This window comes from Arachis hypogaea, chromosome 16, assembly GCF_003086295.3.
Source record: "Arachis hypogaea cultivar Tifrunner chromosome 16, arahy.Tifrunner.gnm2.J5K5, whole genome shotgun sequence".
Classification (NCBI taxonomy): Eukaryota; Viridiplantae; Streptophyta; class Magnoliopsida; order Fabales; family Fabaceae; genus Arachis; species Arachis hypogaea.
In genome coordinates, this window is record NC_092051.1 from 133,113,008 (window position 1) to 133,185,096 (window position 72,089).

Below are 72,089 nucleotides of genomic sequence, written 5' to 3' on the forward strand. Positions count from 1 at the left end.
ATTACTTGTTAATGCTAAGTTATGTTGTTTATGATTTTGGATACTAAATGTTTATAAATATACCTCAAAAAGCTTTTTATTAAAAATTTTGGTCAATCTCTTGAAATCATTATTTGTTCTCCTCTTGTTTTGACTATTTGCATTAATGGAATTTGATTTGTTTTTCCGTTGACCGACGGTTTTGAATTTTGAATGTTTGAGGTTTTTTTACCTAATATTGCAAGTTTGATATACTTTACCCTATGGAATTTGATTTGTTTAATTTTAGTTTAATTTAGTTTCGATTTGATTAGAGTTTCAATTTTAATTTTTAATCAGTTTCAAAGTTAGTTCAGTTTAGTCTTCTAATCTTAGTAAATTTAAGTTGATTAAGTTAGGTTAGATTCAATACACAATAGGTTTTGAATTGTTGAAGTGTTTGGAATTGTCTAATTGTATTAATTGCTACGTTGATGACTATTTTGTTGAGAAATTGTTGCTGATAATATTTAATAATTTGATATTTGCAGACATGTCGAGTGGTAGAGGTGCTGCGGATTAGGCTGCTGGTCATGGTCATAGCCGTGGTAGGGATAAAGGGAGGGTTTCTTCCGGTACCATGAGACTTCTGGCTCCTCTCCCTCTATTTCGACCATTCCGATGATGCCACAGGTTGCGGGTTTAGCGGACTAGCCATTAATCATGGTCCCTAACCCCAACTACGTGCCTCCGTCTACAGCGACGACGATGCCTCTTACCGCTCAGCAGCTCGCATGCATGTCGACGCTACCTCTAGCAACGGATGCCGCAGACCCGGAGTCCAGCCATGGCAATGAGCCAGCAGCTGATGCCCCACCACCACCTCCTATCGTACAGTTAAAGATTTGGCCTGATGGCAACACGAGGTAAGTATCAAGTTGAATCTCATGTATTTCTTATTTATGGTTATCGCTGAAAGTTCCTGAAAATTGATTCTAGTTTAGCATATTTAGATTTGAATGATGGTTAGTGTTTTTAAGTTTCAATGATTATGGTTAACTTTGTTGCTGAAAGTTCCTGATAATTGATTCCTATTTAGTAGATTTAGGTTGATTTAGTTTCCTATTTAGTGTTTTTTGTTTCAATGATTATGGTTATTGCTGAAAGTTCTTGAAAATTGGTTCCTATTTAGTCGATTTAGATTGATTTGGTTGGCTAGCTTGTGTTTTTAAGTTTTAATAATTATGCTTAACTTTATTGTTGAAAGTTCTTGAAAATTGATTCCTGTCTAGTGGATTTAGGTTGATTTGGTTAACTGGTTACTATTTTTAAGTTTTAATGATTATGTTTAACTTTGTTGCTGAAAGTTCCTGCTAATTGATTCCTGTCTAGTGGATTTAGGTTGATTCTTGTTTGTGGGTTGTTAGATTTGCGCCGAACAACAACGCGTGTACTCAGGAGATGACCAATGTCATCAAGCTGATGTACGACCATCCCTGACCCAGCTACCCGGAGATCCCCGTTGAAACCAGAGAGCGGTGGTTTCAGAAATAGGCGGTAATTAATATTTTTTATGCTAAAACTTTTTTAGCTAGTTTATATATTCTATCGCTTAATTAATTTTAAAGTTTCTTTGTTGCAACTGCACTTTAGATGGGACGCTGAGCCCGATCTTACCATCAGGAAGATATTCAACCATAGAATGGATTGGTGGCTCCAGCAGATGCTGGATGATGTTCGTCGGGGGTGGGACCACCAGACGCAGTGGCTCCTACCGGACATAAAGAAGGCTCTGTTTATTTATTGGGAGACTGATGAGGGATTCTGACATCGACATCTCACCAACAGAGCTAACAGGGCCTCGACCAGTTCGTCCAAGTATATTGTCAGCTCAGCGACCTTCATGAAGACGAAGGCCAGGCTGGTATGTAAAGTAACTTTAATTTTGTTAATAACTTAGTTATATTCTTTTGCATATTAACACTAGGAATCTTAATCATATTGTTTTAATTCAACATGTGTAGTCAAAGTTCTTGGATCGCGAGGCAACGTGGCGGAGACGTTCAAGTACACCCATACGTTAAAGGAGAACAAAGAGACATTTGCTGATCAACGGTCTCAAGACCATTATGTGAGCAAACATACATCTGATTATCTTCTACTATAAAATTATTAGAGATTAATTGTATATCTCTCAGCGTACTAATCACAATAACTTGTGCTAATTACACAGGAGTCCTGCACACAGAGACTAGAAGCAGCGACTCAACAATCTCAGCAAGGTGGGGAGGACACCACCGATGGCTAAGCTGCAGTCGTCGATCCTAATGCGGTTTTGGCGCGAGACTGCCTCAGCACCGTACAAGAACCACGTATATGGGATAGGGTCATTCTTTGCCAACAGCCTCTGCACATCCACGTTGAGGCCGTTGTCAGACTCTACCACCAGTCGAGCTCGAGGAAGGCATGAATTTGAGGTTGCAGGTGCAGGAGCTCCAACGCAGCTTTCAGCAGCAGGCTCAGGAGCTTAATGATTATTGGGAGAGGTATAAGGAGATTCTTAAATGCGTGATGTCTACAAATGAACTCAGGCTGGAGTGAAGGGAGTCGTTGGAGCGGGTGCAGCGTATGGAGGTGTACTAGGCCTAGATGCACCCCGCTAGAATCGACCTTGTTGGTGGCCGCACCATTGCTGGTGGCATACAGATATCATCACCTTCTGCGCCATCGACTCAGAGCCACGGGACCGACGACGACGACCTAGATCTGTAGTTATTAGTGTTTCGTTTTAGTGTTTCATTGTATTTATTTGATGTACTTGGCTTTTAATTTATTTGAACATTGTATTATTTATTTTAAATAAAATATTTTTATTATTTATGACTGAAACACTAATTGTGTGAATAAAATTTAAATTTAAAATTAAAATTGACAATTTATTTCAAATTAAAAAAAATTAAAAAATTGGCATTACCGTCGGAATTACTGTAGGAATAATCCAACGGTAACCAATTGATTTTCCTAGCCGATAATCCATTGCAACATCCGATAGTAAATATCGTCAAACGAAAAAATTTCAACGATAAATATTTATCGGTGAAGTTTATAATGTCTGATTGTTTTCGTTTTTCGGACGATACTCAGTATTTTCTTATAGTGGTTGGGATGGCTTGCCAAAGTATTTTTTTATAAAAATAAATTATTCTTAGTTTGAATTTTCAATTTTTCACTTGTAATAAACTGAAAAAAAAGAATGATTTTGTTTCTTTTTCTGTTTAAATAAAAAATTTATGTTTATAGATTATTATAAGTATAATTATGATATATGATTAGTGATTTATAATTGAATTATAATTTATAAATTATAAATTTTTAAATGCATTTAATGCATACTAATTTAGATTCTTTAAGTTTATTATTTTGAGTAGTTACAATTCACGTAATAAATTTTTTAAATAAACTCGTTAGTTTGTAGGGATTTTAAATTCAAACTTTAAAAAAAATTAATGAAAAGCAACAAACCTAGGTTTAAACCATATGTTCTTTCCATACCCATGAGTCATCAGGCTTAAGCTGAAGCTCAAATCGACTGAGTCCAATTCCACATGTTTTTTGTGAGAAAAGGAGGGGTTAAAATCCCAAACAAGAATTAAAATCCTCTAACTCTAAAGCTGCCATTTATATCAGTAGCTAAGGCCTGAAGCGTGTCGAGAGGAGGCCTGTCAAAGAGATGAATACCCAGAAGGAGATCCTATCCTTTCTTAGCAAAAGAGTCAGCCACAACATTGGCCTCTCTCAATGTATGATTCCAAACAACATGTTGTAATATGCTTGCCAAGATATTAATGTCTTCTAACAAAGGTCTCACAGGGTGTGAAGCTGGACAGTCTTCCTTGATGAAATTGATTGCTGACCAGGAGTCGGACTCTATAATAATATGTTGGAAATTTTGAGCAATAGCAATCTGAAGACCTTTGACAATGCCCCACAATTCTGCATGTGTAATAGAACAGCTACCCAAATTACAAGAGAACCCCAACATGTACCTACCCAAATGGTTTCTGAAAATACCTCCACAAGCTGCATTATTATTCTCACGGAAGAAGGATCCATCAACGTTGAGCTTAATACAACGTTCCGGCGGGAATATTGGTGTAGAATTTATAACCCACAAACTAACCGGCAAGTGCACCGGGTTGTACAAGTAATACCTCAGGTGAGTGAGGGTTGATCCCACGAGGATTGATGGATTAAGCAACAATGGTTGAGTGATTGGGTTAGTCAGACAAACAGAAAATGGTGTTTGGGTCTCAACTGCATTAACAGTAAATCAGAGAATCAGAAAAGCAAGCAGTAAACAAGTAGTGAATAATATATGGAAAAATAGTTAATGTTTCAGAGTTATCTATTTTCTGGATTGACTTTTCTTACTAACTATTTTAATCATGCAAGATTTAATTCATGGAAAACTATATGTGATTAATCCCTAATTCCTTAGACCTTTTCAGTCTCCTCTAACTCTCATCAACCGCCAATTCCTTAGTCACTTAATTTCAATTAGAGGGTGAAGTTCAATTCTAGTTATATGCCACAAAAACCCTAATTACCCAAATATAAGAGGATTATATGTCACGTATCCCGTTAAGTCCAGATAATTATAAGTTTAAGAGAAATTGTTTTCAAGCTGTTGTTCAAGTAAAGAGTTTTTCTAAGTTATACAAGAACTCAATTAGAACAAGAGTCATACTTCCGTTCCACCCAAATTCATAAGATAAAGAACGAAAACAATTCTTGAATATAAATCAGTACATAAATTAAAATAGAAAAATAATAGTATCAATCCATACAATAGACAGAGCTCCTAACCTTAACAGTGGAGGTTTAGTTGCTCATGGTTCAGAGAGAAAAACTAGGATTCAGGTAAACTATAAAGTGCGGAATGAGGTAGAAGAGAAGAGAAGAACCCGAATGGCTGATTCTTTTCCCTTTTATATCTAATCCTAATAAATATAAAATATATTTTCTAAACTAAATAATATCTTTTCCTAATTAAAAATAAAATAAAAGTTTACATTAAAATTTAATAATTAAATTCCGCAGCCTTTGGACGTGAATGGGGACCACTTGGATTATTAAGGTCCACGTTGAACTTGAGAATTCTCAAGTTCAGCGTGGGTGAGAGCAATATGCGTCCTTCGGAGCTTGAATCCACGCTGAACTTGAATTAACCCAAGTTCAGCGTGGGATGATACGTGATTCTTCCTCTGTGCGTTGGACTCCACGCTGAACTTGAGAAAGCTCAAGTTCAGCGTGGAAGAGGCAGAGTTAAATAAAAGAAAATGGTATACTATTATATATTGTTGGAAAGCTCTGGAAGTTAGCTTTTCAATGCCACTAGAATTATATCAATTGGACCTCTATAGCTCAAGTTATTTCTGTTTGAGTGCAAGGAGGTCAGGGTTGATAGCATCAAAACTCCGTCAAATCCATCCAAATGCTACCTAAAATAAACAGAAATTACAAACAACTCAAAGTAGCATTCATAGTGGCTAAAGGTAATTAAATCTTGATTAAACTCAACAATTTGAATGCAAATTCACTAGGAAAAGATAGAGAAGATGCTCACGCATCAAGTATCCAACTAATCAATTGATTATTGTCCTTCCTAGTCCTTTGCATAGAGGACCGAAACTTCATGGTGCCCATGATTTTCTCACTTCGCGCTCTAATTGCTCTAGCCACGACCGTCGGCCTCACTCGATTCCTTTAAAAAATAAGGGAGTTACGATAGAACCAAAGGGATGAAACGGTTACTCCAAATTTACAAGCGGAGTCACTTCTCGCTAATAGGTTCTGAGCCAACCAATCCTTGATACTCAGGTTGAAAAAGTCGGCTACAACCTCATGTGGATTCAAGAGGCTCCACACGCACTTGGCATAGGAGCAATCTCTGAGGACGTGTAAGGTGCATTCTTCCTGGCGGTTACACCTGGGGCAGTTGGCTTCCGTTGCTAGATACCTTCTCATTCTTTCCATATTTGTTAGAATTGTGTAATTAGCAACCAGCCACATGAAGGAACAAATTCTTTCCGGGCCGCCCCACTTCCAGATTAATTTGAAGATTTTGTCCGGGTCATTGTGCTCATCATTGAGAGAGCTATATGATTTAAGGCTAAAAGTTCCATCTGAAGTTGGAGCCCAAGCAACAAAATCATGACCTTTCCAAGGGAAAGGAGGAGACAAAGCTCGAATTTTTCCCACAATAGAGTCAGGGAGCCATTCCTTTAGTTTATCCTTGTCCCAATCACTTGAAACTGAAAGAAAATCAGTTAGAAACACACTTAAATCAGTTTCCGTTAACACCTGATCAGAATGTTGGGTTAATATTCCAAGGTTTGGCACCCAATTATGCTTCCAGAACTTTATGCTAGAGCCATCTCCAATACACCAAATATGGTTCTTTTCAACCCCTTTCCAAGCCAAGCATATCCCTTTCCAAGGTTAATATTCCAAGGTTTGGTACCCAATTATGCTTCCAGAACTTTATGCTAGAGCCATCTCCAATACGCCAAATATGGTTCTTTTCAACCCCTTTCCAAGCCAAGCATATCCCTTTCCAAAGATTCTAGGACTTGTTTTTCCTTTCGACCCTTGGGAGCAAGTCACTACCACAATTATATTTGGCCCTGATCACCCTTGCCCAAAGCGTGTCCTTCTTCTCCACAAGACCCCAGTCATTCTTCATCATAAAAGCTTGATTCACATCACGGGTATGACAAATACCTAGCCCTCCCGAGGCTTTCAGTTTGCTAAGATCCTTCCAATTGATGAGATGGATTTTTCTAGAGTGCTCTGTCTCTCCCCAAAGAAAATCCCTGCATTTACGATCAACTAAGTTACTAGTAGAAACTGGTATAAGAGCAGTTTGCATAGTATAACTAGGAAGGGAAGATAGAACAGATCTCACTAGGGTAGCTCTTCCTGCTAGAGACAAGGATGATGCTTTCCAACTATTTAATCTCAAGTTCATCTTGTTAATAATGTCACTATATGTAATTTTTGAAACCTTAGAGTGTATGAGAGGAACACCAAGATACTTTCCCAAATCATCGGTTCTGGAAAACTGAAGGGTGCTGCTTATCTTACTCCTAACATGATTTTCCACATTCCTAGAGAAGAACACGCGCATCTTATCATTGCTGACCCTTTGACCGGAGCTATTGCAAAAAGCTTCAAGAACCCTATTAATAACCTCCTCTTGGTCCATAGTTAATTTCACAAAGAGAATCAAATCATCAGCGAAGCAGAGATGAGAGAGATCAGGACTTTCTCTGTTTAGCTTGATGGGCTTCCAAAAGACGTATTCCACTACAACACTAATGAGTTGCGAGAGCCTTTCCATGCAAAGGACAAAGATGTACGACGAGATGGGATCACCTTGCCGAATACCTCTTGAAGGAGAGAACTCGTCCAAGGCTTCCCCATTCCAGAGGACCCTCATCCTGGCAGAAGAAATGCAACTGTAAATCATAGAAATGAACTGAGAAGGCAACCCAATATCACCAAGAGTATCTTCAATGAAATCCCATTTAAGTCTGTCATAAGCCTTCTCCAAATCAATTTTAATTGCCATCCATCCTTTTTGACCTTTTTTATTCCTCATAGAATGGATAACTTCTTGGATAATGATAATATTGTCAGAACTCTGCCTCCCCAGGACGAAACTACATTGGGTAGGCCTCACTAATTTTTCCATAACCCTTCAAAGCCTTCGGGCCAGAATCTTGGTAATCACCTTGTAAGAGACATTATATAAACTGATGGGTCGCATTTGCTTAAGATTGGTGACAGGCTCCACCTTAGGAATTAGAGTAATAAGGGTTTCATTCAGCTCTCCAATGTCCTGGGAGTGAGCAAAAATATTCTCAATCATCCTGCATAAATCCGGTCCTACCAGGTCCTATTTATTCTGATAAAAGCCTGCCTGAATACCATATCTCCTAGGTACTTTGAAACTACCCATGCTAAAAAGGGATTCCTTAACCTCCTTATAGGAAACATTGCAACCAATCATCATCCTATCTTCATTGCTAAGTACTGGAAAAGCACCATTTAGAACAAAGGGAATATTAGGGAGGTCATCACAATAAAGCTTGCTGTAGAAATCTGTAGCCATCGCTTCAAGTTTAGGATTATCATGTATCCAATTACCCGCTTTATCTTGCAAGGCAACAATCTTGTTTCTCCTTCTTCTGGTCATAGTAGTGCCATGAAAATATTTCGTGTTTCTGTCGCCAAACTTAATCCATTTGCATTTAGATTTTTGAAACCATAACATCTCTTTATGAGAAAGGAGCTCTTCATACTCTTTCCAAAGAATACCCTGGAGATTTTCCAAATGAGGATTATGGCTCACACTCATAGTATTCATGATACCTTGTAATCTCTTTAGAATTCTATTTTTGCTTCTAAAAATGTTCCCAAAAACAGTAAAATTCCAAATTCAAAGGGAATCTTGAAAGTTACCAATCCCTTAGGACCAGTTGCTATTTATTCTCCAATTATTTGTGACCATATTATTAAAATTAGGATGAGATATCCATGAGGCTAAGAATTTGAATGGTCTCCGTCCTCTATTGGGAGCATATTCAGTAGAGAGTTGCAGGTATAGTGGAGCATGATCCAATTTTAACATTGGCAAGTGCTTCATCCTCGCATCAGGAAATCGAATTTTCCAATCCATGTTGCTCAGACCACGATCAAGTCTTTCAACCTAGTTTCCTTTCTTATAGGTAAAGGGGTATCCTGAATAACCCAAGTCTAGGAGTCTGCAATTAGACACACATTCCTGAAAATCCACATACGCACCATTATAGTGAGTAGCTGATCCCCCTTATCTTTCAAAATCATGCAGCAAAGCCTTAAAATCTCCAACCAGATACCAAGGGAGTCTGTTATGGTAGTTCAACTCCCTAAGGATCCTCCAAAGCTCTCTTCTATGAACTCTTTGGGGACTCCCATAAATCGCAATAAACACCCACGGCTGTAGGTCTTTCTCTGGCAGTCTCATATGCATAAACTGCTAATGATTCCATAAAACATCCACTTTTCATTCATCAAAATTTCATAGGCACCAGATTCCTCCAGAGTGCCCTCAGGCTTCCTCAACAAAACAGCTGTCAAAAGGCAACTTATTTCTAATATTAACTCCTCTATCCCCACTCATATGGGTTTTAAGAAGAACCAGAAAATTAACATGATACTGGTGTTTAATATCTCTAATTAAAGCAGCAAAGGAACTACTACCAAAACCACGACAATTCCAAATAAAAAAAATTCATAATAACATACAAGAAGAAGGGAAAGATGTCACCAGAGACAGATGCAGGTCAAACAGAAAGGTTTTCCCCTTTGTTCAGGCTCAATAGGAGTTCCTCCAAAATATCTTCATTGCTGCCTAACAAACCTGGATCTTTAATTATTGGGTCCGGTGGTTTGTCCTGTAGGTTCTTCTCCTGGCTGTGTGATATCCTCGTCGCCATATTAATGTCCATGTCTGGTTGATTCTGGACCGTAATGATAGAGGAGGGCGATGCCAAGTTCTTCATCATGCCACCTCTCATTCTCTTTTCCACTTTGAAAGCTTCCCATTGTTCTTTTTGCACGATGCGCATTTTATCAAGGATCACACGCTCTATGGCTTCTTTCTTAATTTCTTTGAGTTATCTTTCTCAATAATAGCTGGATCAGAGGGCATAAGGATGTGGCTCTCAACACGCTTGGCTTTAGCTTTGTCCTTGTTCATTCTTGCTGGCCCAATTAGCACACTTTTATTATTATTGGCCTTCTTATTTGATTGGAAATTTTTACCAGCCCCTGGTCTAAGCACTTTATGAAGGGATTGGGTTGGCCTTTCATGTTTCTTATGGGCTTTTGGTGTTATTAACTTGCTAGACCTGTCTTGCTCCACCACAACGAGCCCACTTTGCATAGATTCCTCCCCACAATACTCTTCATGAACATTCTCCTCATGACTAGGTTCCGTAATACCCTCATCCAAGATATTAAATCTTGATCGATTGAAGGTTTTAGCTTCCAAATTAGAAGGAGAATCTTTCTTATAATTAGCACCCCTTGATCCTGTTGATTTTTTCCTCACTTGCCATTTTACTAGCATCCATGGTCCAAATTTCGGGGGATCCTGATTCACTTATGTTTTTTTTGAATTGATTCTTGGGTCCCTTGCCCGGTAATGTTGGCGTGATTAACTCCTTCCCCTCCAGCAAATCCTGGGCTACCCTCCTCACCGTTTATGATTGTGTTTTCCGGTGCCACCTTACCGTCATGAGTTTCACTACACTGATCTGATCGATGACCATACTTTCCATAAGTGAAACAAATAATATGCAGGCCCTCGTATTCAACATTCAAAATTTTTTCGAGAACCGAAATTCTTGGAACAAGTTTTTTAGATAGGTCTAATTCAACACAAATTCTGGCAAAGCGTTCCCGGGAATGAACTGAAGTTACACGATCAATCTTAAGCATTGTGTCGAGGGTCGATCCTATTCTCGAGAGAAACCGGTGATTCTATAGTTCAATCGGAAGGTTTGGAATGCGGATCCAAGCTGCAATCTTCTTCACTATATTTTTCGATGCGAGAAAGAACGGTCTCCATGTCTGAACAATTAGGTAGTGACTCGTAATCATCCAAGATCCTTCCATGAGAGCATGGTTATAGTCTTCTTCATTTGTAAAATGAACCAAAAAATAGTCACGATCCATATCAATAACGTTAATCTTACCTTTCTTTACCCAATCTCTGTTGAGTCTCTGTTCCATGAATCCCAAATGCACTCTTTTGCCGAGAACTTTCACAATGAGAGCCGCATGCCATGGCTTGCACCATTCTTCGAATTCATCTTTACTAATTGGAATGGTTGGGAAAGTATCAAAAGGTTTGTCCTCCTTGCATTCCACTTCTTTATACCAACGATCCTCCGGATTTGACGCATCTTCGTCTATGAACTCAAGCACCTCTTCATTAGGATCTACCGACGAGTCGGGGATCGAGAGAAGAGAGTCTTAATAAGGTTAAGTGTCCTAAAATGCATTTATTAACATGAAATTTTATTTTCATGTTTGTTATATGCCTCTATGAGGTTAAGTTTTAAGGTTCAACGGTTTATTTATGACATGCCATTAAAATTTTAATATAGTCAAAAAGTTAGAATTTAATTATTATTGTTACTATAAAAAATATTTAACAATAAAATAGATAAAAGAGAAAAAATAAATCTAAGAAAAATTTATGCTTCAAATTCAAAAGAGATTATTGCCGGAATATGCGCATTAATTATAATTATTTATGTGTTTTTACCTGCTATAAGTTTAAATTTTTAGAATAAGTAAAAGTATTTTTAATAGAATAATTTTAGAATATTACTTTTGATATTTTCAAAAAATAAATTGATCTAGAATTGAAATTTGCGTTAGAGTTTAATTGATGAAATGAAATCAGTATCACCTTAGAGATATTGTATTATCTTAATAAAAAACTAATAAAATTTTGTCATTTGTATAATTATGTTAATGAAATAATTAAAAATAATATAAAATTTTAATTAAATTAAGATTTAGTATTAGAAGAATAAATTTTATTTTTAATTTCAAATCACTATTTATAATATATAGTTTTACATATATTTATGTGTCATCTTATAAGATGTAAAATAAAATTAAAATTAGATCTAATATTAAAAATATTCTAATTTCATAATAAATTTATTAAATTATTTAATAATTTTTAAATATTAATTTCAGATGAAAATAATTACATGTGAATTTTTACCTTATACGAATTTTATTAGATCCAATAGCGGCTTAATTAGTGTAGTGTAACAATCCAATGCCAACAATGCAATACTAACAAGACTTTGTTTGTGTCAAAAATTGAACTGCGCTAACTCGAGATATCAACTGTTTGCTTACTTATTTTCATTGTCAGGGGTTGCTTATTAATAGGGCTGATGATAAGTATAAATCCCAACAAAACTAATAAATAATTAATTAATAAATTAATTATTATTTTAAAAATTAAAAAATTAAATTTTTTTAGTTTAAAAAAATAAAAATAATTAAAAGATAAATTTTAATATTAATTTTAAAAATTTTTATTTAAAATTAAACAACGCACTAAATCAATTAGATCGAATCCAAACCAAATCGAAAGTTCAGCATATATAACCAATTTTTCCATTCATTCACAAAATTCACGATGGGGGAGGGGAGAAGCATCAACCCTAATCCCCAAAATCAATACAAAGTTCAATTGTCTATATCTTTTAATTTGGAACTTTAATTGACGAGTCATTAGCAGTCACGCATTCGTTTCGATATTCTCTACAAAAATCATCGAACAATTTGGTAAAGAATTTAAAATTTCGTGCCCAATTCTTACCCTTTCAATTTCGTGATTTGGATGTTATTTGTTGAGAAAATTTGTGTTTTTGGTGATGTTAAGTGTAAATTAACTTTGGAAAATTATTGGGCTTTTTCCCAATCGTTCATGGGTAAGGTAAGAAGTCTCTAACTCTTGTAAAATTATTGAATTAATAAATTTTGGTGTTGATTATAGTGATATAATGTGAAAATAGATTGAATCATGTTGATTGGAAGTCTAAATTGATGGTTGAGTTGTTGATTTGAACCTTGGAGGCCGAGAATCCGACTTTGGTGTGGTCTTGGTGAAGTGAAAGCTTGAAGAACAATGAAATTTGAGATGTTTTGAGCTTTTAGGGAGAAATCGGTCAAAGTATGATTTTGGTTTCTCATAGATAATGTGTAATGTAACGTGAAAATTTAGGCTAGTTGACCGTAAGATAAGTTGATCTATGTGAACCTGTTGAGGTTAAATGCTTTTGGGTGATGAGGTTGAGTCTATGAGGAGGATATGTTGATTGCTAAGGGTTGTGATGATTGGTGATGACAATAAATTGTGATGTTGATATTTTATATATATGTAAGCATATTTTGGCCGGCCTTAGTTTCGCAGGACGAGTTCGGAGTTTGTTATCTGTATTTTAGAATTCTGATCTATATGTATATGTTTTAAACCTTCCTTTTGATCTTGCTTATTCATCAATGTGTATCTTTCATGAGTGATGCGATTTCTGTTTCGTTTTTTATTAACTTCTCTTTCAAGACTTCTAGTTACAACTTCCTTCAATTATATTATATAAGTATTTTTATTTTTAGAGGTTGTAGCACCTCTGATTTACGTCCTAAGTGTAAAGCTCTGTATAGTAAGATGTTACAATGAGACGGGTAAAATAAGATTTATACTTTATTCTAATTCTATTTATTGGTTTACATTTTTTTTTAAATTCAATTTTATTTTATTCACATGTTAAAAATCTTTTGATTTTAATTCCTATTCACACTCTAAATTTCCACACTTAATCTGATTACTCCAGAATAACAAATTAATTTTTTTAATTAAATATAATATTTAATTATTCCAAAATTTATAAACATACTAAAATACAAAATTAAATTCATATTAAAATTAAAGGATAAGTACTGTTTTAGTCCCTAACGTTGAGGGTCAAAATTGAAACCGTCCCTACTGTTATTTTGGATTTAAAATCATCCTTAAAGTCGTATTTGAATTTAAAATCGTCCCGTGCAAAGTAAACTTTTTATAAATGACGAAGTTACCCCTCTGAGCTTTTGTGTTTCGCGCGAAACACTTCACCTCTTCATATGCTTGTAAACCCTGACGTAAACCCTAACATTAATCACAACGTTTCACTTCACCAATGTAGTTGCAGCGTGCCCTAAGTAAGAATCAGAAGCGACGGAAGCTGTTCTTGGAGTGAAGATCGCAGGCGATTTCGGTTTACTTGAAGGCAGGGTCGTGCACAGTCTGTCAGGTATGTTTTGCTGTTTATTGAGAATAGGGATAAACATCACTGTGTGGTTCCATTTTTAATTTTTTCTTCTATTTCTGCGATATGGCACTGGGTATAGGTTGTTGGAGAAGACAATGGTTTATTTTAAACTGAAAGTCTACCATGGAGGATGGTTTACCTATCAGAATGGGCCGTTACAGTATGTAGGAGGAGAAACAACAGTGATAGAAGAGACCGATGGTGATAGGTGGTCCGTATTTGAAGCCTATGCAGAGTTAAAGCAGTTTGGTTATGTGGAGGAGAATATCTCTTCGTTGTGGTTCAAGGATCCTACACATGAAGATTTGGAGAAAAATTTGAAGTTGTTTAAGTCTGATGCAGATTCGATTGCCATGTGTCAAATAGCTGAGTTGAGAGATTATGTGGAGTTTGTATGTTGTGCACAAGGTCGAGGAGGAAGACGTGTTTCCTGCTTCTGGCTACATTGATGTTGGGGGAAAATTAGGATGGTTGATGAAAGTGAGGGACAATAGCTGGTTGTGTATGGTGGAGAACATGCTGGTTTAAACCAATCTGAACCAGGTGCTGATATCTCTGGGGTAGAGAATAGGGAGAGCGATGATGATGTTAATCAGGAAGCTGATATGGGTAATTCAGTGACAGTGACAGTGTTTATTCAGAGTATAAACCATATGAAGAAGAGGACGACACTGAAGATGATTTATACTTTACCAACAGTGAAGATGAGCTTGATCCTGCTGTTAGTGGGTTTCAGGATGTTAACGTCGTGAATGAAAAAAGTAGGACAGTGAAAAAGAAGGGTGTCGTAACTAACAACTTTGAAGATGAGGATGGAGCAAGGAGTGATGAATTATACTTGAGGTGCTACGAGGCAGTAATACACCCATTGAACGGACCTGACCTATGGGAGAGAACAGCACATCCTGATGTTATGCCGCCCCCATACAAAAGGCCTAGTCACAGGCCAGTGAAAAAAAGAAAACCAGCTACTGGAGATGAAGAACATAGCAGCCACACTCACATGTCAAGGAAGGGGGAGAAACAAAGGTGCTCTATATGTGGTTCAGTTGGACATAATAAAAGTAGATGCCCTAAACCTATTGAGGATGAGGTATGTTGAGTAATTTTTGACTTTGCTTGTCTAAGATTTTTCCATAAGCATTATGTTCATCTGTATTGACTGCAACTGTTTCATAGGCCCAAACCTCAAAGAAGCTAAGCAAAGGCAAGCAGAAGAAGGGAAGCAACAACTCACAGCCTCCAGCTGTTAGGGGGGAAGAAGATTGCATCTACACAGCCCACTCCTAAACCCACTGTCAAGCAGAAAGCTGCTCCAGCAACACAGCCACTAACTTCAGCCCAGTCCAACTCTGCAACATAGCCAAAAAGGCCTAGAGGCAGGCCCAAGGGAATCACTAAGCCCAAATCTTCAGCCCAACATGATTCATAACCCAAGAGGATTGCCAGCCCAAAAATATCAACACCTTCTACATCCTCATCATAGCCAACCACCACAACTCTTCCAGCAACTCAGCCAACCCACTAGACACTTCTCTGTCAACCTTTCTGGAGGACCTCACATTTCTCCAAGGAAGCTTAAGTTAATGGCAAAGTTGCCTCCAAGAAAATGGGAATTGCTTTAGGGAAATGACAAAATTTATCATCAAATTGTCATAGTTCTATTGTATGCATGTTGGTATATTTTGGTTTAAGTTTGTGTTAAGGTTCTAGTTAAACAGTGTGGACTTGTTAGCCACTTTTTGTTGCTTATATTTTGCTTGTGTGCTACTGACTGTTGTACTGAATTATTGGCTTGTTCGCAGCCAATCCTTTTGTTTTTGGTTTATATTGAGTTAAGTTCCTTTTAAGGTTCTGGTCATGAGAAATAGTATGCTTATTATCTATTTAGACATCTACCATTTTATTGACACTGTTATGCTATTGTTCACTAATGAAACTCATGTATTTGCTAAGCAAAAATTTCACTCCCATTTCATTATCCAACCATGCTTACAAAATAGTCATACATACATGTTGAAATAGATTCAACACAACAGATTCAGGAACCTCCCTAATAGATAAACCCTATCCCAATTTACCTACAACAACAATAGCAGAATACACCTACACATGTTTCACACCAGGTTCAATGGAATTACACACTGTTGTGTTGCTTTAGACCAATTCTGCAACAGCAAACATACAAACCCAACCCACCCAAGACACCCTAGAACAACAGCAACCTTCAGCTTCCACTCTGCCGCTTTGGTTCTTGATTTCAGCATCGAAACCTTCTTCCTTATTCTAGCAATTTCTATGTGTTCCACCTCTGTCTCTGGATCTGCCCAACGAAAGAAATTACAGCCTTGTTGCACCTGCACATACCCACCGTGATCACTCTCCATTCCATCACCTAAACGACCCAATTCAAAGGAAAAACAAAAAAACGTACCTCAAAGTACACACAACCCCAAAATCTGTGACCTGGGTTCTCCTTGGTTCCCGACATTCGCAACACCGGCTTCTCACTATGGGAACAAAGTAGCAGCCTTCCATGTGACAAAGATCTGCTTCGAGACGAGGTTGAGCTTTGTGCAGCCATGACGTTCTCCCTCCAGCAGATCCTCGACAGTGAACTCTGCAATAGTGGCTTCCACGTTGCTTTACCCTTTCTTCCTTTCAATTCAATGTATAAATACAAAGCTTTTCCTTTTTTTCAATTACATATAATTGTTTTCTCTGGTCATAACTGCCTCATAACGACAAAAGGGCATTTACGTCCGAAAAAATTATAAAGGACGATTTTAAATTCAAATACGACTTTAAGGAAGATTTTAAATCCAAAAGAACAGCAGGGACGGTTTCGATTCTGACCCTCAACGTTAGGGACCAAAACAGTACTTATTCCTAAAATTAAAAATAATAAAATCATGATAAAATTCATATTAAAATTATAAAAATAAGAGGATATGAGTTCAATCTTCATTAATTTCTTTATATATGTATAATAATTTTTAATTACATATTATAATATATTAAAAATGCAGATTAATCGAGTTGAGTTAGGTCTAAATTCACACCCTACTCAACTCACAGCTCAATCCGCTTCACGTTCAACCTGATCCAATATGAATAAGCTTGTTAACTCTACCCAAACAAATTAGGTCAAATTAGATACCCGCAGATAGAATTAGTATTGCCATTGCTATTAATTAAAAATACATATTAATTTTATCTTAATTTTGTTTTTTTTTTGTTTTTTTTTGTTTTTGTATTCTAAAGATAAAACACTTTATTGTGCCTAAGTCGTTATAACGAAATAAATCAGTTTAATTTTAGCACATGGTCGAGTTCTCCTTACTCAAACCTGATAATTAACTAAAAATAATTGATACTTATTAGTATCGATTAGGGTTTCACAGATTAGGTATGAGAATTTGTTGAGATTTTAGAGTGGGCATAATTCTTTGGATGACATTCTTTTTAACCCCAAAAATCGAATTTGATTCACCTTATTGAACTGAAAGAAGCACTTATTTGATTCATCTTTGAGTATATATTAATTAGTCCATGAGAGTCCAGCATGGTCACTGTTAGATACCGGATGAGGTGAAAGAATTGTAGAGAGAAAGATGATGGTTGAAGAATAGAGAAAGAAATGCAATTAGAGTGTAGAGTATAAAAGTGCATTAGATGTTACCGAGAGTGTATATAAATAGCAAGGCCTCACCTCACTTTGTAACTAACTTATAGAACTTCAATAACAGATTCTATTTTCTACTCTTTACCCTTTTTGTTTCTCTTGCCTAGCACAAGGGTTTTTATGCTCCACTACATTCTTTGAACTGTTCTCACATGGTATCATGAGTTTGGTTCTGATCATGGTTTTAGCAATCAATTTTATAAATTTCAAAAACTTTCTCCAATTCTTGACAAATTAGATGAATCTAATTTTATCACATAGCAGCAACATGCATTGTTCTTGATCAAAGGATAAAATTTAGAAAATCACATTCAAGAAGGGGGAACTTCATCTCAATTTGATTCTAAAGCGGCCAAAATTACTGAAACAACTTCTGAAAAATATTCAGAATGGATGCAACAAGATTTTAATGTGTTCTTGGATCTTAGCTTCGGTGAATGCATCTTTCAAGAATCACATTGCTCACTATTGTATTGCTCTTGAGATTTGACAAACTCTACAACTACATTTTGCTGAGATCACCAAATCAAACATCAAACAATTGAGGAATCAACTGAAGAATGTGAAGAAGAAGAATCTTTTAATCATTGAATCTTCAATCAAATCAACCTCCTCCACCTTCTGCTGCTTTCCATCAACAACAATCCTTCCTTGCAACTCCCTTTACAGTTTTAGATGCTTCCTAGTATGCAGACTCAAGAGCTAGTCATCATCTGACTCATGATAGCTCCAGCTTGATTACTGCATCAAACTATACTGGTCCAAATCAACTCTATCTTGCAAATGGTTTAGATATTGGTATAAATCAAGTTGGTAACTCTTTTCTATCTAATTTTTCTAATAATAAATTTTTGTATCAAAGAATCTATTGCATATATCAAAAACTGTTAAAAATTTGATAAGTGTCTCACAATTATGTTTAGATAAAAAAATTTATTTTGAATTTCAGTTATTTCACTGTTCTATCAAATTCCAGAAATCCAAGAAAGTTCTCCTTCAAGGAATGATTAAGAATGATCTATATGCTTTTGATAGTATTAAAATTCGTAGGCCTTTACATAACGAGTCTAAATTTCATTCTTCTTTAGCTATATGTAAAACAATTCTTGATCTATAGCATAAGGCTTGGACACCCTTCATCTATTATAGTTCAAAGTGTACTTATTCATTGTAATATTTTCTTCAATATAAATAAAAATAACAATGATTTATTTGTATGTGAAGCTTGGTATATGGAAAAAAATGCATATTTTACCTTTCTATAATTCTAAAACTGTTTATGAATTTCCTCTTCATTTAGTATATATGGATGTTTAGGGCCTTGCTCCAACTCAATAAAAATAAGGTTTTGGGTATTATATGATGAGTTTGGTTAATGCTCCTACTACGTATTGCTATTTGTATTTGTTAACCTTCAAGTCACAAGTTTTTAAAATCTTTAAGCAATACAAGTGGCTTATGGAAAAACAAACCGGTCATATTTTATGAAATCCATTTAAACTGATAAGTGATAATGCTAGAGCATTTTTATCATCTAACTTTAGAACCTTCTTGTAGTCTCGTGGCATATCTCATAGAATATCTTGCCCTTATACACATCAGCAACAAGGAGTGATTGAAAGGAAGCATAGGTGCATTATTGAGATAGGTCTTACACTCTTTGCTACTGCAATATTAACAAACTTTTAATTAAATTGTTAAAATTGAAATCACCTTTTGAAATGTTACATGATTATAAACCTGATTACTCTATGTTAAAGATATTTGGATGTATTTGTTATCCTCACATTAGACCCTTTAATAAACACAAAATAGTAGACTATAAATCTAAATTATGCTTATTCTTAGGCTATGCTCCATAGTCAAGAAGTTTTAAATATCAAAATAAATAAGGAAAGATCATAGTTGCTAGAAATATTGTCTTTGATAAAAAACTGTTTTCATATTCTGCTATGTTTGATAATTGCACTAGTTCTACTAACTCTTCTGTTTCATGCAATATAGAATTAGATACTCTCTCTTTTATACCTCATATTGCAGAAAACTCTGATTCTACTACTACTAACACCTCACTAGACTTAAATCAACCCATCTCTACCACTAATAATCAAAATTCTCCTCTTTCCACCACTACTAACACTTCTTTTAATCACAATTTATCTGCTTCACAAACCATACCAGTCTATGCTACTTCTATATCCTTAGCTCGCTTTATCCACCATTTCCAAATCTAGCATTGAAATCAATTACCAGCAACATTTCATACTCAATCACTCAGAACATTCATCCTATGCATACTAGATCCAAAACTAGGAGACTCAAACCAAGAATCTTAGCCACTACCTTTTCTAAAATAGATTTAATTAACAACGTTCCAAGGAATATTCCTCAAGCTATTAACTGTTTTACACTGGTATAGGACTATGTAGAATGAGTATAATGCAAAATTAAACATGGCATTTAGTTCATTCTCCACCTAATACAACTATTGTAAGATGTAAGTGGTTCTTTGCTGTGAAACGAGCTCCTAATAATACTAATAAAAAGTATAAAATTTGTATAGTAGCAAAGGGACGCCACCAAGTTGAGGACGTAAAAAGTGGTTCTTTGCTATGAAACGAGCTCCTTATGTCGTCTCTCACCGCCGCCACCATCGTCGCCTTTCTCTTGTCTTTTTTCCACCGTGTTTCCTCTCTTCACCTTTATATTTTTTTCTTCACTACTTCGGTGGGAACATGGGAGAAGAACTTAGTGTAAAAGAGGAGAGAAAAGGGATAGGGAAGTCAATGGTTATCAGCACAAAGGAGAGAGGGATTACGGGAGAAAAATAAATCAGTTTTTAAAATTTGATTTCTCATTTAAATTTGATTTCCTACTTCATTAGGGGGTAAGGCGCGAAAGTTAAGTTAGCTCATCAACTAGTTTGAATTTGGTTTGTTAATAGCTTAAGTGTGTGTTTGAATTTAGGTTGGACAAATTAAAATTTGAATGAAAGTGATTTTGTAAAATTAATTTTGAGTAGAAGTGAGTTTGTATCAACATGATTTATGTTTGGCAATTTTTATTAAAATTGATTTTGATAGAATAAATATTATTTGGATAATATTAGTTAAAATCATTTCTAGATAAATAATTAATTAATTACTAAAAAAATATAATATTAAATTATAATATATTTTTTAAGTATATTTAATTTTTTTGTATTTTTTATATAGTATTTTTTTATAGTACTCTATTTTAATATATTATAATTTTTTATTATTATAATAAAAATTAATATTTATTTATGAAATTAAAAATAACATATAAAAATTAATAATTTTTTAAATATTTTTTTATAATAAAATTAATATTTATTTATTAAATTAAAAAAATATATAAAATAACATATTTTAGTATTCTCTTTAAGTACTCTTAATAATATTATTTTTATTAATATTTTAAGTTTTAATTTTTTAAAAGTTATATTTTTATTATTATTTATAATTAATTTTATATTTAATTTATCATTTCTAATAGAAACAATAATGTATATTATAAAAAATTAAAATAGTAAATAATGTACAAAAATTAGAATAATTGTTTTAATATTTTCAATATTTATTTTAAAAAATTATGGAAAAACCAATAATAACTAACAACAAACCTAAATGTAAGTTGAGTAAATGCAGAAATTAAAATTTCTTACTTCTAGTAAATCAGCTTTTGGGATGTAGAATCACGTTGGCGTTCAGAGAAGAAAAATTACCAAACATTAAAGAACAAAGTTTAAAGCATTGAAATGCACTTTTATCCTCTCCAACGTGTTTCACAAATACACCCTAATAAGTTAAAGTGATGAGCTGGTGAGTCAAGTTTGAACCTGAAATTGAGCTCATAAATTAAATAAATCGAGTTTGAGTTTAAATAAACTCAACTCATTAATTTATAAGGTGACTCGATTATATATATATATATATATATATATATATATATATATATTAATGATCTTAATTCAAGTAAATCGGATATTATCTAGAAAATTTAGATTGAATACAGATCAAATTAATGATCTTAATATATATGCATACTTTTAATTTTAATTATTTAAAATTTTATATTTATTTTTTATATATAATTTTGAGGGCAATTTACCCAAATAAATAAATTAGGTGAAAGCTTTACTCAAATACACAAAACAGAAATCCCTTACGTACATGTGCATTTTCACACTTCTATGTAAACCGTGGGAAGCTACCACGGTTTCTGATTTTAACATAAACCGTGGCAAGCTACCACGGATTATGGTGTTTGTGATTTGTGTGTAAACCGTGGTAAGCTCCAACGGTTTACGAAGAGAGAAAGCTCAGCATAAACCGTAGCAAGCTCCCACGGTTTATGAAGGAGGAATTTTTATCATAAACCATTTATTTTTAGATGTTTGATTGCATCAATGTGGTATCATTTAGACTGCGCATGATAATTGTGACAGAATTCAGCGGCGTTCCCGCACACCCATCAGTTTTAATTGTGTGTTAAGGAGATAAATAAAACAGAGGAAGAATAAGAAATAACCGTTCGCCAATTGTTAAGAGAGGTTGATGAGGATAAATAAAACAAAGAAAAAGTAGGAGATAACCGTTTGCCAATTCTCTTCTCATTTTTTGTGTGTTTTATTTATCGTGCATTAACTTCACTTCATGCTTCCCATATTTTAATTTGTATGAGTTAGTACACCGTATTTGAAATGTTTTATTTTTAAGAATTTGGTCCAATTTAAATTAATAATATTTTTATTATTTTTAAAAAATATATTTTTATATTTATAAATATATATATCCTGTTTATACTGTAAACAAGATACGTGCAAATTATCTCGTTTAAACGAGATATGAAAGACTAACATATTTTTGTAATAATTTTTAAAATTATTTATTTTAGTAATTATTGAATATATTTAATTTATTTAAATAAAAAACCCTTAAAGAAGAGAGTAAAATTTTTCTTTCGTAAGCAATGAATTCAATAATGAACTTTTTAAAATAAATATAAATAAGAATTAAGAATTATGTTAAAAAATTTAAGCATTTTTTAAAAAGAATTTTTAAATCAATGAAATTTTAAAAATTAAAAATTATTAAAAAATTTTTTTACAGTTTATTTTATATTATTTTGTTGACAGCAAATAAAGAAAAATAAAAGAACATAATAGTTAATAGAAAAATGATTGACTAAAAATCTTTATTATACTTTATATATATTATAATGTCATTACTTATATATGTATGTATGAGTAGTTAAAGTGGTGATATGAATGTATGAGTAGTTAAAGTGGTAATATGATAAAATTTATTTTTTCTACTATTTTTTTTATCAAAGTTATATAATTTTATTATTAAAAATTGGTTCAATTTGGACTAGGCAAAAATTATAGATTTAGATTATATTTTTTCTACTATTTAAATGTAATGTAAATTAAAATAGCATAATCATCCAAATGGACACTCATGTATAAAATAAAACTAGTTTAATTTATTTCTTAAATTTATGATACCACATTGATGCAATTATCATGCGCAGTCTAAATGATACCACATTGATGCAATCAAACATATAAAAATAAGGGCAAGTTACTTAAATAAATAGAATAGAGAAAACGTTTACCCAAATGTGCAAAATTGGTTCTTGTTACCTGCATGTGCAAAAAGCCATTTCTATGTAATCCGTGGCAACCCACCACGGTTTCAAAACGTGCATGTGGCAGGTCCAGCGGATTATAGCCAAAAGATAAGGAGAGATGGCGTGCATAAACCGTGGAGAGTCACCACGGTTTATGAAAAAATTTGTTTGCACATAAAACCTTGTGGGTCACCACGGTTTATGTGTATTATTGACTAATATATACTATAAAATTTTTACATGTATTATCAATTATTTTTTCATTATGTTTATCCCTATTTTCATTTTACACTATATTTAAATATTTATTATACTATAAAAAATATTAATGAACATAATAAAATAATTACTTATTAATATTTTTTAGAGTACTCATTAATATTCTTATAATATAATAAATATTTTTTATTTTAAATTTAACAAATACTAATGTATCAATATACACTTATATGTGAATTTATTAAATCTATATAAAAGATTTAATCAATAAGCATGTTAATGAATATTAATATACCAATATTAACAAGTAATTATTTTATTGTACTCATTAATATGTTATAGTGTAATGAATCTTTATTTTATAAATGAAAAAATAAAGATGAATATAATGAGAGAGGTCACCTTAAGGTTAAACGAACTTTTGAGTAGTTTTTATAAGTTCGCCTAAGATTTTGAAAACTTCATAAAAACTCAAAATAAAAAATAAAAACACAGATTCCAAACATTAATGTTAGTGTAATTTATTTTTAAAAATATTTTTTTATTTTATAATAGAAAAAAATCTAAAAATTTCATGGTGTTTATTATTGGAGTCTAATTTTTTTCTAATTTATTTTACATAACAAATTTTAAATATTTTAAATTTATTAAATTTCATCATTTTAAATTAAATATTAATTTTTTATTTTTTAGTAAATAGACATCAATTTTTTAAGCACTATAAAAATCATTTTCTTAGTATTATCTGATTTTTTTTTCTATTGTACTCTTTCTATTATAAAAAGTTGTTATTGATAAGACATAATTTAAGATTCTGCTCATAAATTTATTGTGCTAATAAATTCATTTTCTATTGGACATAAAATTAACAAGGTTTTCTAGCCATTATTTACCACACATAAACCGTGGTGACCCACAAGGTTTTATGTGCAAACAAGTTTCTTCATAAACCGTGGTGACTCTCCACGGTTTATGCAGGACATCTCTCCTTAGTAAACCGTGGTGACCTACCACGGTTTACACTCTATATCTTTTGGCCATAATCCGCTGGGACCTGCCACGGTTTATGCACGTTTTGAAACCGTGGTGGGTTGCCACGGATTACATAGAAATGGCTTTTTGTACATGCAGGTAACAAGAACCAGTTTTGCACATTTAGGTAAACGTTTTCTCTATTCTATTTATTTAAGTAAATTGTCCAAATTTTGATGTAGGATATAAATAAAAAATTTATAATTTATTAATAGATAAGCAACATATAAAATTGATCTTTTTAAATATTTTTTAAAATATATAAGTTATAATTTATTGATATAGAATTATAGATTATGTTCTTATTATTTGAGCTAGCTTGTGAGCTTTTGGTGAGGCCAGCTTGAGCTTAAGAAATAGGCACGATTGTTAATGAATCGAACCGTGAGTCAAGCTCAATTTTTGAGTCGAGCTTGAACTTGATCCAGCGCGGCTCAACTCGACTCACTTCCAGCTCTATTTGTCAGATAACAAATAAGTTTCCATGTGTGGGCTATTTTTTGTGGATATGGAAGTAAAAGTAATGATATACTTTAATATTGTAATTTTTTATATTTTTTAAAATTGTGAAAAGTACACAAATTAGAGAGTTTGATTTCTGTACCTCAAATTTTTTAATTTTTTAATACAAATCGAACGATCCGATTTCAGTACCTCTCACAGATCAGACGGTCCGATTTATCTATCTCTACAAATCGGACGGTCCAATTTCTACCCCTCTAACAAATCAGACGGTCCAATTTCTACTTCACTAATTAAACAGTTCCACATTTAAAAATAACACTTTAATAATATATATATATTAAAAAAACACCATTACCACTTCAATATGAAAGACAAAGTTTCCTATGTGCAAACCGAACACAGCAAATAAAGATTTTTAATTTTGATATGGAGGGATTGATAAGTATAGCAGCAATATAGGGGTTTATGGTGTTTCACGGAGATGTGACGGCTGGGTAAAAGAAATCGGACGGACCGATTTGGTGGACAAAAATCGGACGAACCGATTTTAGGACGCGGCAGGTGCACTAATCGGACCCACCGATTTGGGTTCCCTGTCCACGCGTCACGCATGCAGCCTTCCTTAGTTGGCCCGTGACTCCCTCATCCAAAAGACCATTATTTCCCCCTTCCCAGCAGTATACCTTTCACTCTCGTATCCCTCTCTTCAAATTAACACACACTCAACCCCACCACTTTCTTCCTTTATCACTATTGTTGGACCACAATAAACCTTCAAAAAAAATTAAAGAAAATGCCAAGAAGACTAAAAATTAAAGAAGTAAATCAACCAGAGCTTCATATTATTAATTATCTTGGGCATCTAAATTATGTAAGTTTTTATTTTTTAATAATCTGATTTAATAATAATAATAATAATAATAATAATAATAGTGATAATATTAAATTTTATTAGCAATATATATTATAATGGCACTAAGTAGAGATTAATCATGTATGTGTGTATGATTTTATTGTTAGGTGGTTAAAAATAGAAATCAAAATAGGAATTAATCATGTATGTATGTATGTATGATATGGTGCTCTACGGAAAAATTGAGTTTTTTTTAATGGTTATTGGTTAAAATAAAATAATAAAAGAATGAATGAATGTAATGAAGAAGGAGAAGGGATGAGATCTGTACATATTAGATTAGAGTAGATTGGATTGATATATTGTTGTTGTTATTATTAGGGTTAAGTATGATTTTGGTCCCCAACGTAGGGGCTGAAAATTTATTTCGTCCCTCGCCTTTTTTTTCGCTCTAAAATGGTCCCCAAAGTTTTAGTTTTTTTTTAAAATCGTCCTTTTTACCAATTATATTTTTTTATTACCAAATTACCCTTTATTAAAAAAATTATAAAATAAAATAAATATAAAATAAATAAATAAAAAAAGAAAAAAAAGAAGAAAGGGGGGATACAGAAGCGGGGTGGGTGGGGAGAAAGGGGGGAGGGTGGAGGGGGGAGAGAAAGGGGACCCATGCCGCCGCACCGCCGCCTCCGCCCGCCGCTTCTTCTTCTTCTTCTTCCCGTCGCCGCACCGCCGCCCGACACCCACCGCCATCCGCCACTTCTTCTTCTTCTTCTTCTTTTTCTTCCCGCCGCCGCACCGCACCGCGCCGCCACCACCACCACCTTCTTCTTCTTCCTCTTCTTCCACCGCACCATCGCCCCTGCCGCACCACCACCATCTTCTTCTTCTTCTTCTTCCGCCTCACCACCGCACCACCAATTCTTCTTCTTCTTCTTTCTTCTTCTTCTGTGAACTTGATTTGTTTGTGAAATTTTTGGATTTTTTTTAAATTTGTTGTGAAATATTGTTGTTGTTGAAATTTGTTATGGAATATTGTTGTGGATTTCTGATGATGATGATAACCATGATGATAATGTGGTGGTGGTGGGTTCTGGTGGTAGTGGTGGTTTTGTTCTGGTGGTTTAGGTGCTGTTCTTCTGATGATAATGATGATGATGATGACCATGATGATAATGTGGTGGTGGTGGTGGGTTCTGGTGGTGGTGGTGGGAGAAAACACAGCGCTGCCGAGACGGGGGGAGGGGGGAGAAAGAGAAGCGGGAGGGGGGTGTTGTTTTGGGAAGAGGGGAAAGGGGGAAGGGGAAAGGTCGCCGTCGCAGCAGCTCCACGCCGCCGCCGCTCCACGCCGCTGCTCCTCCTCTGCCTGCATTTGCGATTCTACTTCTGTTTCTGGTTGAGGAAGAAGAGGGGAGGTAGGGAGGGAGGGGTATTTTTGTCCGAAGGACCATTTTACAATAAACTGAAACCTTGGGGACCATTTTGGAGCGAAAAAAAGGTGAGGGACGAAATAAATTTTCAGCCCTTACGTTGGGGACCAAAATCATACTTATCCCTTATTATTATTATTAGCAGTAGTAATTGAGTTTAATAAATTATTATGATTAATAATAAAAATTTAATAAATTATTTTATTTATGATTATTAATAATTAAATTTTAATTCAGTAAAATTTAGACAATAAATTAGTAATAACTAAACTTAGATTAGGAAATTATTATTATGATTCCGTGTTATGAATAATAATAATAATAATAATAATAATAATAATAATAATAATAATAATAATAATAATAATAATAATAATAATAATAAAATTAGTATGCTGTTTTATGAATAATAATAACAATAATAAAATTAGTATGCTATTTTACGAATAAATAGTTTATCAGTCGTGAAATTATTCTGGTTAGTTAGTTAAGGTTAAATAATTTTTGTTATAAGGTAATGAATATGATTGAAGAATTTTTGTATAACAGATTTACTGTGTATGTTTGAAATGCAATTATGCTGGAATTAGTTATAATGGACATGTAAGGATAATTGTATTTTTGAGAATATAGTTATATTATACTGGTACTTATAGCGAAAATGTGATATTGTAGGGTTCAAGGATGTTGATGCGTGATCATTTAAAGCCGCTGGATCCATATAACCAAATTGTTGAGTCACACTTACGTGAGACTGGATTTTATTATGTTTCACAAATTGGAATTATCCAATGGCAGTCAGCAATGATTAATGCTTTGATTGAGAGATGGCGGCCTGAGACTCACACGTTTTATTTTTCGGTTGGTGAGTGTGTCGTGACCTTAGAGGATGTGGCGATAATTCTCGGTCTGCTGACAAATGGTCTTCCGGTTACAGGACCGACCATGAGTAGTTTTGAGGCATTGAAAGCCGAGTGCTTGCACCAGTTTGGAGTTGCACCGAGGAAGACGGACTGTAGAGGAAACTTTATAAAATTAACATGGTTTAGGGGTTTGAAAGATCGTATAGTGTTGAATGATGATGTGCACATTCAGCCTCGGCTCTTTTCCTAGTGAACAACTCATTCAGTCTGTAAAATATAGCCTTAACAAGCGCAGTCACCGGAAGATTGCGTGCACCCTTTAAGACGGAATTGATGCACTCCACAAGATTGGTGGTCATATGACCCCATTGGTATCCACCATCAAATGCCAAAGCATACTGCTCACGTGGGATCCGATCAAGCCAGTTGGTGTAAGTCTCACCCCGTTCCTTTAATCGTTCATAGCGCATTTGGTACTCCCTGATCATCCTTGAGTATCCTATGAAAAACATTCAGTACAATGAACATCATTCTATTTGATCGTACTTACAATAAAGCCAAAGTTCATTGTATTAAACTTACCAATGTTGATGATGAGCTTCTGCAAGTAAGATGCCTTGAACTTCCTCAAGAAGTTGGACTCAATATGCCGGATACAAAACATATGAAATGCTCTAGGAGGAGACCAAACTCCATTACTTCTCTCAATAGCTGACCTAATAGAATCGTGTCGATCAGAGATAAGTCCCACACCATCACGTGTCACCACATGTTGACGCAAGTTACTCAGAAAAAAGTACCATGCATCAGAAGTCTCTCCTTCTACTATGGCAAATGCAATAGGCACGATGTTGTTATTACCATCTTGTGAGACTGCAACTAATAAACAACCCTTGTATTTTCCATACAAATGAGTCTCGTCCACTTGCACCACTGGCTTGCAGTGTCTGAAGGCCCTTATACAAGGGTAATAACTCCAGAAGACTCTATGCAGTACACGTATATCAGGAACCAAATCATCCCCCTGGTAAGCAGGTATTGTTTCAAAGTGAACCACTGCTGATGGCTCCTTGTGACACATGGCCTCAAACCATATGGGCAAAGCTTCATATGTTGCTTTCCAACCTTTGAAAATTGATTCCACCGCCTGCTGCTTTGCTAACCAAGCCTTGCGATAACTGATGGTGTAGTTAAACTTTGACTGGACTTCAGCAATGACTGATTTCACCTTTATAGACGGGTCAACCTCTACCAACGGCTTAATTGCTTCTGCAACTGTCTTGGAATCCAGTTTCGAATGGTCTTGAGAAATAGTAGACCTAGTACAAGTGTGACTTCCATTGTACCTCCTTATCTCCCAACAGTACTTCTTCTGCATTTTGGTAACCCTGATCAACCAGTCACAACCATTGCCATATTCTCTATATTTGGCATAGAATGTCGTCGGTTCCGACTCATATACCCGATAGTCTACACCTCTTCGGATGGTATAATCTTTCATTGCCTTGATTACTGCCTCCCTTGAACTGAATTCCATCCCCACTGTGAACTCACCATCCGCCACAACAGGAAGCGCTGCATACATCAAAAGAAATAAATCCTATATTATGTACTCAGTAATTAATCATTTATTACAACTCAATTAATAAACACACTTTATCATGTAAGATCATAATAGTCTTTTTTTTTTCGCTATTCTATCTACGTAAAGAACAACTAAATATAATCCATAACAAAGAACTATTAATTAATAAAAAAAATCAAATACTATAGTCACAAATGACTATCCACATATCACATATATTACTCATCTGACTTATTCATCAGCTACTACAGAGTTTCACATAGCTGTCTAGCTTTACGCACCTACATTTTTATATTGCAGAAACTTCGGTGCGTGCATAGCCTCCAAATCCAACGACCGCATGAAAGAAGGCTCCTGAAACGTATGCGGGTTTGCTAGTGCATTTGCAACTTCCGCCACATCCGCGTTCATGGCGCCGCCAGCTTCATCTTCGTCTTCACCTGGACCAACGATCTCATAGTTACTTTCAAATTCATCCTCGCTTTCACTATTATAATCTTTCAATTCAATGTTACAGTCCGCTTCAAATTGCTCAAACTCAACATACAACTCGATGTACGACATTCGGTGGCGATTTTCCATATACATTGAAAACATTTCATGCATACTCGCTTCATCTGTCACGTACTTGGTCTGAAATTGAACCCACCAAACACAGATAAAGGATACCTGTACAAAATACACGATACTCTCCTAGATCTTTGAGAATCTATCTTCTCACAAATCACACTTTTCAATTCCTCAAATGACAATATGAACGGAATAACAACATCTAATGAATTTTCACACACAAATTGAACTCCTTCATATTTTTGCAACAAAATCTGCCCATAATAATAAATTTTCAACACAACTCTATCATCCATATCAGTATATGTACTTGTCTATTCTTACACTCACTGAAATCTATTCTACAAGAATGAAGGAGAAGAATGAGAAAAGAGGAAGAACATCAGCTGAGACCGGCGATGAAGAAATGAGGCTTCTGTGATTATTTTTTTTTTCATTTTATGTATGCAGTTACAGGCAAATCGGACGGACCGACCGCGTGCCACACAAATCGCTCGGTCCGATTGGTGCACTGTTGGATTAAAAAAAATTTTTGGCCACCCGAAATCGATGGATCCGATTACTGCACTCTCCATTTTATGAAATTGGGCTCCCACAAATCGGTGGGTCCGATTTGTGTTCCTTTCTCTCTCTGCTTGAAATCGGACCCACCGATTTCTTTCCCCCAAAATTCCTAAAAGTAACGCAGTCATAACAGTATAATTTGCCCCTAATGATCATAACGCAGCATAACTCACACCACTAAATCATATAAAAAAAAAAATCAGCCCAGCAAATAACCAAAAATTAAAAAAAGAGAGCTGTATTTTTTGGTTCATTTCAATATTTCTGCTGTGTTATTAGGTTGCCACTTATGATCATCCAATGGAGTCTAACACTTGTCGAACAAATTCCACATGTCAAGCAATAAACCACCGACTACATTCTTTTTATGTATCAATAGATAACAACAAAAACACAAGTTTACTTTAGTCTATATAGCAATAACAACACCCGCCATTGAGCGAGTATTTTCGATAGAGTTGATTATTTTCTTTTCAAATATTATTTGTTCTTTAAAAAAATATACTTAGTTGCATTGGTTTCTTTATTTATATTTTTATGATGGCTATAAATTAGTTACAAAGTTGTTAATCATATACATCATACTACATATGCATTAAAAATCAATTATTAAATCTAATACTGATAAAAAATATATATTAAAATATAATTAAAAAAAGTTTAACACATTAATATTTATACATAGAAATTAATTTGATAAACGTAATATTTTTCACACATAATATCATGATTTGTTAAACACTTAAACCATTCTCCAAAATTTGTTGAAAAAAAGACACCAAATTTTCAGGTGCAACAACCACTTCAGTTTGCTTCATTCACAATTCTGGCAGCTCTTTTGTCTTCATCAAATATCCACTGCGATGCATGCCCCTTCCCTTCGCGTCCAAGCATTGATGGTTAATTTAATTTGTCATTTGGTCTGTACATCTCTACCTTAGCTTCACACACACACAGCTTTTTACCTTCCTCTATTTCAAGCCAACTACACTTACAATCACCACCATACTCAACCACCACAAACATGAGGCCTAAACCAAATCAAACCCTCAACATCAAGTTCCTCATTGTAGCGGTGTTGGTTTCATTCTTCATCCTCTTCGTGCTCAGATCAAACTTCTCTACTTCCACTCCAAATTTGTCTCCAACATCTTCCCAAGCTGCTTCTCTTTCCATTCCCAAATCTTCGACCATACACGATGACGGTGCAAAACGCTCATTAGACTCCTCAACAGAAGATTGTTCCCTATCATCGTGCACCAAGCTTTCGCCTTCGATATCCAAAGCTCTCATCCACTACGCAACCTCAACAATAACCCCGCAACAGACTCTGAAGGAGATTTCAGTGTCAGCAAGAATCTTAGAGAAGCATTCGCCATGCAATTTTCTCGTGTTCGGATTAGGCCATGACAGCCTCATGTGGAGCACACTAAACCACGGCGGCAGGACGGTTTTCCTGGAGGAGGACGAGGCGTGGATCGAACAAATAAGGCGGCGGTTCCCCACGCTGGAGTCCTACCATGTCGGCTACGATAGCAAGGTGAATGAGGCGGATAACCTGATGGAGGTAGGGAAAGGGCCGGAGTGCACGGCGGTCGGAGATCCAAGAATCTCTATCTGCCCGCTGGCTCTAAAGGGACTGCCTTCTTTTGTCTACGATACGAAATGGGATTTGATTATGGTGGATGCGCCTACAGGGTACTACGATGAAGCCCCGGGGCGGATGACGGCCATATACACGGCGGGAATGATGGCTAGAAACAAAGATAGCGGTGAGACACATGTTTTTGTGCATGATGTTAATAGGAATGTGGAAGACAAATTCTCCAAAGCGTTTCTTTGTGAAAAATATATGAAGCAACAAGAAGGGAGGCTTAGACACTTCCAAATTCCTAGTTACAGGGATGATTTTGGGAGGCCATTTTGCCCTTAGTTTGCTTTATATATATCATATCTCGTGTGTTCCCCCCTTTTCCTTCCTTTTACTTTTTATTTTTAATTTTTTATCTTTTATAATCAAAGATGATTTTGCTCTCCTTTACTCATTTTTGGTTGGATAAGATAGTTCGCCCTTTTATTTCTAATAGTTTTTCTTATTACAACAATATTTTGGCCTTTAGATCACTGTACGATAATTTCTAGGCAATCTTCTCATAAATAAAGAATTAATTATTCTCTATAATAAGTTTTGATGATTATTGGAGGAATTGAAAATTGAGTTATAATAATTAATAAGGTTAAGTACGATTTTGATTTTTAAGGTATAGATTGAAAATTTTTTTCGTCTTCAATTTTTTTTGCATACAAAATCGTTCGTCAGGTTTAACTTAATTTTAAAATCGTTTATTTTTACCAAAATTTTAACTTTTATTACCAAATTACCCCTAACTAAAAGAATTAAAAAATAAGGGGAAGGGAATCATGTTAGGGGTTTTTCTGGGAAGAAGAAGGGGAAGGGAAGGTGGGGAGAAGGGAATCATGCAAGGGGGAAGGCTATCCGCCGCTCGCCTCTGCTCTTTGCCGCTCGCCACTGCTCCTTGCCGTTGTTCTTCGTCGTTCGCATCCTCGCCGCTACTCTTTGCCGTTGCTCCTTGTCGTTTGTGTCCTCGCCACTACTCCTCGCTGTTGCTCCTTGTCGTTCGCGTCCTCACCGCTGGATCTCACCGCCAGATCCTGCCACTGCTCTTCTTCCTCGCTAGCTCGCTGCTGCTCTTCGTCGTTGCTCGTCGTCATTCGCATCCTCACCGTTGGATCTCGCCACCAAATCTCGTCACTGCTCCTCTTCCTCGCTAGCTCGCCACTATTCCTCCCATGTCGCCATTGCTCTTCGCCACTGGGTTTCAATTCTGCTTCTGATTAAGTTGATTATTCTGCTTCTGTTTCTAATTTCGTTAATTAAGTTGATTATTCTTCTTCTGTTTCTTTTGTTAATTACATTGTTAGATTTGTTGATTTTGTTAATTACACTGTTGTTGTTGACTCTGATTCTATTCTGATTGATTCCATTGTTCCTCTATTTTTATTTTACTTCTGATTCTATTCCATTCTTCTGTTTCTCTGTTTTGATTTTTTTTTATATGCGTTAGTTAAAAGTTTTTGCTGCTGTTGAAATTATGTTGCTGTTGTGTTCTTTTCCTTCTTTGTTTTAATGCTGCTGTGATGGAGAAGACTGTGTATTGCTGTGATGGAGAAGAAGAACCGAGTATTTTGGTGAAGAAGGAGAAGGGTATTTTGGTTTGAATAACGATTTTAAAATTAAGTTAAACCTTAGGGACGATTTTGTAGGAAAAAAAGATTAGGGACGAAAATTTTTTTTGGCCTATACCTTAGTGACCAAAGTCGTACTTAACTCTAATTAATACTAACCATTCTTTAGAAAACCAATTATTCAAGCATGGTAAAATTATTGTTACCAATTATAAGTTTTAAAGAATATCAATTTTACAATTTTTTTTCCAATTTTTTGAACCACCCAAGTTTTGAATATGATCTAGCCAAACAAGAAAAAAAAATTGAAAAGAAAGGTTAAAAAAATTGGAAAGAAAAACCAAAATGAAAGAAGAAAAAGTTCATGAAAACTCCGTGTGTAACGTTGTTTGTTGCATTATGTGTGCAACGTCGTTTTGAATAGAAATATTAACCATGAAGAAACCCAAGTTAGTTATTCTCTCAATAGACAAACCAAGAGCCATAACAAATAAAAATTCTATGGTTAAAATTATTAAAGACATGGTGAGAGTAGTTAGAGATTGTGCAAGTTCAGAGAATGCAGAAAAGAGAAAGACAGAGATGTGGCTTGAATCAGAAAAATGGCAAAACTCAATTAACTATGAGGTATGTCAAGCCTTATATACAACCACAGATACAATGAGTTAAGCTCAACTAATTTGTTAGGTTCATGTAGTATACACATGCATAGCAGTTGATAAAATTTTACTCTAACCACCTTGTGATAAATATCTCCACTAGCTAACTAATTCAGCTATTTAGCAACTAAATGGTTAGTTTGTTAGTCTCTCAACTCACATGTCAGGTAACATCTTCCCTCAAGTTAAGAGTACAAATGTCCAGTAGTCCTAATTTACCGTAGAGAGTGGAGAAAGTGTTTAGTGCAAGTGGCTTTGTCAATAGGTCTGTTATTTGTTCGTGAGTCGAGACAGAAAGTAAGTGGATGAGTTTTCCATCACCTTGTCTCTTACCACATGGCAATCAATCTCAATATGCTTTGTTCGTTCGTGAAAAACTGAATTGTGAGCGATGTGAATGGCGGCTTGGCTATCACAGTATAGACTTATAGGTTTCTCCAGCTCAAAACCCAAGTTTCTTAGGACTTTCTTAAGCCAAACTACTTATCTAGTGGCCGAGGCCAATGCTCGATATTCTACTTAAACAGAAGATGATGCTACAGTCGTTTGTTTCTTGCTTTTCCATGAAACAATCAAACTCCCAATATAAAAGCAGTAGTCAGATATGTATCTTCGTGAATCAGAGCACGCCGCCCAATTAGAGTCACTAAATCCTGACACTAGCATACCAGACTTGGACAGGAAGAACAACTCAGTTGCAGGCTCCATCTTGATGTGTCTCCGAACTCTATATGCTGCCTTGAGGTGCAAAGTAGTTAGTTTCTCAAGAAATTGGCTGAGCTTGCCAATTGTGAAACTGATTTCTGGCCTTGTGTAAGCCAAATAAAGAAGTTTGCCAATTAGCTTCCTATTTGCGCTGTTGTCCGGTTGTAATCCCCCCCACCTTTGGTCAACTTAGCGCCATAATCCATTGGGGTTGAAGCTGGTTTGCACGGCTCCATTCAAGAATCTCGTAATAAATCCAAAGCATACTTCTGTTGGTATAAAACAACGCCTTCCCTACTTCGAGCAACCTCCATCCCTAGGAAGAACTTTAAATCACTAATGTCCTTGATGCGAAACTTCTCATGCAATAGTGTCTTAATAGAATTGATTTCACTCATGTCATTCCCTACCAACACCACATCATTTACGTAAACCAGCAGGGCAATGAAGCCACTACTCTTGTGTTTGGTAAACAAGTTGTGATCAGACTTCGATCGGCTGTACCCACTTTTTAATAGAACAGATTTCAACATATTGTTCTACTATCGACTCGCATGTTTCAGGTCGTAGAGGGACTTCTGCAGTGTGAAAAACGTGATTGGGAGGGGCATTCAACCCGAGGTGGGGGGGAGGAATGCACATATAGACCTTTTCCTCCAACTCACCATGAAGGAAGGCTGTGTTGATGTCAATCTGCTTAAGAAACCAACCTTTGGAAGCAGCCAATGCAAGCACAATGCGAAGTGTGCTGAGCTTTAAAACATGACTAAATGTATTGAGGTAGTCGATACCGGGTACTTATTGGGTGAAGCCTTTCGCGACTAGTTGCGTCTTATGTCTTTCAATGCTCCCATCGGGGTTGTGTTTGAGCTTAAACACCCATTTGCAGCCTATGGCTTTCTTCCCAGGAGGAAGAGCTTGGATTTTCCAAGTCTGTAGTTGTTGTAGTGCATCAAGTTCATTTTTGATGGCATTGCTCCAAGTAGGGGGTGTTCATGGCCCAGCCCGACCCGGCCCGAAGACTCAGCCCGGCCCCGAACTTTTTAGGGGCTAATTTGGTGTGATTTCACCGAGTCTAGGGCCGGATAAGGGTCTAAAAAATAAACCCGGTCATTTTTTCGGGTCGGGTCCGGGCCATAGCTCGGGTCACCCGAACTCGACCCGGTGGCCCGGTCATCATACACAATTAATATTTTGTATTATTAGTGATGGATGATGGCTATTCTTATGTGGAATTTAAGTATTGTAAACATTAATATTTCGTGTTATTAGTCATTATAAGGCTATAAGTTAATGTTTTATGTTTAAAATGCATAAGACTTTAGACTAATGCATAATATTGTGTTATTTGTATTGATTTAAATATTTGGTATTATTAGACAATATTAGTATTGATTATGGTTATGCTTTAATTTTAGGGAAGGATTGGTTCTTGTTATATTTTTCCAAGTGAATTTTACCATGTCCAATAATGGTTGGAGTCTTGGAAATTTGGATATTTTCACATGCTAGCTTACAAGAAAGTAATGTTAACGGTTCAGTTTTTACCCGGGATAATCGTGGCCCAAAAGTGTGTAGATTTCATCGGGTCTAGGGCCGGGTTTGGGTCTAACAAATAGGCCCGATATATGTTTTGGGTCAGGTTTGGGTCACATCAAATCCGGTTTCACCTGGCCCATGAACACCCTTACCTCCAAGTAGCATGAGCTACGACATCCTCATAAGACCTCGATTCTTTGTCAGTGGAGATGGCCAGGGAAAAGGTTCTATGTGATGCTGAAAGTGTATTATAACATAAGAAGTGTGTGAGGGAATATTTGCTTGGTGGGGCTGTGGAGACACTCATATTAAAATCTTTGAGATATGAAGGTTTCCTATGCTCTCTTGTAGACCTTCTTAAAGGAACAAGATGTTGAGAGACAGGGGTATGAAAATTATCTATGGATGTATGCTTAGTTGTTTCTCCGTTTAAATCATTATTAATGCATGGATCAATGATGTGTGTGGTGCTTTGTGTTGGTGAAGTGGGTGCGGGAATCTGTTGTTCAGGAAGATATTCGTGTGTGTGTGTGTAGATACTAGACTTGTGGTACAGTGTATGAATACGTATCATATGTGAAATGGTCAGGCATGGGATGAATCCGTGATGATGTAGGATGTGAATGTGTGTCAACTGTTTTGGTGAAAGAAAATTTTTTTTCATAGAACTTTACATTTCTAGACACAAAAATTTCATTTGAGTGAAGATCTAATAGAACAATACCTTGAATGCCTTCCCTAAATCCCAAGAAAGTGCACTTCCTTGCTGATGAGCAAATAATTTATACGCTTTTTGGCATTGTTTTTAGTATATTTTTAGTATACTTTAGTTAGTTTTTGTTATGTTTTTATTAGTTTTTAAATAAAAATCACATTTCTGGACTTTACTATGAGTTTGTGTGTTTTTCTATGATTTCAGGTATTTTCTGGCTGAAATTGAGGGACCTGAGCAAAAATCTAATTTAGAGGCTGAAAAAGGACTGCAGATACTGTTGGATTCTGACCTCCCTGCACTCGAAGTGGATTTTCTGGAGCTACAGAAGCTCAATTGGAGCGCTCTCAATTGCGTTGGAAAGTAGACATCCTGAGCTTTCCAGCATTATATAATAGTCCATACTTTGTGCAAGATTTGATGGCCCAAACTGGCGTTGCAAGTCAGCATAGAAATTCTAGCGTCAAAACGCCAAAACTGGCATAAAAGCTGGAGTTAAATGCCCAAACTGGCACAAAAACTGGTGTTTAACTCCAAGAAAAGTCTCTACACATGAAAACTTCAATGCTCAGCCCAAGCACACACCAAGTGGGCTCGGAAGAAGATTTCTGCATTAATTACCTATTTCTGTAAATCCTAGGCTACTAGTTCTCTATAAATAGGACATTTTGTTATTGTATTTTCATCTTGGTTCTTCTGGTTCCCCCTCTGGGGCCGAAGCCAATGAACACCTCTATTAATTTTGTATTTTCAACGGTGGAGTTTTTACACACCATAGATTAAGGTAGGGAGCTCTGCTGTTCTTCATGAATTAATATAATTACTACTGTTCTTCTATTCAATTCACGCATGCTTCTTCTCTAAGATATTCATTCGTTCTTCAACTTTATGAATGTGATGATCCGTGACACTCATCATCATTCTCACCTATGAACATATGCCTGACAACCACCTCTGTTCTACTAGCAATGGCTTGAATGCGTATCTCTTGGGTTTCTAATCTAAGATTGGAACCTTCGTGGTATAGGCTAGAATTATTGGCGGTCATTCTTGAGATCCGGAAAGTATAAACCTTGTCTGTGGTATTCCGAGTAGGATTTGGGAAGGGATGACTGTGACGAGCTTCAAACTCACGATTGTTGGGCGTGTGACAGACGCAAAAGGATCAATAGATCCTATTCCAACATGATCGAGAACCGACAGATGATTAGCCGTGCGGTGACAGCGCATTTGGAATATTTTCACTGAGAGGACGGGAAGTAGCCATTGACAACGGTGATGCCCAACATAAAGCTTGCCATGGAAGGGAGTATGAATGATTGGATGAAGGCAATAGGAAAGCAGAGGTTCAAGGGGAACAAAGCATCTTCATACGCTTATCTGAAATTCCTACTAGTAAATTACATAAGTATCTCTATCTTTATCTTATTTTATGTTTTATTCATATTTTAATTATCAATCCTCCATAACCATTTAAATCTACCTGACTGAGATTTACAAGATGACCATAGCTTACTTCAAGCCGACAGTCTCCGTGGGATCGACCCTTACTCGCGTAAGGTTTATTACTTGGACGACCCAGTGCACTTGCTGATTAGTTGTACGGAGTTGTGATAAAGAGTTGAGATTACAATTGTGCGTACCAAGTTGTTGGCGCCATTGATGATCACAATTTCGTGCACCAAGTTTTTGGCGCCGTTGTCGGGGATTGTTCGAGTTTGAATAACTGACGGTTCATCTTGTTGTTTAGATTAGGTACTTTTCTTTTTATTTTTCAGAATTTTTAAGAATAAATTCTAGAGTTTCATGGTGATGTTCTTATCATCACAAAAGTTGATTGATTCTCATCAATTTAGCTGCTGAATGTAATGTCCTGCTGAAGCTTGGCTAGCCATGTCTAATCTTTTTAGACTGAAGCATTAGACTAACATTGCATGATTTCTGGAATTCTTATTAAAAGTTTTGAATCTCTTTATTCTCTTTTCCATATGATTTTCGAAAAATCACAAAAAAATTTATAAAATCATAAAAATAAAAAATATTTTATGTATCTTAGTGTCAATTTTTAAGTTTGGTGTCTTGCATGCATTGTTTATTTGATCTTAGTTGCATTTTTTATTGTTTCTCATCATTAAAAATTCAAAAATATGTTCAAAATTGTGTCTTTTCAAGTCAATAATACAGAGAATTGAAGATTCAGAACATTCAGCAGAGGAATTAAACAGAAAAAGCTGGGCGTTCAAAACGCCCAATGAAGAAGGAAAACTGGCGTTTAAACGCCAGCCAGGGTACTTGGCTGGGCGTTTAACGCCCAAAAAGGTAGCATTTTGGGCGTTAAACGCCAGAATGGATACCATTCTGGGCGTTTAACGCCAGGAGGACACTAGAGGGAAGATTTTGTTTTTAATCCAATTTTTTTTTTCAAATCTTCATAATTTTTCAAAATCAAATCTTTTTCAAATCATATCTTTTCAATCATATCTTTTCCAAATAAATTTCTTTCCATTTTTTTTTACTATTTTCGAAAATACTTGCTAACAATTAATGATTTGATTCAAAAATTTCAAGTATGTTACTTTCTTGTTAAGAAAGGTTTAAAATCTGAATCATATCTTTTAAATTTCTTGTTAGCCAAGTCATTAATTTTAAAATCAAATCTTTTTAAATTATTTTTCAATCATAGTCTTTCAATCATATCTTTTTAAAACCATATCTTTTCAATCATATCTTCTTAATCACATCTTTTTCAAAATTAAGTTTCAATCATATCTTTTTGACTTCTAATTTCAAAATCTTTTTCAAAATTTCTTTTAATTTCAAAATCTTTTACTTTAATTTCGAAAATTCTTCCCCTCTTTTCACACCCTTCTATTTAAGGACTAACACTCCTCCTCAATGAGCAATTCGAACTCTATCCCGCTTGATAAGTTCGAATTCTCTCTTCTCTACCTCCTCCTTCTATTCTTCTTTTCCCCTGACATCTCAAGGAATCTCTATACTGTGACATATAGGATTCCATATTTTCTTCTTCTCTCTTTTCATATGAGCAGGAGTAAGGACAAAGACATTCTTGTTGAGGCTGATCCTGAACCTGAAAGGACCTTGAAGAGAAAGCTAAGAGAAGCTAAAGTACAACTCTCTATAGAGGACCTAACAGAGCTTTTCAAACAAGAAGAAGACATGGCAGCCGAAAACAACAACAATGCCAACAATACAAGGAAGGTGCTTGGTGACTTTACTGCACCTACTCCTGACTTCTATGGGAGAAGCATCTCAATCCCTGCCATTGGAGCAAACAAATTTGAGCTTAAGCCTCAATTAGTTTCTCTAATGCAATAGAATTGCAAGTTTTATGGACTTCCATTGGAAGATCCTCATCAGTTCTTAGCTGAATTCTTGTAAATCTGTGACACTGTCAAGACCAATGGGGTTGATCCCGAGGTCTACAAGCTTATGCTTTTTCCCTTTGCTGTAAGAGACAAAGCTAGAACATGGTTGGATTCACAACCTAAAGAAAGCCTGAACTCTTGGGAAAAGCTAGTTAATGCCTTCCTGGCAAAGTTCTTTCCACCTCAAAAATTGAGCAAGCTTAGAGTGAAAGTCCAAACCTTCAGACAGAAGGAAGGTGAATTCCTCTATGAAGCTTGGAAAAGATACAAGCAACTGATTAGAAGGTGTCCTTCTGACATCCTTTCAGAATGGATCATCATAGGTATCTTCTATGATGGTCTGTCTGAACTGTCCAAAATGTCATTGGACAGCTCTGCTGGAGGATCTCTTCATCTGAAGAAGACGCCTGCAGAAGCTCAGGAACTCATTGAAATGGTTGCAAATAACCAATTCATGTACACCTCTGAAAGGAATCCTGTGAATAATGGGACAAATCAGAAGAAAGGAGTTCTTGAGATTGATACTCTGAATGCCATACTGGCTCAGAACAAAATATTGACTCAACAAGTCAATATGATTTCTCAAAGTCTATTTGGAATGCAAGCAGCAACAGGCAGTACCAAAAAAGCTTCATCTGAAGAAGAAGCTTATGATCCTGAGAACCCAGCAATGGAAGAGGTGAATTACATGGGAGAACCCTACAGAAACACCTATAATCCTTCATGGAGAAATCATCCAAACTTCTCATGGAAGGATCAACAGAGGCCTCAACAAGGCTTCAACAACAATAATGGTGGAAGAAATAGGTTTAGCAATAGCAAGCCTTTTCCTTCATCTTCTCAACAATAGATAGAGAATTCTAAGAGCCATTCTGACTTGGCAACCATAGTCTCTGATCTAATTAAAACCACTCAAAGCTTCATGACTGAAACAAGGTCCTCCATTAGAAATCTGGAGGCACAAGTGGGTCAGCTGAGCAAGAAAGTTACTGAATTTCCTCCTAGTACTCTTCCAAGCAATACAGAAGAAAATCCAAAAGGAGAGTGCAAGGCCATTAACATGACCCACACGGCGAACTTGGAGAGGAGGAAGAGGCAGTGACCTCCACTAAGGAAGACCTCAATAGACGTCCACTGGCCTCCAAGGAGTTCCCTAATAAGGAACCATGGGAATCTGAGGCTCACACTGAGGCCATAGAGATTCCATTGAATCTACTTCTACCATTCATGAGCTCTGATGAGTATTCTTCCTCTGAAGAGGATAAAGATGTTACTAAAGAACAAGTTGCTAAGTACCTTGGAGCAATCATGAAGCTAAATGCCAAGTTATTTGGTAATGAGACTTGAGAAGATGAACCCCCATTTCTCATCAAAGAACTGGATGAATTGACTAAGCAGAGATTACCTCTGAAGAGGCAAGATCCTGGAAAGTTCTCAATACCTTGTACCATAGGCACCATGACCTTTGAAAAGGCTATGTGTGACCTAGGGTCAAGCATAAACCTCATGCCTCTCTTTGTAATGGAGAAACTAGGAATTTTTGAGGTACAAGCTGCAAGAATCTCATTAAAGATGGCAGACAATTCAAGGAAACAAGCTTATGGACTTGTAGAGGATGTATTGGTAAAGGTTGAAGACCATTACATCCCTGTTGATTTCATAATCTTAGAGACTGGGAAGTGTGTGGATGAAGCCATCATCCTTGGTAGACCCTTCCTAGCCACAGCAAAACTGTGATTAATGTAGACAGAGGAGAATTAGTCCTTCAAGTGAATGAGGACTCCCTTGTGTTTAAGGCTCAAGGATCTCCCTCTATAACCATGGAGAGGAAGCATGAAAAGCTTCTCTCAACGCAGAGTCAAACAAAATCCCCACATTCAAACTCTAAGTTTGGTGTTGGGAGGCCACAACCAAACTCTAAGTTTGGTGTTGAGAGACCATCATCATGCTCTGAGTATCTGTGAGGCTCCATGAGAGCCCACTGTCAAGCTACTGACATTAAAGAAGCGCTTGTTGGGAGGCAACCCAATTTTATTTATTCTCCATTGTTATTTTATGTTTTCTGTAGGTTGATGATCATGAGAAGTAACAAAAACAAGTGAAAAAGCAAAAATAGAATGAAAAATAGCACACCCTGGAGGAGAAACTTGCTGGCGTTTAAACGCTAGTGAGGGTAGCAGAATGGGCGTTTAATGCCAGAAATGGGCACCAGACTGGCGTTTAACGCCAGAAAAGGGCAAGAAGATGGCGTTAAACGCCAGAAATGGGCAGCAACCTGACGTTTAACGCCAGGATTGGCAAAAAAGGGCGTTTTGCACGCCACTTGGTGCAGGGATGAAAAATCCTTGACACCACAGGATCTGTGGACCCCACAGAATCCCCACCAACCTCAACTCACTCTCTCTCACTTCTTCACACCTTTTCATAATACTCTTTCCCAAATAACCTCCACCAATCACCTCCATTACTCCTCCAAAACCATCATACAATCCACCTACACCCACCCACTCAAATTCAAACCATCACTCCTTTCTTTTCCACATCATAATCACCTAAAACCCCCTTGGCCGAACAATTCACCCACCTCCATCTCCTCCATATCTTCTTCTTCTCCTCCTTTCTTTATTCTTTTGCTCGAGGACGAGCAAACCGTTTAAGTTTGGTGTGGAAAAGCTCAGCTTTTTTGTTTTTCCATAACCATTTATGGCACCTAAGGCCGGAGAAACCTCTAGAAAGAGGAAAGGAAAGGAAATTGCTTCCACCTCCGAGTCATGGGAGATGGAGAGATTCATCTCAAAGGTCCATCAAGACCACTTCTATGAAGATTGTGGCCAAGACTCCTCATTGAAGAGGACAAGCCCATCACTAAGAAAAGGATGGAGCAAACAAGAGAGCCCACTCATGGACCTCAACAAGAGCATGAGGAAAATCCTCATCATGAAATCCCTGAGATGCCTCAAGAGATGCATTTTCCTCCACAAAACTATTGGGAACAAATCAACACCTCCTTAGGAGATTTAAGTTCCAATATGGGACAACTAAGGGTGGAGCACCAAGAGCATTCCATCCTCCTCCATAAAATTAGAGAAGACCAAAGAACCATGAGAGAGGAGAAACAAAGGCAAGGAAGAGACATTGAGGAGCTCAAGCACTCCATAAGATCTTCAAGAGGAAGAACAAGCCGCCATCACTAAGATGGACCCATTCTTTAATTTCCTTGTTCTTTATTTTCTGTTTTTCGAATTTTTATGCTTTTATTACATGATCACTAGTGTCTAAGTGTCTATGCCTTAAAGTTATGAAAATGAGTCCATCACCTTTCTTAAATGAAAAATGTTTTTAATTGAAAAAGAAAAAGAAGTGCATGAATTTCAAATTTTAAAATAGTTTAGTTATTTTGATGTGGTGGCAATACTTTTGTCTTTCTGAATGAATACTTGAACAGTGCATATTTTTGAATTTGTTGATTCATGAATGTTAAAAATTGTTGGCTCTTGAAAGAATGATGGAAAAGGAGAAATGTTATTTGATAATCTGAAAAATCATAAAATTGATTCTTGAAGCAAGAAAAAGCAGTGAAAAGCTTACAGAAAAAAAGATATATGCGAAAAAAAAGAAGAGAAAGAAAAAGAAAAAGCAAGCAGAAAAAGCCATTAGCCCTTAAAACCAAAAGGCAAGGGTAAAATAAAAAGGATCCAAGGCTTTGAGCATCAATGGATAGGAGGGTCCACAGGAATAAAATCCTGGCCTAAGTGGTTAAACCAAGCTGTCCCTAACCATGTGCTTGTGGCGTGAAGGTGTCAAGTGAAAACTTGAGACTGAGCGGTTAAAGTCGTGGTCCAAAGCAAAAAAAAGAGTGTGCTTAAGAGCTCTGGACACCTCTAATTGGGGACTCTAGCAAAACTGAGTCACAATCTGAAAAGGTTCACCTAGTTATGTGTCTGTGGCATTTATGTATCCGGTGGTAATACTGGAAAACAAAGTGCTTAGGGTCACGGCCAAGACTCATAAAATAGCTGTGTTCAAGAATCAACATACTTAACTAGGAGAATCAATAACACTATCTAAATTCTGAGTTCCTATAGATGTCAATCATTCTGAACTTCAAAGGATAAAGTGAGATGCCAAAACTGTTCAGAAGCAAAAAGTTAAAAGCCCCGCTCATCTAATTAATACTGATCTTCATAGATGTTTTTGGAATTCATTATATATTCTCTTCTTTTTATCCTATTTGATTTTCAGTTGCTTGGGGACAAGCAACAATTTAAGTTTGGTGTTGTGATGAGCGGATAATTTATACGCTTTTTGGCATTATTTTTAGTATGTTTTTAGTATACTTTAGTTAGTTTTTGTTATGTTTTTATTAGTTTTTAAATAAAAATCACATTTGTAGACTTTACTATGAGTTTGTGTGTTTTTCTGTGATTTCAGGTATTTTCTGGCTGAAATTGAGGGACCTGAGCAAAAATCTGATTTAGAGGCTGAAAAAGGACTGCAGATGCTGTTGGATTCTGACCTCCCTGCACTCGAAGTGGCTTTTCTGTAGCTACAGAAGCCCAATTGGTGCGCTCTCAATTGCGTTGGAAAGTAGACATCCTGGGCTTTCCAGCAATATATAATAGTCCATACTTTACCCAAAATTTGATGGCCCAAACCGGCGTTGCAAGTCAGCATAGAAATTCTAGCGTCAAAACGCCAGAACTGGCATAAAAGCTGGAGTTAAACGCCCAAACTGGTATAAAAGCTGGCGTTTAACTCCAAGAAAAGTCTCTACACGTGAAAGCTTCAATGCTCAGCCCAAGCACACACCAAGTGGGCCCGGAAGAAGATTTCTGCATTAATTACCTATTTTTGTAAACCCTAGGCTACTAGTTCTCTATAAATAGGACCTTTTGTTATTGTATTTTCATCTTGGTTCTTCTGGTTCCCCCTCTGGGGCCGAAGCCAATGAACACCTCTATTACTTTTATATTTTCAATGGTGGAGTTTCTACACACCATAGATTAAGGTGGGGAGCTCTGCTGTTCTACATGAATTAATATAATTACTACTGTTCTTCTATTCAATTCACGCATGCTTCTTCTCTAAGATATTTATTCGTTCTTCAACTTGATGAATGTGATGATCCGTGACACTCATCATCATTATCACCTATGAACATGTGCCTGACAACCACCTCTGTTCTACTAGCAATGGCTTGAATGCGTATCTCTTGGATTTCTAATCTAAGATTGGAACCTTCGTGGTATAGGCTAGAATTATTGGCGGTCATTCTTGAGATTCGGAAAGTCTAAACCTTGTCTGTGGTATTCCGAGTAGGATCTGGGAAGGGATGACTGTGACGAGCTTCAAACTCGCGATTGTTGGGCGTGTGACAGACGCAAAAGGATCAATGGATCCTATTCCAACATGATCGAGAACCGACAGATGATTAGCCGTGCGGTGACAGTGCATTTGGAACATTTTCACTGAGAGGACGGGAAGTAGCCATTGACAACGGTGATGCCCAACATAAAGCTTGCCATGGAAGGGAGTATGAATGATTGGATGAAGGCAATAGGAAAGCAGAGGTTCAAGGGGAACAAAGCATCTTCATACGCTTATCTGAAATTCCTACCAGTAAATTACATAAGTATCTCTATCTTTATCTTATTTTATGTTTTATTCATCTTTTAATTATCAATCCTCCATAACCATTTGAATCTGCCTGACTGAGATTTACAAGATGACCATAGCTTGCTTCAAGCCGACAGTCTCCGTGGGATCGACCCTTACTCGCGTAAGGTTTATTACTTGGACGACCCAGTGCACTTGCTGGTTAGTTGTGCGGAGTTGTGATAAAGAGTTGAGATTACAATTGTGCGTACCAAGTTGTTGGCGCCATTGATGATCACAATTTCGTGCACCACTTGTCTTTGGGTCAAGTTTTTTTCTCTCTGCCGTAATGGTGTTAGCATATGCTAAACACCCAAAGACTCTCTAAAGGTGCACTTACTTGATTCTGGTTTAATTAAGTTTGATCATTAGGTTTTAATTTGTGGAGTTTTTGAGTATTTAAGGATTCAGAAAATCCTGAATCGAGAAACTGATTACTCCCGCACACTTTTGAACCCTAATTTTTGGTTTTGCATCATGAGCAACTAATCTCCTCTGTTAAAGTTAGGAGCTCTGCTGATTCTTATGGATTAATGTTATTGCTTTCCTATTTTTGATATATGCATTGATGTTTTCTTAAGAAACAAGTTTTCATTCTTCATCACAAGGATTTGAATATATTGGAAAATAGTTTGAAACTGAATTGAATTCTATATTCATTTTGGAAAAGTTGTTTGTTAGAATTAAGCTTGAAAACTTCTTCTCATGATTCTCTGGGTTTTAAACTTGGCTTGATAAGTGACATTAAATCAACTAGGGTTAGGGCTTAAGAATTATGTGGTTTCTGAATCAGTGAACGTGCTTAATCTCTTTTCTTCATTAATTGACTAAGAAATTAGTAATTAATTTAGGTTAAAGAGAAATTGAATCACCAAGAAATTGAGATTTGGTTAATTAAGGTTCACCGTGAGATACATCTTTGCATAATTAAGGTAGAAAGTTAAAAGCATTTATCTTGAAAGTCTTAACATCTTTGAAACCTTAAAGTTTTACTTATATCACTTTTTACACTCATTCACTGCTACCCTTATTTATATTGTTGTTTTAGTGTTTAATTCATCACAATTTAAGTTTTTTATTGTCTGACTAGAATAGTCAATTAACCACTGCTTGCTTAGTCCGTTAATCATGGTGGGAACAATAACCCACTCACCGTGGTATTACTTGATACAATTCGGTGCACTTGTCGAGTTGTGGTTTTGCAAAATTCCGCATCACAAGCCAAGAATGTTAGAATTTAATAAAAAAACCTACAGGCTTACAGCGAGATAAGTGGCTAGGAAGTGAATTTAAACAAGTCCTTTGTTTTCTTTAGTAATAATACCCTTCAAGGAGAGCAAACAATTTTATCTAATATTCTTCAGGTTCCTCGTATTAGCTCAAAGAACAAGTACTTGAGACTACTATCGATGGTGCACAAATAAAAAAAAGGAGACATTTGGCTATATACATGATAAAATGTCAAGGAAATTGCAACACTAGAAGCGTGACTTGCTCTCAACAAGCGGAAGAGAGGTGCTTATAAATTCAGTTAGATCTGCAATCCCAATTTACACTCTAGCATATTTCAAATTACCCAACACACTTATTAATGAAATACAGAGGAGCATGATACAGTTCTAGTGGGATCAGAAGCAAGGCGAGAGGAAAATGCAATGGATTAAATGGGATATATTATGCAGAATAAAAAATCAAGGCGGTCTAGGTTTCAAGGATTTGAAGGCTTTTAATTTAGCATTGCTGGAAAACCAGGGTTAGAGATTGATAACTAAAACAAATTCTCTAGTTTTCAAAGTGTTTAAAAGTAGATACTTTCGATTTTCCTCATTCCTAAAAGAAGATGTGGGTTTGAACCTGTCTTGGGCCTGGAGAAGTTTACCAGAAGGGCAAAAAGTGCTGGAAAAAGGAGTTTATTGGCAAATTGGGAGATAATCTATAGTGAGTATTTGGGGAGAAAACTGGATTAAGAACTACCCAGTTATCTTGAGACCTCAGCAACAGACTAATTTGCTATGGGTTAGTCAATTAATATCAGAAGAGGAAACCTGAGATACACAACTAATACAGAATAACTTTATCCCAGACGCCGCTCAAGCAATTTTGCAAACATCAATTCATCAAGATAGAGACAAGATTATATGGAGCAAAGAAAGAAATGGTACTTACTCAGTTAATACAGGTATGCTATTGGGTTCCAATTTTATCATCCCTTATTGAAGCTCTATCGGAATTATTTAGGAATAAAAGCCTATGGAAGGAAGTGTGGAATGTTAATAACCCAGCAAAAATTAAAGTTTTTCTATGGAATTCTATGCATGGAGGATTACCTATGAGGAAAAAAAATTCATACCAGAATCGAAGAAATTTTTGAAATTTGCCCTCAGTGCCATCAGTTTTCAGAAATGCTGACCCATTATTTGATAAAATGTTCTCATATTCGACGAGCCCGGCATCTATTGGAAACACCAATCCCACAGGTAGATGATGATGCGATGCTAGAAGACTGGAAGAAATGGTGGATGGCAGTGGTGAATAGTGCAAGACAAGTTGAAAATGGAAAGAAAAAATCAGTCTTACTCCCATGGTGTTATGGAAGATATGGAATGCAAGAAACATGAAGAATTTTGAAGATAAAGAGATCTTTATGCAAGAAATCGTTAATGTTGCATCCAGATTAAAGTTTTTCATTGTATTTTTTCATTGTGTTTTTTCTTTTCTATTTTTCTCTCTCAAAGTTGCTTGAAGTGCTTTTCTTTTGGGTTTTTCCTTTTTTATGTGATGTTCAGATTGAACCTTTAGAGTGATTGAGAATGTACTCATTTACCCCTCAATTATTTAATAAATTACTACTTTTGTTAAAAAAACTACTTCCTTATTTATGAGAGAATTTATTAAGAAACCGATTACATCCCAGATCCTAACCTGTTCCAAAAATCTCTAAACTGGCACCCAAACTAGCTTAGACTCTATACTCACCTAATCCCTCTAAACTACAAAAGCGAGGGAAAGTATGTTCTAGGTCTTCAAAACTCAAGTCAAGTTGAACGTCATTAAAAGGCAAAATATCGTCTACTACTTCTCTGCACGATCATACTTCATCATGGGTAGCTTACTGGTACTCCATCAGATAGCTACATATCAGGATCCTCGTACGGAGAATCTAAGTTAAAATTCATAGATAGACGGGGTGTAGACGTTGGCTAGTCTTATGTTATATGCATATAAACAGAGAACGAAGTTCGTCCTAGACTTAGAAGACTACCTAGAGCGGAATCCTCTTTGCAGAACGATCAGTCACGGGTCATGGGAAGAATACTCCTGCTTCCATCTGACGGGGGAGAGAAGGGATAAGAACTAGGAAGTTCTTAATAGATTCGGGCTAATTAGTAATGTTAATCGGCTCCGTTGTGCTTGTCAGTCAGTATTATATTTTACAGTAAACAAAAGAAAAAAAAGGAATATGGATAGATAGAGAAAACAAAAAAAATAGAGAAATACAAGAAATTAAAAAAACAAAGAAATACACAAGAAGCAGAATACAGTCATAGAAAATGCATAATAGAGAACGATGTACACGCAGGGATGATGCATATCTAGCCCTAATGCAGGTAATGAACTCATCTGTCGGTTTCTACCTGCTCCCGATGTAATCCGAAGCAACTGAAATGGGTATGGTTATTTCAGTAAGCATAAGTACGGTTCTCACTAATCGACATATGCAATCATATCCTCTGTAAGCAAACTTTGCTTTATAGGTGCGACATTCTAGCCGTGTATGAATTGATATCCTCTCCAAGTGATCCCAGGCTATCAGTTGCAGGTGCAGCCCTCAATGGCTGTGTATCACCGGAGAACATTCTGTGGTCGTATCACTATCTATCTGTCTGCCTCAATGTAGTAGATGACATACAATTGATGAACATACCATAATTGATTTACTCTTTATTCTCTTTCTCTTTGCCTCTTTGTTCTACTTTTGTTCCTCTTCTTAACATTTGCATGTATAGATTATGTCAATTTCGATATGAATAATCAGCCTACTCCAAGCATAGATTCATTAAGTCTATGTTGAATCAGTTTGATTTTTCATATAATACCTAAACACAAATTAAACACTAAAGTTGTCTTCCTAAAACTTTTAGAAAAAAATTGCCTTTTCGTTATTATTTTATTACTAAATAATTTTTAATAATATTTTATCATATATTTTTGAAAATTACAAGTTGACCCAAAAATTTTATGAAAAATATATTTTGGCCCATTAATTTTTATATTTATACTTTAACCCCCTAAAATTTTATGTTTATGCTTTTTCTTCTAAGACATAAAAATATTTGCACTTTGACCCCTAACAAGATCAAAGAGCTGTTCTTGAGTGTTCTTGAGCATATTCAAAGTGTTCTTTGTGCTCTTCGTAAATTCTTCAAATTCTTTCTTCAATTTTGACCCTTTTTCAATTTTTTCAGTAACTGATTTTTTTCTAAAATTCAAATTAAATTAGTAGCCACTAAAATTTCATGATTTTCACTTGATTTCAATACAAATTCATCCCCAATTTACGGCCTAGGGTTCGAATTTTCAGCAGCCCTTAAGAACAAAATTTATAGCTTGAATATCATCAAATTTTATCAAATTTTTATCAAAATTTTACCAAGAATCACTCATATAATCAATCAATTTCAAACATAACTAAACCATACAATAATCACACAACTCAAACACAATTAATCAAGATTAATTTCACCAAATCCTACCTTGATTTGCTGCCTCAAATTCGGTTGCTCCTTGAAGTGTTCTTAAAGCACTTTTTCCTCCTAAATCCAATCAAGAACAACTTTAAAACTCAAAACCATCAACTAACCGAAACTCCAGTAGAAGTTTAGAAAGGATATCCTCACCTTAAACCTACCAAAAATTGAAGTTTCTTGGCCCACAAATCACCTTAAGCAAGAGAGCTATGGAAGAACATCAAGAAAATACAAGTTTCAAGCATGGCTCTCAAAACTGAATTAAACAAAGGGATAAGCAGCCACCACACCTGAATTTGAACCATGAAAAATCACATGATTTTGAAGAGGAATAAGAGAGGATCATTTTAATCGGTTTGGAATTTTGATTTGAGTTTTGGTTTGGAAGAAATCAAGATTTGAAGTTCTATGTGTTTAAAGTTTTCTCTCTTTTCTTTCTCTCTTATTTTTGGCTATTGAAGGTGGAAATAAGCAGCTTGGAGTATCTTGGGTGGTGGAAAAAAATGTGCTTGATGATGATTGGCTAGTTAGGGAGGTGGTTGAAAAATATCTCAAGTGTATAATTACTAAAACTAGATGTATTAGAACACACACTTAACAACACATCTAGATATTAATATCTGAGCTACTAGTATAGATGACACTAGTAACAAGATTAATTAACATGAAAATAGAAGATATATGATGAGACATTAGCATTACTAAAGTCATCAGAGAGTACTGGTATTAACCTTCACTAGTAGACTGTGAGTCCGGTTAAATTTATCTCCTATTTTTAACAAAAACAGATCAATTAATATTAAAATATTATTCAACCAGCTCTAATATTAATATAATAATAATATTATATTATTATTTTTCTTCTCTCACGAATCGAGTTCGGCTCGTCAAATTGAGACTAATTACGAAAACTAGAATCTAAAACTCCTAATCAAAGTGGCTCAAAAACTAGGTTCTTCGCGACTTTGTCGTCGAGCTTATCTCAGAAAAAGTTCTTACTTAATGATGATATAAGGATGATGTAGGTTGAGGTGCTTGATGATACAATAGAGGATCTTCCTTTATTAAACTTCCAAAAACTCCGCTTCTTCAGAAAAAGTCTCATGTATTCGAAAACTAGGTTGTTACAATAAACCTTAACCACCCCACCGGACCAAGTCCAGCCTACTACTGAACTCGCTTGTACATCCAAGTTGTAGGAGAGAATTCTTGCATGCAAAATTTGGTGAAGAGGAGAATAAACCTTCTCAAGGTATCACTCCCCAACCGACCATAGATCTAAAATTCGGAGATCCGAATAAAAAATGTGAATATAATCCATCTCATTACATAACTATTCCTCTTTTCTTCATTTGGAGAACCAAAAATTTTGGTCCAAATTCTCAATGCACTAATCAAAACCATCCTTCAAAATATTTCAAATTTTGCCAAACATAAGATCTGTTATCCGTAGAATGACTAAAAGCGTAAAAAAGAAAAAGATATTTAGTATATTTCTTGTAGTATTAGGCATTAAACTTACAATAATTTTTTTTTCTCGAACGAGTATTTAAACCAAACTAATTAAATCAGATCGAATCAATTTTGATAAAGTAATTGAGTTACAAGTACCTGTTTATATCGCTACTTTTTATCTTAAAATTTCAAAAGTTTTGTTTTAATACAAATATTTTACTAAAAAGTATATAATTCTTTGTCCTTCTCAAATAATTGTTCACTTTTGAAATTTTATTGTTCAGAAATAATTATATATTTAGAAAATTTATGCAACGTTACATTGGTTATCTTTTCTCAATTATATTTAGTAATACTAATATAGTGGAAGAGAGAATAAACTGAAAAATTATTAAGGATAATTTTGTAAAATAATTCTTAACTTCTTCAAACTTTTATAAAATTTTGAATAAAATTCCACCTGACCCTTAACAATTTCGTTAATTCTCATTCCATTCTTCATCGATTAGAAAATAACATTGTGACTCCTAACAATTAATTATGTCAGGTATTTTATTCCTTTTGTTAATATTTTTATTTAGAACTAACGGATTTTGCCTACGTATCACGTTAGCTGATGATGTGTCAAGAAACCATTCCAAGGGACAAAACGTCTTTTGCCGTGTCAGTAATACGCTGCAATAAAATAGGACAATTAACCCTAAAAAAAATTTTAGGAGACATTTAAACTCTTAACTAATTAAAACGTTGACACATAAATCCATAATGAACCATAAAATAAGACAAGTATCCCTCAATTTCTTTCTCCTCTTTCTCTTTTTCTTTTTCTTTTTCTTTTTCCCTTTCAATAATCATTTTCTTCTTGATTTCCAATACAAATTTTATGTCCCCATCTTTGCAATATCTTTCTATTAGTATTGTGAACATGATCTTGATAAATTTTAAACCTATCTCACTAATCTCATTCACAACTTTTCTAACTTTTTTCAAATTGCGGATCTTGCAAAGGCCATTTATCAACGCATTGTACATGATCAAATCCGGCCTAATGCCTTGTTTCATCATTATTTGAAAATTCTTTCAGGCTAGATCAATTTTTCATATTTGCATTGTCCATCAATCAAAATGGTAAAAGTAACATCATTCGAGATCAACCCTTTCTTGCACATGTCTCAAAGAAGAAGAAGCAGCAGCAACATCAAAGAACTAAGGCTACTACCAACCAAGGCCAACAACCTAGCAAGTACGATGACTTGTTGAAATTTAGGGATACTTATCCTATTTCATGGTTCATTCTAGGTTTATGTTTAAATTAATTAGGGGTTTAAGTGTCTCCTAAAAAAATTTTAGGGATTTAATTGTCCTATTTTATTGCAGTATATTGCTACATGACAGGAGACATTTTGTCCTTTGGAATTGTTCCTTGATACGTCATCAGCTAATGTGACACGTAGGTAAAATTCATTAACTCTAGACGAAAACATTAACGAAGGGGTAGAATGTTTGATGGAGTTAATCGTTAGAGGCCACAATGTCATTTTTCAATCGATGAGGAGTGGAATGAGAGATAGCGAAATAGTTAGAGATCGATGTAGGATTTTACTCTATACTTTTTTTATTATTTTATTTTTAATCTATATGAATATATATTTACAAAATAAAGATTATTTGAAAACATAGAGGTTACTAATTATAATTATCTTACAAATTTATTTTATATATTTTTAATTTTTTATAATATTATTAGACTATCTCAAATTGGTTAAGGATCTTACAATTTTTTAGTTGATTATAATATCCTTCAATTTAAGAGGTCAAGAATTAATTTATTGTTAAATTCCATTTAGGGTTGATTATGTTAAAGTGAAACACAGCTATTGGGCCGAGTTACTCAGCTTCTTAGTTGGTTGGGACCATAAAAATTTCCAAAGCAATGAAACTGAATAAAGAACGAATAGTTTCAATTCAAACTATGAGAAGCTGAAATGTCATGTTGTTGCAACTGGCTTAGCTGCCATATGTAGTCCCATTCCTGTTGTTTTTATCGACTGTAAAGTTGCAGCGAAACAGTCTAAATAAAGCTGCAGTCATTTTCCATAGGCTGCCACCACCAATGCGTTATTTCTAGTCGCCATTATTTATGTCTCATTCATTACTTTAATCAAGAGCGTCACCAAAGAGGAAATTATAAATAAATAAAACTAGAAGCTAGAATCAGGAACAACTTACTATAAATAACGCAACTCAAATAAAATATATGCACTAGTGGAACTTTTAAATTCTTGGGCTAAATAATTATGGGGCATTAGCTTAAATTTGTTTTAAAAAATTTGTGACGATAATTTAGTTAATATTTTTTGTGATAAAAGATTAGCTTTAGTGAAGCAAGCATTAATCATTTTTATTTGATATTGATGTTATATAAAATCAATGTGTCTTTTTATCTTTATGGATATAAGTCTCATATTAGATCAATATTTAAATATACTTGATAGATCACATGATTTGACACGTTGGAGATTTCTTCTTGTTGAAAAATTAGTGATGTCTCTATATGGCGAATAAAACTTGGACTAAAATATATGAAATTTAGACAAAAATTTCCCAACTTTATTATTATTATTACAATTATTATTGTTATTATTATTTTGGTTTCTGTGGTCCATGAAAAGAAATTAATCCTTTTTTAATATTTTGAAAGAACTCTTAAGAAAAACTAAGGCCTAAATATTTTATTAAAAAATGAATTATGGGTTTAAGAAGCATGTACTAATAAAGTACTTTAACCAATTAAATTCAGAAATTTAAATAATTATTCATGTAATGGATAAAAGAACTATTATAATAATTATGTCAATACATAATTAAATGATAGTACGTGTTAAAAGTCAGTATATTCAAATTAAGTTCTTAAAAAATACAAATAAATAGAAAAATTTAAAAATCTTGAAAAAATTTTAACTTATACTAAAAGAATCCAATAACATTTGTCATTTTAATTATTTACATGCTAATTAAATAATTTAAAAGAAACTGTTAATGATAAATTTGTTTATTAAAAATGTTTTTATTCTATTATTTAATATTTTATTATTATTTATACGTTGTGAATAGAATCTTACCAAAAATAAAATAAAAAAAATTATCAATATAAATATATAAATATATAAATTCTGATTTGACCTTTGATTTATGATGTGTATATAATATTTTTGTTTTTCTAGAAAGTTTTTTTATTAGTAATGTTTTAGAAAGTATGACAAATGTTAACTAAATTCAAAAATTAAATTGATGCATTTGGAAATTGAGAAACTAGATTCATTAACTAGTAAAAACCAAATTTAGTGTGATCTTGGAAAACAAAGAAACAGATCTCACTGTTCTCCAGGAATAATTTTGATGAGGCAAGAGCAAAGTAGTTAATTAATTTAGGTTCAGCCTCTTCCTTACCCCATCCACCTCTCATTGAATTTTGAGTTGGTAAGCTAATCTTCAACACAAGTCCTCTCTGCTTATCTACTCCAAACATGGCTTCTGTGCCTCTCAATCTGTTCAAACTTGGGAGATGTAAGTTCTAAAAACAAAAAACTATGTAGGTGGAGTTGGTCATGAAGAGCTACAAACTTTTTTTTTTTTAATTATTATTGTTATTATTACTTTTTTTATGTCACAGAAAACAACAAAATCCTTAAAAATTGACATTAATTTCTTTTCAACACCCCTCTCTCTTGAAGGCCAACTTGCTTTGAGCTTGAGGTGACATTAATCATGTTTGTGGTCACTACTTTCAGGATGATCTAATCTTCCAATACCCTCTATATTAATTACTTTCCCTTTTATTTTCTTTTCTTAATTTGTTTTTCTTTTCTTATTTGATTGATTATTTTAGATAATGCATACATGACATGTATTGAAAATAAAAAAAAATTGGGGACATGAGTATTTATTCTCTTGGCTTCCTTTGAGAACCCAATTCATAATCCTCTTTGTTCTTTTTCTTTGTTTATTTTTATTTTTTTGTTCATTGACCCACTTTTCTTCTCATCGTTGGTTTTTCCTTCCTCCATAAAAGTCAAAGCCTTGTTCTGCTTTTGCTTGTGTGTAATAAGTTCTGATTCCTGTTTGAGAGTATTTTTCTTTTCAGGTTTGGAATCTTAGAAAAATATTAAAGAAGATATAAAGAAAGAAGGCATCATAGTGTGTGTGTGTGTGTGGAAGCAAAGTGGTGTTGTTGCTGGTGGCTAAAGCCATGGATTGGGATTGGAAAGAGTTTGCTTGGGATGCATCTGAGTTGGACCTCTCTCACAAGAATAGTAACAGTGAAGAAGCTTCTTCAGTTGATTTGCGCCTGGCCGGCGAGGCCTCTGATTTGGAAAAGAAAGAAGAAGAATCATCAATAAGAACTGTGTCGTCTTCGTCGTCGTCGGCGAAGAGATCCCGTTTGCAAAATGGGCCACAGAATTTGTCTTGTTTGGTTGATGGATGCAGCTCTGATCTTAGTGATTGCAGGGAGTATCATAGGCGTCACAGGGTCTGCGAGAAGCACTCCAAAACCCCGGTTGTGTTGGTTGGGGGAAAGCAGCAAAGGTTTTGCCAACAATGCAGCAGGTATGGAAATTGAAGTTGAAAATGAAATTAGTAACTCATTGGGTTGGGAATTTGTTCAATTGTGTATGTTTTGGTGGAAACTTAGGATAACTTCACATGAAGTTGATAGTTGATAATCTCTAAATGATTTGACAAGTTTGACTAAATTGTCATTTACCGGCTCTCTGCTATTAACTTTATATGAAGTTGACTGCAATTGAGTTTCCACAGTTTGTTTTAGATGGTTTGAAGTGGGGATATGGTTTATCATTGGGCCATTTTGGAGTCGTTTGATTCAAGTAACTGACTGAAACTGGTAGGATAAGGCTTTGTTTGATTGTTTGGTTGTTGTTGCTGTGTTGGTGCCAATTTTGTTGTTGTAGGTTTCATTCACTTGGGGAGTTTGATGAGGTTAAGAGGAGTTGCCGGAAGCGGCTTGATGGGCATAATAGGCGCCGGAGGAAACCTCAGCCGCCATCTTTCCTCATGAGTTCTGAGAAGTTCATGTACAATTACAAAGGTTTGTGTGTGGTATCCCCTAGATTATTCCAACTTAGTTGCCTTTCTGTTCTGTGTTTTGATCTTTAACTTAATGATTGTGTAAAAAATGAGATGAAAAGATGGAACTAGCAGAAGATAGTCAAGAGTTGTTTTGTTACCTTAATAGAGAATTAGAAAGAAACAAGAAATCTTGGTCATCTCACTCATTTCCTTATTTAGTTCTAAGCTGGTTAGTGATATGAAGCTATTACACTAGAATTAGAATTTGGTGCTCAGCATAAACAATTTAAAACCTTTTGCTAAACTGAAGTAAATGCTAGGATTAGTATTGATCATAACTGTTGGGTACATCCGATGATAAAATTCAAGTAATTATCCGTTCTGAAGAAACATGAGGGAAGAATGTGAAAACTTCTTTTATACTCTCTCCGTTTTAGAATAAGTTTTTCTTTCATTTTGTTGCTTCCCTAAAAAATTGATGTATCTAGATAACTCTCTTTGGTTAGATACTGATTTTTCAATGAATCCAAAAAGTGAAAGAGACACTTCTTGTGAAATGGAGTAGTTTTCAAATGGGGTTCAATTATTGGTCTTAAATAGTCATTCAGTGCAAAATATTTTATACTGGCAATGTATCAAAATTAAAATAATTGTATAATATTTTGCCAATATTTCTTTCCTTTCATAAGTGGCACTGTCTTTTTCCTTTGTACAACTTTAGGACCTAGGATCCTGCATTTTGGTAACCCTCAACCATATGCAAACCCTATTGTGAGAAACATGTGGCCTGCTGCATCCATATCCGGAGCCAAATCTGAGTATGATCATCACCGGTTTCTATATCGAATCGACAAGCACAGGCAGGACAAGGAGCTTCTTCTCTGGCAAGATAATGTTCCAAAATCATTCAATGAATCCACAGCAATGCCGGGAACTCCAATCCACCAGCCTATCTGTGGCAGCACCATTGCCCCATCAACAACTGCAAAGCTCGGCCTTAAGAAGCCGCCGCCTTCTGATGGCAAACCTGGGTGCTTTGATGCAGGTTGTGCTCTCTATCTTCTGTCAACAATACAAACACAAACACAGTCTCCGTCCTCAGGGACCGAGCAATTCGATGCTGCGGTTGATAAGCCTGGTAGCCATCAAGTATTGGTTCTTGATGCTAACACAACCAACCTTCATTGCAATGGGATGCTGCAAATGGGACATGATGGATTGGTTGAAAATGGTGACTCACTTGCACTTCCATTTTTTTGGGAGTAGCTAAGGTTGCTGAGTGGTTATACCTTATATCTGTCTTCTTTGGGGGAATTTTAATGGAATTGTTGGTATTGGGAACATATAAATTTTTATCTCTGTAATCCAATAACAAAGCTAGAACTTGTTGAAGCTTTTTGTTGGTTCCAGAAGATTCTTACTGAGATAACACTCTCAGTTGTTATGAAACCAATTTGAATTGGGAGTTAATTTTTATTTGTTGGTTTATGACTTGGTTTTATGGATTTTTTCATTATTAATAGCAGCCCTAAATTATTAATGGATAACCCCACCGAATAGATTTGGTTAAAGTCATTTGCCATTTCTCATAGGTAATGTGAGGGATCTTTTTAAATAAATAAATTAAATTTCATATTCACATTTATATACTTTTAACATATTAGATCTCTTTTCACTCTACTTATTTTGTTATTGTAAACGAAATAAATAACACCATTTATCTTATTTATAAACAAAATTTGTGAAATAATTATATTTATATAATTTAAATTTTATTATCATCTCAAGTTTTATGTATCTAATTTTTTTTTAATTTTATATAAAATTTTGATTTTCTTCATCTTGTTAGTTATAATTATGTTTATCGCTAGAGATAGCAAAAAATTCATACCCGCAGATATTTGTAGGAATGATTTGCGATGAAAAAACTAATGGAGATCTACAAAATTCTCACAAAAAAGGGAATTCGCTTTCGCAAATAAATGGAAACAAGATGGGAATTGAGGTACCTATTCCACAGTAACCCGCAAAATTTCTGCAAAAATAAATTTACTTAAGTACTTTTATATATATATGAAGCTAATTCATTTTATTTTAATTTATATGTTAAAAATATTATGTCTATATTATTATGTTAAATTTTTGTTTAAATTGTGTTTAATTTAATACATTTAATTTAATTTTATTGTGGTTGTATTAATTTATTTTAATTTAAAACTTAATCTTCTCCCACGAAAAAAATAAATAAAAATTTGTGACAAAAATAAAACAAAAACAAGAGATATTTACTAAATAAAAGACAAGAGAGGGGAGAAGGTCCGCTCAACGGAGAGCTTATTTTACCGCTTATCTCTTTCTAATTGGGATTTGGCGAGCGGAATTAAAATAAGTATGAATTAGAATAATCAAAGAACTACGATCTTACTTCCGCAGATATTGGCTAATTTATTGCGTTACAAAATGTTGGTTCCTGGTTTGAAAAAATAAAAAAAACAAATAGATAACATATTATATAACTTAGCATATAACCTAGACTAATGATTGCAATTGTCAATCTATAGGGGAAAAAGAAGTTGAAAGATTTTCATACAAGTACGGTTTATGTGAACACATTGATCTTTAAACTAAGCTTAAATCAATTACAATGGCGTCAGGCTCCCTCATTCTCCCCATAGATGAGGAAAATGTTAGAGGAAAGTACCAAAAAATACTTTTAAATTGTTAATTTTCTGGCATAAATGGTAGAAATATTTTTAAAATATTTTAAAATATGATAAAAATAAAAATAATTTTATTTATAAATAGCAAATAAGTTTTTTATTTGGTAAACTATATGTGAATTTGATCCGAAATTTTATTATGAGATTATGAGAATATTTAAAAGGTTTAATTATTTTGTTGGTCTCTATAATTTTATTAAATTTATAATTAAATATTTATATTTTTTTCTTTTTTAATTGAGTCTTTATATTATTTTTAATTTTATAATTAAATCATTGCTAGTATAAAAAAATATTAGAATTAACATAATATTTTTTTGTAAATTGAAAATTCCTACAATTAAGAGTCTAATTAGATTTTTGACCATATGTTTGTTAGAAAGAATATTCTGTTAATTTTAATAATTTTTATATGTAAACGATTTAATAGAAAAAAATTATAAAAATTTAATTATAAATTTAATAAAATTATAAAAATTAAAAAATAATTAAACTTATTTAAATAACTATTTAAAAACATCATGTAAACATTGGAATCAAAATTTGATTTATTATATATATTTTTTTTAATTTGTTTGACCATTTATAAAAAGAAAACAAGACATATATTCAACAAAATATTAAAAAAGAGATAGATCAGAAGACGACATTATTATGGACCACTAATTAAGTAATCAACGCCATAAAATCAATGATAGTAGGGTCACCCAATACTATTCTTTCTTTCTTTCTTTTTTATTGTATAAGAATCCTTAATGCGATGGATATGATATGTGTATATTAAAATATAGAGGAGTATTAGGGGCAATAACTTTTGTGTTTTGTAACCATCAATTGGTTATCAATAGTATTTTTAAGGTGTGAGATTACATCTAATGATGAGAAATCATTCATTTTTCTTTTGATAATTAAATGCTGACTACAAAATACAAAAGTTGCTGACCCCTTAAACTTTCTCAAAAATATAATACCCACTTTAATTTAACACAAATATAGATTTAATAAGTATTCAAAGAAAGAACATCTGCAATAGCCAATATTAAGAGAAAATTAGGGATTGAAAAAAAAAGTACAAAAAGAAAAGTTCAATTAGGATTGAGAGTCATTCGATAAACAACTTGTTCTGAGGGTTACCTAAAATGTTGAGTTGGGCTTGAATATAAGATCTAAATCCCTTAATATAGTGGCGTCCGATCTCTTTCGTACCGAGGTGTCGTCTGTCCAAGTTTCTCGTGAGGAGATGGAGGGTGGTACCTGCAAGAGACTCTGATGTTTAAGTTAGCAAAGACTTTAAGTAGGTTCTTAGTAGATTAGAACATGAATTATACTTGGGGGTGCCAGTATATTTATAGTAGAGTCGATAACCACTTTTGTTGGAGTAGTTCTATCTTTTCTGATAGATAAACATTCCCTTTATCATGGGAGTTTGTTGGGATCTACCTTCTAATAGAGTCAGTTAGAGAGACTTAAGGAGGCAGTTACTCGTTTAGTCAAGTAAAACTTGGACCTTTAAGTTTATGTTCGACCTCTTCAAAGAGGTCGGGTTTACGGTGAGGTTCACCTTTATTGGTGAGCCTTTCATATTTATTGGGCCTGGCTCTTATTTACTTGGGTCAGGGTATGTACAAAACTTAATTAAGTTCTTTTGGAAAAAAATAATATAAAAACTTATATTAAAAGTAGTTTATAAATAAATTATTTTGTGTTTGGAAAGTTATTATAAAAATATTTATTTTAAAGTCATGTAATAAATAAAAGTGATAAAATAACTTTTGAAAAAGAGACAAATTAAATTTTTTGACTTTTTTAAAAATTCTGAAACAACTTTTTAAAAAATTAAAAATATATCTATAAAATTATACTAAATACCATTAATGTGACTTTTCATAAGTTAAAAGCTATAAAAAAAACTTTTAAAACTTCTTAAACAGAGTTGAATAGTGATCAGCCACTTTATTATCTAGAGCACATATAAAATAAAAAATTGATATATTTCACCTTTTATAATGGATATTTTCTAATTTTCATGTGTTTATAAAACGGACTACTACTTTAATGTGTATGATAAAAAAATAAATTGGTAAATCTATGTAGAAAAAGATTTCGAAAAGAACGTATTTTCTTTGATTTAGTAGTTTTTATCCGACTTCTTTTAAAATGACGCCCGACTTTTTGTTTGGTGACAATCTTCTTTTATTTTCTCGTTTGTAGGTATAGCGTTTATGTCTCGCAAAGTTATCTTGAACATGTCAATTAAGGTTCCCCCTGCTCTTCGAATTTGGGTAGATAGTATTGTTTTAATGTGTGTCCCGGTAACCGACGAAGAGTATTCTGATACGTTTCGTAGATACAATAGCATTTGTGAGAATAGGGAGGATGAGAGGAACTATATTTTAGAACCACCTGATCTTGAGGAGAGAGTCTGTTTTTCTTCTATAGTAGAGTCTGAACAGCCTTTCTTTTACGCCTACGATTGTCTTTTTACTAGGCTAGGTGTCCGACTTTCTTTTACAGATTTTGAGGTGGAGGTCGTGCGGTCTTCAAACCTTGCCCCTTCTCAACTGCATCCGAATTCCTGGGCTTTCATGAAGATGTTCCAGCTCCTATGTTGGGAGTTGGACGTCCAGCCTACCTTGAACGTTTTTTTTATCTCTTTGTTGCAACCAAATCGTATAGCTCGACCAAGAAGTCGGAATGGATATCTAGGGTCAAGATCCCCATTTGGACACGAAGAGATATCTGGGAGATTGATAGTGAGATCTTGTCGTGTCGCTCTAGAATTTCTCTTATAGAAATAAGAACTTCGTTGTAAGCATAGCTTCCAAACCAACAAACAATTCTCACATCAAAAATTTGGTTTTGTCACAGTACAAACCCCAATAAAAATTAACCGAAGTATTTAGACTCCGGGTCGTCTCACAAGGAATTGCAATGAAGTGATCAATTATTGGCTATGAAAATGCTAGGGGGGTTTGATTGATAAAAGGGCAAGAAATTAAATGGGCAAGAATTTAAATGACAAGAAGAGTAAATCAAGAATTAATAAAGGCGAGATAAAGAACTCTTGGCTAGACATAGGTAATTGAGATCACCATCCTTGTCTACAAACCATGTATTGACAATTATGAGGAACCAAGCTCATTAAGTCTACTTACAAAAGCCTTAAGTACGTAATATCTACTCTTAGGCTTGAAGTACATCAAATAGCTTGATCAACATCAATCCATAAGTCCTAACCTAGCTACTAATTAACTTAGTAGTAGGCTAGAGTTAATGGTTATCAAATTGACCACTAAGGGTTCTCAAATCACCAATTCAATGAGACCCAATGACTCAAGGTCACTCAATTCCCTTAACCTAGGCCAAGAGTAAAAGAACTACTCAAAAACTAGAGAAAACATTCTATCAAACACCTAGTGTGCAATAAAAGTAAACATCACAAAACGCAAGAATTAACAAGATCCATACCCATCATGAGCAAGAAATCAACAATAACAATGAAGATAAACGTAAAAGAAGACATGAAAACATAAAATTGCATTAGAAGAAATCAAGATCCAACAATGGTTCATCAACATAAAAGAGACATGAAAGTAAAAAATTAACAAAAGAACCAAGAAGAATTGAAGTATTATAACAAGGAATTATAGAGGAAACAAGATGAAATCAAGTAATAAAATCTAGATCTAAGAGAAATTGACCTAATCCTAACCTAATTCTAGAGAGAAGAGGGATCTTCTCTCTCTAGAATACTATCTAAAGGCTCATCATGACTAACTAAGTGCTCCCCCTTTGCTCAAGCTTGAATTCTACATGAAATACCCTCAGAAACGAGTTGAATTTGGGCCTGAGCAGCTCAGAAATCGCCCCAGCGATTTCACTTTAAGTGAGTCACGTGCCGAGCGTCACGCGTAGGCGTGGGTGACGCGTGCGCGTCGATGGCCAAAACTCCTACTCACGCGTACGCGTGGGTGACGCGTGCGCGTGTCTTGCAAATCTTCAATGCACACGTACGCGTGAATGACGCGTTCGCGTGGCCCTCAATTCTCCAAAAGCTCACTTCTTCATGAATTCTCCACTTTGCATGTCTTTCTCTTCATTTCTTCCATCCGATACTTGCCTTATGAACCTGAAATCACTCAACAAACACATCAAGGCATCGAATGGAATTAAAGTGAATTAAAATCACCAATTTAGGGCCTAAAAAGCATGTTTTTACACTTAATCACAAATTAAGGGAGAATTACAAAACCATGCTATTTCATTGAATAAATGTGGAAAAAAGTCATAAAATTCCCCAAAATAAGCACAAGATAAACCACAAAATTGGGGTTTATCAGAGATCCCAACCTTCTGAAGTCGAATGTTGGTAATTCTTCTTCCCTTGCTTGTTGAATTCTTCTTTGGTTTTTAAATGTCGATTCTGACTTTGTTCTGTGTTGCTTTGTAGAAATTATGTCTCCTAAGTCGGCTATGAAGTATCTGCGAAACACCAAAAAGTTTCTCGTTGTAAAGAACCTTCAACAGCAAAAAGTGATCGGAACTGGGTCTCAAAAAGAGGTAGGGGTGGGATCATCCATCCGATCTTCTCCGAGAAAGAAGTCGGGGTTAGGCCCTGCTGTCTAGAAGGTCATTATCCCCACTCCCCTGTCCAGGCTTGTGTCTTTCGAGCTCTCCCCTGAGTCGCCTTCTTCTTCTGAGCCTCTCTTCAAGAAACAGAAAGTAGATGACGAGGAAAGCATTTACTCGAGCTGCTTCGACGCCTTGACCTGGGGTGAGAGGAATATGCTCCCTTATCATCATCTAAGCATGGATGATGTCTCCATCTAGAACCACCTCCAACACTTAGCTCGGGGAGGCCTTCGAATGGTTGGGGTGTGTGCGACCCTGGCTAAAAAGTTAAGGGGCTTTCCTATCCAAGTGACGACCAGTGCCCCGGTGGCTGCTCGGGTGGATGTGGAGAGACTTGGCGAGCTGAAGAAGGATCTGGAAAAGGAGTGGGAGACTTTGAGGTCGGACCTCGAAAGAGCTCGGGAGAGGGCCACTAGGTCGGAGGCTGCAGCTACCTTAGCTAAAGAGAAGGCCAAGAAATACCAAGAGAGTTATACTCGTGTGTTTGGCGAGAGGTTGGCATTAGAGGAGGAGGTGAAGGCGCTGAAGTGGAGCTTGAGGAGTCGTGGGAGTTGGCTGCTTTAGGGATGGATGAGATGTTCAACAACTTAGAGCCTCAGGTCAGGGTCTTGGCTCCCGACCTTGACCTTTCTCTCTTCAGTGTGAATAATGTTGTTGTGAATGGGAATATAGTCCCTGCGCCTGACTCAGAGGATGAGGAAGAGGCTCCTGTGGACCCTAAGACCTCGGGGCCTCAAGTCGGTCAAACATCCACCTCGGGTAATTCCCCTGAAGCAGTGGTTATTGAGTCTTCTATTCCTACTCCTGAGGTCGTTTCAGCCGTACTCGTCTCCATGCTTCCCCCTCCTTTGGCTGGGGGCAAAGACGCTACTACTGGCGAGGCTCTCAACCTTCTCATGGGTAAGAAGCCTTAAGTTTGTATTTGCTTTTTGTGTTTGTTTGGTTGCCCGACCTGTTGGTTTGTGACATTTAGTTTTTTGTAATAGTGGGTAGAACACTTTACTTATAGTTGCCTTTGTTCGCAACTTTTATTAAGCAATGCTCATCCTTCAATTCAATTTGTTAAGTACCATTTAAGTCTTTGTAGTAGGGTATGATTTGTTTTAGCTCTTTGGGTCTTTGTTATTAATTTCCTTAAGTATGACTGATGGGCGAAAAATTGTCGATTAAGAATTTAATATAGAAATAACGTTGCAAGTATAGTTCTTAACCGACGAAAATTTCGCTTATCAATTTAGAAAGAATTATCACAAATTGAGAATAAAATACTGGGAGTAGAATTTTCAGGTCGTCTCCCAACGAGTTGACAAAAGAGTGCTATTTTATTGGTCAGGAATTTTTCCGAGAAATTTTAGAATTGGAGAACGGGAAAATAAAATAATTATTGATTAAAGCACTAGAAATTAACAAGAGGTTTTATGTAATTAAAATAAAAAGCCTTGACTGGGAGAAGATTAATTAGAAGTTCTATCCTTGTTGAATTTTCCCAAGTGTAATAGTAAGAGGTTGTTGTTCTACTTAGTTATCCCTTACCTGATAAAGGAAAGTCAAGTAACTAACCAAATCTGATTCCCAAGTCCTAATCCTCTCCTTAGGAAGGATTAGAGTTAGAGACTAAAGAGCCAGCCAACAACTTCCAATTTGCAATTAACACTTGATTATTCCAACTCAAGGGTCTCCTTTTAATCAACTCGCAAGTCAAGTTAGGAGTCTACTCCATTGACATGAATGTCATTTTCATAAACCATAAAAGGGATAGAAAAGAAGACATGGTAATTTAAATAAAATAATAATAGAAAATTAATTAAAGGTAAAAATACTTCTTTGCATTAATAAATTCCAAAATCAAAGATATCCATATGTAATTCTGAACAGGGTAAATAGGTGATAAAAGAGTAAGGAAATAAGGAAACAAACTAGAATAATAGAAACTTCAACGGAGGTGGTAACTCTTCTCAATATCCAAATCAAAAGTATAAAACTCTAAAACTATGAATGTGAAGAACCCTAGAGGAAGTAGTATTTTCTCTCTCAGATTCAAAACTAAAAACTAAAAAGTGTGTAAATGTGAATGTGTGTTGAGTCTCTGCTTGTCCCCTGGCTTTAGTCTGTGTTTCTGGGCCAAAAACTGGGTCCAAACTCAGCCCAAAATCGCCCCCAGCGTCTTCTGCGATTTCTGCACGTGGAGCACGTCACGCGTACGCGTCGATGGTCCTCTTTGCATGTCACGCGGACGCGTCAGTTACGCGCACACGTCGCTGTGCAATCTCGCTTATCACGCGTACGCATCAGGTACGTGCATGCATCGCTTTGAAAATCTCCAAATCACGCGCACGCGTCAAGTACGCGCACACGTCGATCCTCGCAGGTTATCTCCTTTATTTCTTGTGCTCCTTCCATTTTTGTAAGCTTTCTTTCCATTCTTTAAGCCATTCCTGCCCTATATAGCCTGAAAACACTTAGCACACAGATCACGGTATCGAATGGTATAAAGGGGAATTAAAATACACAATTTAAAGGCTTAGGAAGCAAGTTTTCAACTATAGAACAAAATTGGGAAGAAATTGTAAAATCATGCAAATTGTATGAATAAATGCTCAAAGACTTGATAAAAACCACTCAAATTAGCACAAGATAAACCATAAAATAGTGGTTTATCAATCTCCCCACACTTAAACATTAGCATGTCCTCATGCTAAGCTCAAGGAGACAAAGGAATGAATGGGGAGAAAGTAAGACTCATGTAATGCAACCTATGTATGTGCATGCAACTAAATGCTAAAATGTTTCTATCAACTTGGTCAAAAGTAAACAAGTTCTCCAAGACAAACATAAATTAGATTCCACTAATTCAAATCATACAATAAAAGACAAGTAAACTTGTAAGAAGGTAGCTCATGAAAGCAGGGAACATAGAATCAAGCATTGAACCCTCACTGGTAGTGTATATGCACTCTAATCGCTCAAGTGTTTAGGGTTAATCTACTCTACTCTTCTCTAGTCATGCTTTCTAAAACTTTGTTCTTCATCTAACCAATCAACAAATATTTAGTGTACCAATGCAAACATCATGAGGTCTTTTCAATGTTGTAATGGGGCTAAGGTAAAGGTGAGGATATATGTATGGCCAAGTGAGCTATAATATGAATCTTTGACTAACTTAAGTTCTCACCTAACATACACACACTCTTTATAACTCTAAAATCATGCCTAACTACCCAAAATTCCCACTTTTGTATCACATACTCATGTATCAAATTTTCTTTAATTTCACCACATATGCATTGATCTTTTATTAAACTTAACATTGGGGTAGTTTTGTCCCCTTATTTATTTATTTATTTATATTGTAATATTTTTTTTTGAACATGAAAGCAAACATAACATATCAATGCACATGGTTTTTCTGGTCTCATATGAGTAGGCACCCAAATTCCCAATATTCAAATAAAGTAAAAACATAACACATTCCCATTAACACAGGTTCCCATAATTCCCCACACTTAGTTAACACACTATCTTAAGCTAACCAAAGATTCAAATCAGGTAATTAATTGTTTTTCCACTTAAGGCTAGTGATGTGGTAATATAAAGAACAAATGGGGATTAAAAGGCTCAAAGTGGCAAATAAAGGTAATTGAAATGGTAGGCTATTTGGGATAAGTGAGCTAATAACAAATGATGGCCTCAATCATATGTATGCATGCAAATACACTAAACAATGGACATATAGAATGGAACAAACTATAGATTGCAATCATAGAGAAGAAAATACGCAAGAATAAAATATTATGGTTAAATAATATAACCATATAATTAAGCTCAAAATCTCACAGGTTATGTGTTCTTAGCTATAGTTCATGTTCCAAAATAAAATCTTCAGACAAGTTTAACACAAATTTTCTTAATTTGAATTAGTGAAATATTATAAAATAGGGTCTTGAAAAGAAACTCATTACTTTAACTAAGCAAAACATACATGTAAACAATTATTATCATGCAATCTATCCTATCTAACAAAAAAAAGTCAAATATTGGTGTTAAGAGAGAGAAGTTACCTCCGGAAGTCAAGGACTGACCTCCCCACACTTAAGGCTTAGCACGGTCCTGCATGCCATCAGTAAGGAGCAAGGTAGGGCTGGAAGCATCGCCTCCGCTGTCTGGTTCGCCATGGCTCCCTGTGCTACTGGATGAAGGGGAGTCCGGGGTGTCCTTCTGCTCCGGAGGTAGGTGGGAACCAACTATGAGTTTCTTCAGATAGTTATATCGGCGCTTGTTACGGCGCTCCATTTGCTCCATCTGCCGGTCTTGCTGGTCGAATCTCTCAAGGGTCTGAAGGAACATCTGATGGATGGATGGTGCTTGTAGTGTGGATGATGGTGGAGTAGAAGAAGGAGGAGTATCTAAAGATGGGCCTGCAGGCCGGCTCGTAGAGGGAACTGGGGGTCGGATGTACTTCCCATTCAGGACATACTGATTGGCCCTAGGGATCATAACCTTTGTGTCTCTTGCCCGATAAGGCACACCTGCTATAGAGACTAAATTTGAAACCAAGGCGGGGAAAGGCAGGTTACCCGCAATCTGTACGTGTCCCATTGCCTACCAGATGAGTCGGGACAGGTTGAGAGGTTGCTCTGTCAGGATGCACCAGATGAGAACAGCCATGTCCGCTGTGAAGGTGGACTCGTGAGTGCTCGGAAAGATATAGTGGTACATAGTCTGTGCCCACACACGAGCCTCCAAGGTGAGTGATTGCGCTGAGATGCTCTTGGATTTTGACCGATGCTGTCCATAGATCCAGGTGCTGCCAGGTTGGGCTATAACTCCAAGGATGCTATCCCAGTCAAAATGATACATCTGGCACTTAAGAGAGGCTTCTTGATATACATCCAATCCCTCCGGGCTAGGTGGAAGATCCAGTGCTCTCTGTATGGCACTCTCGGAGACAAGGATTTGCTGCTGACGGACATAGACTGTCTGCAGAGTAGGCGAGTAGAAGTTGGAGTAGAATTCAACTACCCATGATAGGTTGACCTCTCGCGGCTGCCTCCTCAAAAATCCCCACTGTCTTCTCTCGATGCAGGACTCCACAAAATCAACAAAGTGTGTTGGGACAATGAGTAGATGCTCATTGTTGTAGTTCCTCTCGGCTAGGATGGGGAACATCTGATCCCAATAATGGTTAGTGAACCGTGTGGAGTCCCGTACAGGAAGGGCTTTCTCTGCTTCATCAACTTTAATGATTCTCTTTACCCGCTTTGTTGGCGGCTTGACACTGGTAGATGGTGGTGCCTTAGCCGGTGGTCTCTTGGTTCCTCTCCTTGCCGGTGTCTTGTCAGTGGCCTTCTCTTTTCCTTTCTTGGTACCCATTCCAAAGGAAGAAAGAAAGAGGAAGATTGTTAAACATATAAAACCAAAAATCGGAGGGAGAAAATTCCAAGAGATAATGAATGCCAAAGAAAAGATAATAGCTTAAATACATGGTAGTTACAACATGTAGGTAAAACACCAATTAAGAGCAAGAAGGCAATTCATAATGATTAGATGCAAGAGGGTAAAAGCATTCCAGTAATAGGCATGAGAAGCATAATTCAAGCATCAATTATTAAGTGTACCAAATTAAAGAGTACTTGTATGATGACAATTGTGAATGATAATCCCAAATACATGTGGATTACAAGTGTTGTGAAAAAGAGGCATTAAAGTGTAAGAGTAAAATAAAATATGATTTAGAATGCCATGAGAGCGTTTTCATAAACACTTGGTGTGCAAGTTAAAATAGGAATGAAAATAATGAATCCAAATGTATATGAGAGCCAAATTTAAATGTCAATTGTCAAATTACTCCTTGTAATATCCACAAGCTCAATGATAATAAGGTACTACCCAAATAAAGCTCCAACACCAAGAAAATGCATGATAAAAGAAAGAAAAAAGAAACCATAAATAACTGAGCTTAAAGAAAAATTTAGAAGAAAGAAAGATAAATAAATGCAATAATTGAAAGAAGAATGAAAGAGTAGATGGGAGGAAGAAAAGAAACCTGAGGTAGAAGATGAAAAAGGGAGGAAGAAAGTAGTAGATAGTAAGAAGGAATAATGAAGAAAGAAGGAATAAGAAAAAAGAAAGAATTAGGATGGAAAGAGAATTAGGATTGGGGGAGGGAATAATAGAAATCTGGGCGGCGTATTGGTTTAACCATGCAGCGCATGCGACGCATATGCGCACAGCATGCGTACGCGTGTGTCGCATAAAATTGATAGTGACGCGTAAGCGTCTGGCACGCGCACGCGTGCCTTGGGTTGTGCAAATCGCGCGAAGGCAGCGACGCACACGCACAACTCTCTGTTCGTTCTGGGTTGGGGCCACAATTGCAAACGACGCGTGCGCGTTAGGCACGCGCACGCGTGGATGGCCATCAAGTGAAGGGATGCACACGCATCAAGGATGCGTACGCATGATAAAAATTGTGCCTCTAGCACAGTACCAGCCCCATACCATCACAACTCTCTGTTCAGCATGCTAATTACGCCGATTTCTCTATCCACGCGTGCGCATGCTTGACGCGTACGCGTGGAGTGCCAAGGTTGCAAATGACGATATGCGTGATATACGCATACGCGTGACCTTGCTTGTGCACAACGCACGCTTCCTGCTCCACTCCCGCGTAACTCTCTGTTTACTTCCTTGGTGTTGCAAATGCACGCATGACGCGCGCGCGTCAGGGACGGTTGCGCGTCGAACAC

At 35.4% G+C, this 72,089-nt stretch overlaps 3 protein-coding genes across 4 annotated transcripts; 2 read left to right on the forward strand and 1 right to left on the reverse strand.

Annotated features, from left to right (window-relative positions):
• Positions 1-28,297: 28,297 nt before the first annotated feature.
• LOC112757597 (uncharacterized) lies at positions 28,298-30,282 on the reverse strand. Its single transcript, XM_025806153.1, has 3 exons — positions 29,982-30,282; positions 28,698-29,690; positions 28,298-28,614 (listed from the first exon to the last, which is right to left on the reverse strand). Exons 1-3 carry the CDS (start codon positions 30,280-30,282, stop codon positions 28,298-28,300), a joined length of 1,611 nt encoding a protein of 536 aa, XP_025661938.1.
• Positions 30,283-31,514: 1,232 nt separating this feature from the next.
• LOC112755071 (glucuronoxylan 4-O-methyltransferase 1) lies at positions 31,515-32,879 on the forward strand. Its single transcript, XM_025802969.3, has one exon. It carries the CDS (start codon positions 31,859-31,861, stop codon positions 32,765-32,767), a length of 909 nt encoding a protein of 302 aa, XP_025658754.1. The 5' UTR covers positions 31,515-31,858; the 3' UTR covers positions 32,768-32,879.
• A 23,330-nt stretch (positions 32,880-56,209) lies between these two features.
• On the forward strand, positions 56,210-59,479 carry LOC112755072 (teosinte glume architecture 1). Of its 2 annotated transcripts, none has more exons than XM_072221245.1 (4): positions 56,210-56,383; positions 57,048-57,511; positions 57,874-58,010; positions 58,713-59,479. In XM_072221245.1, exons 2-4 carry the CDS (start codon positions 57,153-57,155, stop codon positions 59,255-59,257), a joined length of 1,041 nt encoding a protein of 346 aa, XP_072077346.1. In that variant the 5' UTR covers positions 56,210-56,383; positions 57,048-57,152; the 3' UTR covers positions 59,258-59,479. The 2 variants fall into 2 exon arrangements, with proteins under 2 accessions (XP_072077346.1, XP_025658755.1); XM_025802970.3 differs by having other exon boundaries at positions 56,259-56,470.
• Positions 59,480-72,089: the final 12,610 nt, after the last annotated feature.

Excerpts from the sequence above, each read along its gene's own strand:
- LOC112757597 (XM_025806153.1), bottom strand. The coding sequence starts at position 30,282 with ATGGAAAATCGCCACCGAATGTCGTACATCGAGTTGTATGTTGAGTTT. Across the intron at positions 29,691-29,981 it reads TCTGCAATATAAAAATGTAG|CGCTTCCTGTTGTGGCGGAT; the intron begins GTGCGTAAAGCT and ends TGATGTATGCAG. Across the intron at positions 28,615-28,697 it reads GAAGCTCATCATCAACATTG|GATACTCAAGGATGATCAGG; the intron begins GTAAGTTTAATA and ends TGTTTTTCATAG.
- LOC112755071 (XM_025802969.3), top strand. The coding sequence starts at position 31,859 with ATGAGGCCTAAACCAAATCAAACCCTCAACATCAAGTTCCTCATTGTA.
- LOC112755072 (XM_072221245.1), top strand. The coding sequence starts at position 57,153 with ATGGATTGGGATTGGAAAGAGTTTGCTTGGGATGCATCTGAGTTGGAC. Across the intron at positions 57,512-57,873 it reads TTTTGCCAACAATGCAGCAG|GTTTCATTCACTTGGGGAGT; the intron begins GTATGGAAATTG and ends TTGTTGTTGTAG. Across the intron at positions 58,011-58,712 it reads GTTCATGTACAATTACAAAG|GACCTAGGATCCTGCATTTT; the intron begins GTTTGTGTGTGG and ends GTACAACTTTAG.